Genomic DNA, 62,279 nt, shown 5'->3' with positions numbered 1-62,279 from the left:
AGTAAATCAAGAAGATTTGGCAGATTTGCAAATGACGTTGACCCAAATTTTCAACTTAGAGTTGTATGTAACAACAGTGCTCTGTTAGACTCATCTTGAAACAAGTTAAAGTGCATTTTTATGTTTACAAACCCCCGAGGTGGCTGTTAGCTGCACATAGCAGACAGCAGGCATAACCTAAACTAAGTGACTATGTGTGGAGCCAAGGCCACAGCAGGACTTCAGCTACTTTATGTGTACATAGTGTGCAAATGTGTATGTGTGTGTCCAAACACTGCATTGCACAGCTGATTGAATATGAACAGAGTTGTGCTTGTTGCATTATCCATTACGGTGCATCAAAAAAGTTTTTCAGCTTGAACTGTCTGATCCCCTGTACAGTGTCTGCGGGCTAAAACATATTTAGAAGTTTAAATATTTTATCAATATTTTATCCTTCCTCAACTCACAGCCATTGCTAAGTGAGAACTTGCTATTTAAGGGCCCTGTCTGCCATCTGCAGCCCTGCAGACTGCACTTTTAGAGAAGAATTCATCTTCAAATGCATATCCGTTTCCGGGTCATTGGGATTGCTGGAGCCAATCCCAGTTCACACTGGGTGAGGGTGAGGTCACTCTGGACAGGTCATCAGTCCATCACAGGGCCCAGATGTTAAAAAGACTATGAAAAATACTTGGATGATAAAATCAAACACTAATAAGTAATCTATAATGAAACATGTCATGTATCAGTGAAATTGCTTCTTTTATATTCTCTTCTTTTCAGGAGGTTCAAAACACATTAAATGAAATCAGGAGCCTTCTTTGCTGAAGCTAGTGCTGTTACCGTAGAGGAAGATTTACTGGCAGATCTATGCAGTCTGATTCTGTCTATTTCGTTTCAGTGATGCCACCAGAGTGTGTTGAGGAGTTTAGGGAGGTAAGGGAGGGGGCTTCATGTGCGTCACCCTCTCGTCAGACATCTAAAAACAGCACAGTGAACATGCGAACGACCCTCATGACCACCGTCACCATCACGACAGACACCCAGTTTTCACACCTAGTCCAGCAGGGTGAAACCACAATCCTGCAGCATCACAGGTACATGTGCTGGAACTCCTGGACCTGTTGTTTGATGCCATGGATAATTTCAGAGAAAGCCTGCAGGATGAACCACTCTGTGATGAATGACTGTAAACAGCTGCTCTGACAAAGACTTGTAACATGAGCAGTAACAGCAGCTGTGCTCCTTCCAATAAGCTTTTACCACACATGTTTACAACACAACAGAGAAAATAACACCATATTATTGATTATGATGCGTAGAAATCTAGTAAATAAAATTGCTATTAACACAGCCTTCATATTGCTGCACCTAAAAGAGTTAATAATTGAAGCACATATGCATTAAAGCGGCACTTGTTCATTTTAATATTATATCATATTACTCAGCAGAAGAAGCTGTAATCCACTTTGACTTTATTTCCCGTAAAGCTTTGCATAGTCAGAATATATTAAGCAAAAAGCTGGCCACTATTTAAAGAGGAAAAGCACAGAAGCATTATTAGCAAAATGCGCTTTGACTGCTAATTTGACTGTAACTGGGTCGTAGGATTTAACATTTAACATACACACACACACACACACACACACATCTGTCATTTTATCATCTTTGTGCACAACTGAATCTCCTCTCTCTCGGAAGGGGAATGACAATTTTAGAGAGGAGAAGATGCAGAGACACAGTACAATCAGATTCAGAGCAGTTTTAAGTGTTAATGGAAACTGAGCTTATTTTTCAATCTGATTATTATTTGCCGTCAAACCACAAAGTTATTCTACCCCAGGAATTTTTTTTGCCTCCTTTTGTCTGACTTGCTCTCACCGATGAGGATGCTGCAGCATCGGTGATCATTCAGTTGAACAGTAAATGCAGTATGACCACAGCTTTTAGAGCCACAACGTTATATTGTTATTTAAAACGTTTTAACAATAACATTAGATCAGAAGACAAATGAAAAAAAATAGAGTGAGTTACACAGCAAACTACTGAGAAAGCTCCTCATCCAAGGCTTTTTTTTATTTGTTATATTATATTATAACATATTATTATGTTATATTATTTGTAATTATGTTATCAGGATAGTCAACTTCCAGTGGGACTTCTGAACTACGGAGCAGAAGTTCCCTTTTCACGCAAATGGCTCGAGTTGTGTTGCAGTTTTTCCTTTTTTCCCCACAGTTCTCCCTCTGCCTCCTCACCTGCGTCATGCCATCAGCCCACACTCTCCATCACTTTGCACCAGAAGCTTTAGTCCACCAGTGTGCTGTATGTTCTGGGCTTCCTGCTGAATGTGTCTATTGTGTTTACTTTCAACTCTTTATCTCCCTGTGCCTTGGAGTCCCCTTGTCTGGATGCCCGATGCACATCTGGAATGGAGGGTCTGTGATCGCTTGATGACAGACTGTGTATTCAGCCACTAAGTGCCTGCCTGTTCCCATGAGCCCTCTAAGTCCTCACCCAGCCTTCACCTGACATTGCTCTTTAGAATAAACTAGTTCAGTCTCATTCCTCTGGATCCTAGAAGAGCAGTTATTTGGTACAACAACTAAACACAACTGTTCGATAATGAAGGAATCAGAGAGTTTGTACAAATCATTCCAAATCTTTCGTGACCAAAAAATACAGCTTAACACAAGTGATTGGTTCCTGCCTGGCGATGTGTCATCAAATCAACGTGTTCACTAACAGTACTGTATGATAATTGGCGGTTCTAGTGAAAATAAATCGTCTTAATTGTTTGCCAGGAAATTTGCTCAACAAAATCATGTTCATCTGATGATGAATTGTAATTACTCTAATCATAATTTCACATTAAGTATACAAGCAGTTCTTGGTCATTTAAAGTCACACTGAGAAATGTAGGAAATGTAGTAGCCACCTGAAGGACATTATCCGAAGCATAAATTCCACCACTTAATCCTAAAAATCCTTCCTGGCACACATTCAGCAACGCAGTGATATACACACATTAGTAAAAGAGAATCCAAGGTTGGACTTTCCAGCTAAAACTGATGAAGAGATTTCAGCAGCTACCTCATGTCGAAGAACTGAACGTTGGGAATTAGTGAGTAAGCCCAACAAACTCAAGATGCTGGGCTTACCCAATAGAAGATCACATGTTCAATCAAAAGTGGTTTTACATTATCAAGAAAATATGAACAACTATAATGTTTGGCTGCATTTCAAAAGAATGCAAATGTATCTTAAACAGAGGACAAATTTTGAAGTTATGGAAAAGACTAAATGTAAGCTTGTTCTGCAGTACCACTGTCTTCCTCTCTCCTTTCTCTGGTTTTTCCTCCTCCTGTTGAACCCTGTCCTACCGATCTACTCCTGTACCTGTGGGTCATCCTCACCGATCTCTTCCTGCACTTGATCCACGCCAGTTTCCTGTTAAAGCCTCTGTGGTAACACAGCCAACCAAAGAAGTTAACAGTCACCGTCATCCATTCAGCCACAACTAACATGACTGAAGCCTCCGATTGTGGCTCCTCATGTGGCTCCTTTAAAGCTGAATATGTTTTGTATCTATTCAAATGGTTGATGATTATTGTTCACCTGAAGTTCACAGAAGTCCATTAGTCACCTTCTGTAAATAGTAATCAAACTAATGAATTCATCTCACATCAATAGAGGGGCTCAGACCCTTTTTGATGCATTTCCCACTTTGACTTAAATTTCAGTCCATCTGATGTCATGTAATTTGTTTATTTCACAGAAACGAGGAGAAGTAATAAAATAAGTGAAGAGAATGAAATGTGGGGTCTAACTTAACGACTCAGGGTTGTGTATTTGATTCGGAAATATTCATCACAACTATTATATTCATATCTATTTAACCCAGGTTAACCGTTTGTCTTCACACAGCTGGATGCTGGAAGTGTTATATGCAGCACACGGTTCGTCCATATTGTCCATCAGTTTTGGTCTTCCTGTCCTTTGGGGACACGTGCGCCAGAAACCAGGTCACCCCTCCTCTATAACAAACCTTATAGCACCACTCCCTTCCAGGCATGATAGCTGGAACATTATGGTGTTTTTCTGGCTTCAGACATCAGTAGAGCTGCAGTACTGTTATTTATATAATATCTGATATAAATTACAGATTATATAGCGCTTTAGTATCCAGAGCAACAGAACCATAAAGTCAGTGGTACCCACCTTCCTTAAAGCAGCCTACTCTAATGTAGCATTTAAAATTGACTGACGAGCACAAATATGGATCTAAGTCAACTTTTACTGACACTTTTGACTCATTGCAGGGAGTTCACCATCATCTTTCTAACAGTGTTTAATGGTCCTTCATTTTTCTTGGCTGCAGATAGGCTATGGGAGCGTTCACAGTGAAGTGATCGTATCAGACACACAACTCTTCTTCTCTGAGTTAGTTTCACTCAGTGTCTTATAATCCTGGAAAAAGACCAAACAGCTTTCGTCAGTTTTCAAACTCAATTTTCGTTGATTGTAGAAACAAAATCAACTTTTCATTGTGGTTATTACTAACCATGACAGATTCAGGGATTCAAAGAATCATCAAGGAATTATTGTCATACCCACAACATATGCATGCGCATGAGGGGGGTACGAAATTAAGAACTGAAGCCTGATCAGGCCAAGACAATTAAGAGAAAGAAAAAAATACAATATAAAACTAAGTGCATACAGTGTGGCTCTTAAAAATTTTTACATAAATAGTGTATTTACATTAAATATAGTACTACAGTAGTAAAAAAAAACTAAAAAAATTAATTCTAATCTAATTTAGCCAATAATGCAATATTGCACATGTCCCTGGTGAGGGGGGGGGACAGGGGTGAGTGTGTTTGTTTAAAGGGGACCAACAGAGTTCAGCAGCCTGACAGCTTGTGGATGAAAGCTGCTGTTGAGTCTGGTGGTTCTGCTCCTGATGCTCCTCCACCCCCGGCCTGAGAGGAGGGTGCGGGGTGGGTGAGGTCCTTCATGATGTTGGAGGCCCTTTTCCTGCATCTGGCTGTGTAGATATCTGTGGTGGTGGGTAGGCTGCCACCCACAATCCTTTGTGTGGCTTTCACCACCCTGTGCAGGGCCTTTATTTCTGCAGCAGAACAGCCGCCATGCCACGCTGTGATGCAGGAGCAGAGAACGCTCTCCACTGCAGAATGAGGTCTGGTGGACCTTCTTCACGAGGCAGGAGGTGAGGTCATCGGTTAGGTGTACTCCCAGATACCTGACACTGGAGACCACCCTGACAGCTGTTCCTCCGATGTGCAGGGGAGAGGGGATGTGTCTGTTCCTCCTGAAGTCCACAGCCAACTCTTGTTTTTTCTTCACATTGATGCAGAGGCTGTTCCCCCTGCACCAACCCTCTAGGTGTTCCACCTCCTGTGTGTGTGCAGACTCGTTGTTTGCCGTGCAGTCATATGTCAGCAGGGAGTACAGGAGGGGGCTCAGCTCACAGGCCTGGGGGAAGCTGGTGCTGAGGGAGATGATGGAGGATGAGGTGTTGTGGATCTTAACAGATTGTGGTCAGTCTGTTAGAAAGTCCAGGACCCAGATGCAGATGGAGGCGCTCAGTCCAAGTGTGTTTAGTTTTGTCACCAGAGTTTACGGAGTCTATTGTGTCGAATCCCAATGTGAAGTCCATGAAGAGCAGTCGGACATACAACTGCTCTTTGTGGACTTACTCTCCAAGTGGGTGAGGTCAGTGTGCACCACAGATGAAATGGCATCGTCAGTGGATCTGTTTCTCTGGTAGGCGTACTGGTGTTGGGTCCACAGTGACGTCAACACTGTTTTTTATGTGAGCCAAAACAACCTCTCAAAGCACTTCATGACGGTGTGATAGTCATTCAGGCCCATCACTGTGGAGCTTTTGGGGGCGGGCCATCTTCAGACAGGTAGGAACAGCAGCCTGTGATAGTGAGATGTTGTAGATGTCCGTTAGCACCTCAGAAAGCTGATGTGTGCAGCCCCTCAGTACCCGGCCTGGTACGTTACCTGGATTGGCAGAGGCCAAAATTTGACATTTAGGAATATCAAGTTTAGAATGAGTAGAATTTATCAAATGGGCTATAGTAAAACAACAACAACAATAATTAGATTGAATTAATCAGCAAATTGTTACAATGCTGGAATTTTTATCATCCATCTATGCTTTTTTTTTTTTTTTCCAGCCTTTGTCACGGTTGCATTATGTAGTTGATATTTCCTCTCTGCATTCACAGCAGACTGCATTGTGGAATATCATGCTGTCCAGACTACAAACTCAAATGTTATGAAGTTTGAGATAAAATTTGAGTGGCACAAACGTGATAGTTTCTCTTCTTGTGCGTCCCAATATGTATGATTTTCTACAGCATTGGGGAAGGTCTGCATCACTGACCTACTTTTAGGCAAAGTGATCAAAGATCCGATTCTAAGTATTTATCAGGGATAAATACTCTTGATATAATTCAGATGGGTCAAACATCAGTTCATCTTCACGTGTTTGCTGGCAGTTACAGTCTGGTGTGATATTCAGGTCAAGATGATTTAGCGTGTCTTTTTTCAGACACGCAGAATGAGACTCTCGCTCGTCTGTTGCTAACGAGAGTCTGTCTAATTCTCCTGGCAAACATTAGTCAGAGGGAGAAACTGATGGAGATGACAAGCACACTGCACGAACCAGCCCCCACCAGTCAGAACACTGACTGTACAATATTACAGTAAAAATAGCATTACTGGCTCTCTCTGTCCATATATATATATATATATATGAATATATATCTATCTACATATATATGTATTTAACTGAGCATGGCATAGCTGTAGCTGAAGGGGCTGCATTAATTCACAGATCACAGAGAGTTAAATAAATGTCCAGAGAAGATTTTGAGGCTCTGATTCGATAAAATAACATTTCCAGATCACCTTTGTTCTTCACATTCTCTTTGAGAAATGTTTGTCCACAGGATTGTAGGTAAATGACTTGAAATCCATTTCAGTGCAATTTGGTTAATAACCTGGTGCTGTCAACTCAGACTGGGATTAGCTGTTTGAATTTGGGAAATCATAAATTGAATCTGGATCCCTCTCTGTTACAGCTGACAATGCATCTACACTGTCCTCATTATCATGTGAGAATTAGCTTTATGTGTCAGTATACCTTAAACTGCAATTTGGCATATTCTCAGTGGCCTACTTACAGATGAAAAAGTTCTGTGGTGCTATGAAGTTCCACAAGGTAGATTCCTGTCAGAATACGACGAATAAATATGTCAGAAAACATGTCGGCCTATGCCTATGAAATCTGATAACAGCACTTGTGTGGCTCAGATAAGCCTACAATGCGTGAGCCTTACCTGTTTGAATACGTCGTTTCATTTTCATTTTAATGTGCTCTGAGGTCCTGCGTAATTGCACCTAAATAAAATAGAATTTTAAATTCAATACCCTTATACAGTATTATCAGTGTAATTAAATATTGAATAAACATGTCTATTTCTTCAATTATTACTGTCTCGAGCAGCAAGTTTGTCCTTCTCTCTCCTTTGCTGCTACAGCTACAGTTACCCCCCCCCCTCCAAAAGTCTCTTGTTGTCACCTGTTGCTATGGTGAATTGTAGTATCAGGGCTCTGTTAATGTTGGCTTTTCCTAGCCCTGGTGCATGTGCTGGACTCAGAGTTGATTAAACCAACTGAAATCACCTAATCTGAACCCAGAGTTAAGTCTAACCTTGAACCCTGAACCCAGAGTTAGACTTCGAGTTTGTTGACCATCCTTTGTGAAATGGGTACCTGACACAAAAATATAACACAAACACATACAAAAAAGTAAATCACAGGACTTAATGATGGATGTCGGCCCTAAAAAGTCAGTTTACCAGCCCAGAAAGACTGAATGAGTGAATGTACGTGTAGAAATGTATGTGTGTGTGTTCTTATGAAAGACAGGAAAAGGAAAAGACAAGGACAAAAAGAGACAGTGAGAGGGAAAGTGGAGAAAGAGAGATATTTAAAACTAATGGGGAAGTGAGAGAGAGCGCAGTGGATTTGATTGTATTACTGACTGCCAGAGCTGCCAGAAGGCTTATCCAATTATTCCAAGCCACACTAAACATGATCAGCACCCTGCTAGGGTACATAAGGTATCAATGCTGTCAGTACGTGCACGTGCTGTTCTTCCACACCCATGATTCCTCCTCCACCCACCCCCAAGTCATCTTCCTCAGTCCCTCCCCATCTCCTCATTCTGTCTACCAATCCCTTCACTTCCTACAGTGTCAGTGTTGGAAACGTTGGGGAAGTCAACGGGGCACGATCCATCACCGTGTGCTGGCTGGACTGGTGGCGGAGGAGGGGCCTGACGAGAACAGCCACAGTGTGAGTTGCATTTAAATGGCTGCTTTTAGCATTCACCTCCAAGCAGATGACTTATGGAGATTGAATTGGACGGTGTATCCTTCAACAAGGTCAAAATCCTAATGAGCCGGAATATAAAAGCATCTTTGATGTGCAGATGAAAAGTTGGCTGAGCAGTGACAACTTGGAACCCGGCAGGAGGGGAGCTATTTCTCTCTTTGTCTAAAGACATGCCCATTTGTAAATGTAATAGGTTTTAACTATTGGGTGGAAATGATTTGTGAAAGGCATCGATCCATTGAAAAGAAACGCGTATCACAAGCACTCTAGTTTGCCTTTCATACTAATGGAGGATGTAGAGAGCCTCCTAAGAGCTTCTGAAGAACATCTGAAATTTGTCATTTATCTGACAGTCACATTTGAAATACACCAGGAATCAAATAAAATTAAACATCCCATAAGCAAATTAATAATAAAACAAGGCTGGGACAGGGCAGACATTCTTTCTTTTCTAAAAGTAATTTTTTTCAGCTCTTGCTTTTTTTCAGTCACAGTAAAAGATAGAGAGCAGGTGACATGAAGAAAAAAGTTGAAGCCTGAACCTGATCCTGCGTCACAGCACCCTGTATACTGGACCAGTGGGCTGACAGGGAGTAACTGACTTTCCTTAGAGGCAGATCTTCATGTTGGATGCCCTCTGTATGATATGCAGAATTAGCACCAAACCTTGTTCATGACTTCTGGCTGTCTGTCTCTTCCTCTATTTTTGTGATGTTTAGTTATCCTCAGCCTCCTTCACTAATAATGATACATTGAATGAGGCTATTTGTTGTCATGGAAGAGAAGTTTAGTGTAATGGAAGGGATCTTCCACCAGTCAGTCAGTCAGACAATCAGACAGTCAGGCAGTCAGTCAGACAGTCAGTCATTCAGTCAGACAGACAGTCAGTCAGACAGACAGTCAGTCAGTCAGACAGTCAGTTAGACAGTCGGCGCATCTGAATCAGCCAGCCAGGGATATAATCCAGGTTGTAAGGCTGACCTACTAATGTGGTGTAGGCAATCAGACTAAATAACGTTTTATAACCTCTTTAAAATTCTGTGCACATGTAAATTGAATACGTTTTTAAAAAGTCAAAAATGCAACAGACAGAAGCATCCAAGTGACACAGGCGTCAGGATTAACCTGGTTAGTTTGGTTATTTTTGAGACTGAAATGAGATTTTCCTGCTGTATGTGTGGACAGGTGGTGGGAGAGGGACAGATGGGTGTAGGTTTGATTGAAGTCAGCCAGTGAAAAGCTGCTGATTGGCAGGTCCTGTGAAACTGGGTCTTGAGGCGCCTTCGCTGTAGAATTTTGGGCTGTCTGAGACTGAAGTTGACTGCTGTGAGGGAATGAGGCAACATATTTGGTCATCAGTCCATAAACAGACTTTCAGTTGAGAGAAAATAGAGGAGGAAAGGCCACCCCACGGAATATGAATTAAAGTTTGCAGACATACATTAGATAAATGTGGACACTTCCCTGGAATTTTTCCAGTGTGCTCGGCCTGTACTACACTCATGGATGCTTTTCATTACTGTCCTCTGTCCTATGAGCGTTGCATTTTACAGCCCTGTATACCCCCACAGCAGCATGAACATTGCAGCTATAAAGGCGTTTTGTCATGGGAGGGAGATGTTCATTACCACAGAGCATAAACAGATCATTGCTCACTCCCCCGCACAACACACACATATACATAGTTATATATAGGTATATATATCCATGCATTTACAGGTTGTATGTGATTTTAGATGGAGTCGTTTGTCAAAATACACTCACAATGTCGGCAGACTGAAAAACATACGTGCTATTCTTTATAAATCTGCTCCTCACAATATCATACTCAATGACATACAAGACACAACCCATAACTTCCAAAGAAAACACCATATTTATTTATTTATTTTTTAGGTAGAGTTAATGCGATGTGATTGGTTCATGTTGATGAGTGTGTAGAAGTTGTATCAGAGGTACCTGCAGAATGAGGACAGACTGAGACAGAGAAAGCACAAAGTAGGAGAGAGAGCCCCTTTGTTAATAACCTGCAGCAGTGGGATGCCAATGCAGAGAGAGTGAGGGGGCTCAGGGGCCTCATCTCCTCCAACAGTTTCCCTGAAATGTTGTGGTCACATTTATGATACATTGAGAATGAACGCCAAATGATCTTGTGACTTTTCATTTGGCCTGATGGCTGATCTGCAGTCATATCCCTCGTGTGCTCCCTTTTTAAGAGCAGCTTTTGCTCTTTGACCTCTGATTCCTGACTGCTGCCTTTTGTGCTGTTGCCCCATTCTGACTATCTTCCTGGTTTTGGCCCTCACATCAGAATAAAGGACTGTTTTACTGTGATCATGCAGGCTCCTGTGTGTGTCTGTTCCCTGGTCATTGCAGGAAATGGATGTTCCAGATTTTACTGTTCACCTTTTTACTCAATGCTTCATAAGAACCAGATACATTTTGTGAAAATGATCATCACATCAGCTCAACAGCAAACACTGAACAGTTCTGAACATTAAATATAAAGTATTTTTACATTTGTTATTTTAGTTAAGAAATTTAATAGTTATTATGGCATTGATCATGAATTACTTTTTGTGTGAGTAACTGAGAGGTGAGAAATAGCTTCAGACTGTTCTGACTGGAAAGATATATTTATATCCATCATATCTGAGGTTGAACATATGCAATATATTCAAATATATAATCAATATATGATTTCCTGGCAGGCTGAACCTCAGGCGATGAAGTGCTTCTGGCGCCGTTTTCTCTCCTCTCCATTTCTCCACTGATTTTCTACATTGCTCTGCATGCGGTGTACCTTTTGGCAGTATGTGTGCCTCAGTTCCCTCTTCATTCCACAGCTAAATGATGATTGCCAATCATAATTAGTTTTACAGACAACAAAACACCACCCTACAAAATTCTGTATGCCCGTGTTATGTATTCACATTATCAGTCTATGTGCAGAGCCACTGTGGGTTCCATCGCTAACTGAATCCATACAGGTTAAATCCTTTCCTGTGCACCAGGCACATCCCGGAGCAGCGAAGGAGATAGTGTCTGTCAAAGCTCATATGATGTGCTTGTGCGTGATTGTGTGTGGCAGGTTGGTGAACAGCTGTTATTGTAGATGGGTGTGGGAGAGACACAATAGCAGCAAAATGAAAGAGAGGAAAAAACTGATGGCTGCTTAGATATTCATACAGTCAATTTGTTAACATGCACTTCTCACCTCTGCCTGACTGGCCTAATGTGCTGGAGGAGGAGGAGAAGTGGAGCAAAGAGAAGGATGAAAGCAAGATAACATAAAGGGAGGAGGAGAGGACAGCGTGATCGATGCGGGTTGAGAGTAGTGGTATGCAGCGGGGAGCTGAGTTGACCCTGCTTTATAGAGGTCAGGGTGGTTGATTCGCCAGATTTCTCTCTCCGGGCTCATAATTTTGAAGTCCAGCCGCTAAAAGCAGATTACTCTCCGTGCCTTATTTATAGAGGTGTAACATCTTTCTTCTTAGTTGTCTTTATGAGTTTGTGGTCTGAATCTGTGTCTTCTTTGCAATCAGGAAGAAGAATTAGTGACACGTGCTGCTCTAATCCACTCTATGCTCTAATTTAATCAGTGTCAGCCCACCATGATGTCACCTATCGATTTGTGAGCTGCTTTTTTAAAACTTCTAGTTTGTAATTTGTCTGTCAGCCATCTTGCCGGCCTCTCTGTGGAGGGTTTTCATGTTCTCCGTGCCTGTGTGGGTTCCCTCTGGGTTCTCTGGCTTCCTCCCAGTTGGCCTGAATGTGAGTGTAAATGGTTGTTTGTCTTGTTTTGTGTCTGTATGCCCACCCTACAAAGGAGTGGTGAACTGCGCTGGGTGGACTCCGCCCTCACCTGAGATGTCACCTGGGATTGGCTCTGTGTAGATAAGTAATACAAATAGATATGAGATGATAAATCAAGTGAGAAACAAAACCATTTTCAGATAAATTCAGTATCACATTACTTATTTTCACAACCAGTGGAGTTTCCCTCTGAGGCTCTATGCTAAAGCTGTGGTTGAAATTGCATTAATTGCAGCCCTTTTTTCCATCAGCCATGGTCACTTTATGAACGCCAAGAGCGACATGCTTCTATTTACATACCAATAACATCTTTTTACAGAGTTAATGATGACTATTGCGAAAGAAAGGGAGAAGTTACCTGATGTTGCTGCAAAATCAGTGAAGACCAGTGTAGTGCAGGGCACCACTGAACTGATTTGAGGAGATCCTATGATTCTGAATTCACTCATAGCATAGTGTGCTATTGTGCTGCATTCAGTGGTTCTCGATTTTGGAAAAATGTACAATTTTAATATCTAAAAGCTTCATTCAAGTCACTCTATTTCAAAAAGCATTTAATTTCACGTCTAAAAGTCAAGTCAATTTGGTTTAACAAATGTGCTTATTCAAATTCAGACAACAATCAGAATCAGAATCTTAATTGTTATTGTGGCATTGCACAATGAAACTGAAAGTTCAACACCATTTATGAAATATAGAGAGGAAGCAAAATAGAGATAAATATACTGTAAACATGAAAGGCATAAACTACACTAAATGGACAGACATATACTGCACATGTTCCATAAACCCGGGATATGATGGGTGGTTGAGGAATGGTTTAGGTAATTAAGAGTAATGTGAACAATGTAGGTAAACGTGTGGACGAGATCAGAAATCTAATATACTGTAGCTGCATTTTAACAGGTGATGGCGGATGGATAGAAACTGTTTCCAACAGTGTGTGTACAGGGTGATATAGGTCCTGTAGGATCCTTTTAATTTTCCTGAGGCAGCAGGAACTGTGCAGTTCTTCGATTGAGGGGAGAAGGCAACCGACTGTTCACTAGGGAGCCTTTACAATGCTCTGGAATGCTTTCCTCTGAGCTGCGGTACAGCTGGAGAACCATGCACAGACAGCTCAGAATGCTCTCAATCATGCATTGGTAGATGAACACCAGCAGTCTCTCAGGCATGTAGTTCTTCCTGACAACACTCAGGAAGTCACTTTTGTGGGCCTTCTGTTGAGTTAGAGTTTTAAATTGGACCCAGAAAAGGTGCAGAGACAGGGAGTTTAGTCCAAGTTGGTTTATTGTAAACCAAAAAAGCAAAAACTGGGCTGGTGGTGGCTGTAGACGGCTGGCTGGAGTAGATTCTGTGGGTGGCTGGCAAACAGAGACTGTGCACTGGAGGACACGGACGTACTGGAGGCCCACAGGAGAACAACAGCAACGGGAATAATCCGGCACAGGAGAGGAGACTTGACCAGGCTTTGATGGCAGGAATGATTAGTGGATGTGAAACAGGTGAGCCTCGTCACAGAGCTGCACGACCAGCCACGCCCTCCACAGCACACTCACTCTGGCTGAAAAAACGGAAAAGGGAGGGGTAGGAAGAGAAAACAGAAAAAGAAATCCACAACAAAACTTCAACCATGACACCTTCTCTGCTATCCCAGCAGTGTGAGCAGCCCAGGTCAGGTCCTCGCCGATGTCGACTCCTGGGAAGAGGAAGTCTGAGACCCTCTCCACACAGTCCACATTAATGGTGAAGGGCTGGGTATTGTCCTTTCTCTTCCTGAAATCCACAACGAGATCCTGTGTCTTTGTCGCGCTGACGAGCAGGTTGTTACTCTGACGCTCCCCCTCGTCCCCGTAGGTGGACTCACCCCAGCCAGAGATGAGTCCAAAAACTGTGGTGTTGTCAGCGAATATCATTATGGCGTTGCTGTGGCGTGCAGAGGTGCCGTTGTGTGTGAAGATGCTGGAGAGCAGGGCGCTCAGCATGCAGCCCTGCAGTGAACCTGCGCTGAGGCTGATGGCTGTGGAGAAGTGGGAGCCCATGCTAACCCTTTGGGTGTGTTGTGACAGGAAATCCTTAATCCAAAGGCTCATGTGGTATGGAAGTCCTATGTCCAGCGGTTTGGTTACCAGTCTGTGGGGGAGGATGCTGTTAAAAGCAGAGCTGAAGAGCATCCGTGCGTAGCTCCCCTGCTGCTCCGGGGGGACAGGACAGAATGCAGAACAGTGACCATGGCGTCCTCGTAGATCTCCCAGCTCTGTAGGCAAGCTGGTGTGGGTGGAATGAGGGAGAGATGAATGACAGGATGTGGTTTCTGATGAGCTTCTCAAAGCACTTCATCAGTGTCAGTGCTCACTGGCCTGGCGATGGTCTGTTTTTTGGGCAGAGGGACTCTGGTGGAGGACTTCAGAAAGGGTGGGACAGGTGGACTGGGACAAGCATTCGTTGAAGGACACAAGATTTGTAGATTTGAACATTTAGAACACTCATATCCAGACGAGAGGGATTCATCGTCTGGGAACCATGGATGCATTGTGAAGAAATTGACACTGTGTTTAAAGATGGCGACTTATTTGGCCCTATGAAAGCTGCTCACTGGGTGTGAGCTCCGACCAACATGAACGACCTGAAATGATCCAACTTTCAGGCTCTTCTAGACCTTCTGACTCTTTTAACATTCAACATTCCAAGTCACTCTCTTTACTTCTTCTATTCACAGCCACCCGTTGGAGCCAGCTCCATTCCCCTGGCTGTGCTGCTGCTGGTCACAGACACACAGTATAAAAATCGGCCACACATTGTCAGATTGCATTTGACCATAATGCAAAACACCTCAGTATTCTGCTTGAACTGGACTCCTGACAAATCACCTCCCACACCTCCCTGGAGCATCTCAAGCATCAGAATAACCACGGCCATAAACACAACCCGCACCATTTTCTTACTTAACCACCCACTCCGGTTTTGGTGGAGGCAGCAAAGGGCATTTCTAACTCTACCTGCTGTACTGTGTGCTGCATTCAAGAGTCATTGTGTATGCTTTTTTATGGAGACTCGCCAGCTCAGAGACTGGATGGACTTCACATATAAATATGTGCCTCCTTCATACACTTACTATCTGTAATGTTACACCTATTCAAATGGCTGTTTAGCCTTACTTTGCTCATTAACAACTTCCCTGGCAGTTAAGTTGAAAATGCTAACTAAACACAGAATTTTGACAAACTTGGTGTTTCTGCTTTTGGTTTCCTGAATCTTCCTCTAACACTTCCATCTATGTATGTTTGTGATAATGAACGAGGTGTGAAGGCTCTGAAGCCTGATCTTATTCCCATACCTGTGATGACAGTACAATAACTCACCCTAACCCTGCAGTTAAAATCAGTGGCTACAGTCTTCTGCAGTTAGTGACTTTCAGTTTTTAAGTTATGATCCTGATTTTCAGATACCGTTCTTGCTCCGTTACATTCTTGTTTAGCACATAAATATGTAGCCTGCAGTTTCAAAGTCAAAATGGGGTTATACTGGGGCTAAAAGGAGACTTGGGTTTTCTTTCTTTCTCCTCCCTTTAATTGAATATTGATGTTGAATTGATTCAATTTCCTTGGAGAGCAAAGAATTGTGAGCGTGATCTGCTCCATGTTCAATACCTGCTGCTGTAATAGTTAACCTTTCGTTATCATTACACACTACTACTCACTTCCCATTGTTAGTTCTTCTCCCCTACAGCAGTAAATGTACATTGTACATTTACAATGTAAACATTTACACATTTACAACTCCTTAAAGAGTGGTCTTGACCTGCTCTATACGTAAAGTGCCTATATTTGATTTGATATGATACATCCTGATTGTGGAAACAGAATTGTAATTGATTGCTTACATCCAATCAATGAAACTGTAGGCCTGGTCCGCCCTTTATTTTCTTCTAAATTGGGCCATCATTTAAAAAAAAAAAAAAAAAAGAGCATCATGTATTGAATAATAAACTTAAACCTTTACTGAGCTTATAAATGAAGAAAGAAGAAGTTCCATTTTCCTGGAGACAATACAGTCATTCACTCTCAGACCTGCAGCTCAACCTAAACATGGTGCTTTTTGATGTTGGGAGGAAACCGGAGTACCCGGTTCTGCACAGAAAGGCACCAGGCTGAGGACTGTTGTGGTGCAACAGCAGTAACCACTACTGCTGTGCTCCAACTTCAATACAGGTCACCATGGGTTTGACATCTAAGCTCTTTGGCTCTTGCAGCTTATTGCAGAAGAATGTAGTCACGTTTCTGCCTGCAGACCAGTTAGTGAGTTTTGCTTATTCAGGTAGTAAATATACAAACAGCCCTGATGCTGGCCAGGGGGCTGCCCTTCCTTTTATGGGCCCGTTTCCTCCCTGGCAGCCTCAGTTGGCCGTTGAGGGAGAGCGGAGCGCGTCTCATCCAGCAGAGCCGCTGCTGCTGCTCATCCAGCCTGCAGCTTTCTGGATCATTCAGCCTTTTCGTCCCAAATTATGCCGCTGAATCTGAAATCATTAAAGCCCTGCCCTGGTGGATTCGTGTGAATTCATCTGTTTTTTGTTTTTTTTTTAATTTTTATTTTATTTTATTTTATTTATTTTTTTTTTCCGTCTCGGTGAATCTTCTCTCGCTGGTGTCCCCCCCCCTTCCCCCCCGATCAGTGTGGGGAATGGTCTGTTTTCTCCCCGAAGTCGTTTCCACTTCAGCATGGGAACTGCGGTGTCCAAAAGGAAGAACCTGAGGAGTGATGCCATATCTTCCGTGGCCGCAAAAGTTCGGTGAGTGTGCGGGTACGTGCGGCGGGGTGCGGGGAGCCGCACGGAGGACCGGGGGAGGGGGCAGATGAGCTGGCTGCTTCGCAAATAAAGTCGGTATTTGTAGATGATGTGTGGAAATGCGTGTTGTAGGTGAAGTTAAAGGGAAGATCTGCTTGTTCCTTGTTCCAATCATGGTCTCAGAGCGAAGCCTGCTTCTGTAGGCTCGTGACTCCATCCGTCTCCGTCTGAAGCGCGGGTGGCGCAGCTTCTTTAAACTTTCCCTTTGGCTTCTTGCTTTTACTCTTGATTTATTTAACCTCAGTCATCTCTCTTTCTCTCTCTATTCTTATATGTATATATTTTATTAAAGCGTGAATTGGAATTATACGTCTCTGAATTGTCTTCCTGTCAAGTCTCTGAATAGGCTTCACTGTATGTCAGGATATTTCTGTTTAAGCTGAATCTTTGTGTAAGGTCCCCTTTTGTGAATATTTTGTACAGGTTCAACAGTATATCAATTGCTACATCATGATACCTGATGGAATTTGAAAGTGCTCCTAATATTGAGCATTTTGAATTTAACTGGAAGCTTTTCATTGCGTGAATTGAGCTTGTGGACATTTCTACCTTTGAAGCCTGACTTCAGGAAAAGCTTAGATATTTCACCTCTTAGTCCTTTTAACTCATGTTGGTGTTTACAGTATTTATGCAGCTTCCAGTCAGACGCACTGCACTTTCACCAAAATTCTAATGACATTTAACCTGATGAAAGGTTTGTGTCCTCGTTGTCAGATCAGTTTGTTTTCATTATGAAGGCTGCAGGATGACTAATGATCTACGGTAGGAGATGCACTATGTCGCCCACTTACTGACCTTATGAGCCAGAACATAAACAACTGAGGCTCCCTTGCTCTCAGTCATGACACATTTGCTCCTTTTATTTTTAAATGTATCCTGTGCAGAAAAATGCATGCCTATATGGATACATATGAACCTTTTTAAAAGTCAGAGAGAATCATGTTGGTAAACGCACTTTTTACTTTCTTTCATTCCTTCACAAACTCCTGAATAGACTCCCATTCAATCTAGCATGGAAGCGTTCACGATGGAAGAGCTTCACTCTTCTTAATCCTGCAGTGGCAGAAATCTTATCAGCAGCTTCGTCAAGGCTTCAGATGGGACCCTGTGTCACACCCAGTGTATAAGAATAATGTCAGCCATTGGAAAGCTGGAAAATACATTCCTCTTGGCCAGATTGTGATTTACATTATATTACATTTAATTGTGCTGCTCTAAGTAATAATAAAAGGTGCCATGCTGTTTGAAAGATGTGGAGTTCCAAATACATCCTGTGAATTTATAACATTTATATTATAACATTTATAACAATGATACCCACATAAGAAATGTGGGTATCATTCATGAAAGTTAATTTAAAGTTTAATTCGTTCAAAGGCAACAACCTAACATATCTCCTGAGCCGAAATCCAGTTAACAGGAAAAAATAATTGATTTCCCATCCTTATGTTACAATGTAAAGAGCAACAGAGAGAGTATTTCAACCGATAATTGCAATGCCAACATCCCTGTGTTGTAGGGAAACTGAGAAAACAGATAAATTACTGTTCCCACATCAGACTTATTAGTTTTAATAATTATTTGATTTTAAGCTGGTTGTGGAAAAAACTGAGTGTGAGCAATGAAAAAATGAAATGTTGAATATTTTAATGTTTATAAAATCATTATAATTTAGGGTTTTTGCTGCAATGTCAAAAGATTTTGTCCAGGATTGGCTTTATGTGCGACCTTCAACCCCAATTCTGAAAATGCCTGTACCAACTATTTATGGTCTGTAGTTTTGATGAATGTGACAACCAAGCCAGTTCCAGAGGCAGCAGCTCTCCTCATTAGTCTATGCACACAAACTCAGACCCAGTCAGTCTCTGACTTTATATAGTGTCTGTCTTTTAATTCTTATCTGGTTATTGCCTCGCTCTTTCACTTACACCTCATCCTTAACTCTCCATAAATCATTCTGATGGAAACCAGCGTCCCAGAGACAAATGTGGACCAGACCCAAGTCTTGTATACACCTCTCACTCTATCAGAGATCAGCAACCACACGCCACCTGACAAGGAGTTTAATGGATCTCACTGAACAGTAGCGTTCTTCCCTGATCCTCAGCTGCTGTGTCTGAGCTGAGCTGGGATTAGAGTTGTCTGAGCAGTGGCAGAGCTATTTTACCTTCTCTAACAAATCCAGTCGCATATCTTTTTCTTTGGGTGAACGTAGATTGTAATATCATAGAGCGATTAAGCTGGCATTTGTGTAATAGGATATTTATTCTCACCGCAGTCTCCTTTTCACCCCGTGCATGACACATTTGTCCACATCTGCCCCTTTAAGTATTATTCTACTCGCCATTTCACTTGACATTTCAAAGATCTGCACTAAAGCAATGAATTCTACTTGACTTTGGACACATTAGTCAGGTTCCTGCAATGGCAGAAAAGTCAACAGTGACAGTAGTGTCATTGCTTCAGATAGGACCCAGTATCATGTTTCAGAAGTATAGTATAGTATATACTATATAGTATAGTTTCATAGCATAGTATAGTTTCAGGCAACTAAAGGAGATGCAAAAAAGGAACTTTGATACAAAGGCTGTAATATGTGCAAATAACTCAAAGCACAATTATTTTTGCAAATAGCCTGAGATGATTTAAGCTGTAGTGATAATTTTTCACTGTCACCAAAAAAAAAAAAAAAATCAGGGCCAGGAGTGACCAGGAAAGTTCTTGAAAATTGCCTAGTCCCATGTCCCATTACAGCAGTTGGTACCAAACCTAGTAGCCATTTAATTCCACCAGTTGCAATGATGTTTATTAAAAACACAAGCAACTGTGTGAGGATCAGTCACATGGTCAGACACATCACAGGCACAAAATTTGCCCTGCTGGCTAAATATCTGGATCTGTGTGTGACTCCAAATGTAGACGTGTGGAATGTGACCTTGTTGTGACAAGTGGAGCACTGAGCTAACTAACTCTTTCTACTGAATAAAATAGAACAACTTATATAGATAGACCGGCCTCCCGTTTGTAAAATATGCAGCACTTGACAAAATAAGTTTAAGTTAAAAAAATGTATTAAAATTTTATTTTATTCACTTTTTGATTCTACCTTAATGTTATTTTTGTGTTTAAATTTTACTTTGTTGTTAATGTGTTGAAATGTCGATGTCTATCTATCTGTCCCTCTCCCTCTTTCTTTCTCGCTCTGTATTAAGTCCACTTAAGTTCAAAAACCATTTTATTCAAAATATAACATTTTTTCTGAGATAAAAAACTTTCTATACATCTCTAAAATAAAATGAAAAAAAAAAAAGTCAGTACTTTAAAATACACTTGAAATTGGAACTTAGCAATCTTTACGTGTCTTTTCTTATTATTGTGCTGAACTTTACGCCCTAAAGGCTTTACAGAATGTATTGTTGAGGTGTTTTAGAATAAAAGGTAAAAAAGGAAACATCATGGAAGATTGTGCCATTTCCCGTGTCACTCCTCATTGCAGGTTGTTAGAAGAAGCTGTTTAAACTGCGTCTGTCGCAGCAGGGAGCTCTCCGTCCTGTGAAAGCTGCGTCAGTGCTTTGCTCTTCTTTGTTCTTTGGTCAACTGAAGCAGTCATGTTTGTAAATACCAGTGTGCAGTGGACTGATAAAGCCCTGCGGAATTTCAGGGATCTCTTGTGGAATTTCAAATAGAACAAATAGAACAAAGATGTTAACATTGAAACCTCGTGCAAATCCGACCAACACATCATGCCAGTGAGTTGTTCTCTGGTTGAACGTTGATATTATCTCCAGGTCGTCCAGCTGCTGTCCATTATTTATGATCTTTGTTATTGCTGCATGGATGGCCTCCTGTTGGCAGAACTTTATTTACCAGGGGAATGCAAACCTGCACATAAATCTTTAATTATGTCTGGGAATTTGAGGGAAAAAACATTTTTTTATATGCTATACTGTAAGACACACAGTTGTCCTGTCCTTTATTTGACATGCGTGTAGAACAGCACACTTGACCAAGGCTGTCTGCTTTGATTAGCCACATGACAGGAAAAATTACAAGCACCTTAGCTCACGTCGCCTTTAATATCTCAAAAATGTTTGAGCCACTTTTGCAAGAATTGCACATCACAACAGGCCTGAAAAGGCCTTAATAGTTTCCACTTCGGTGAAAATGTGATTTCATGGCCTCTTTCCCACAAGATTGAGTGACCAGCAGCGACATTGTCCTCATCACTGCACAGATTAGCTCCTTTAATGGTTCACTGTAGCTATTAGGTAGGAAACATCTGGGTCCCTCTCTCTCACAAACTCCTCAGTGGGAAGGAGAAAGTAACTGCTCAGCTAAGGGAACTTGCAGAGTAGAGATGAGACAGTGCGCTTGCTGCAGTACCTCAGCACCAACACTAAAGCCCTGTTCAGAAGAACAAAACTTCGATCGGTCTATTCATTTTCATTCATACAGGAAATATCTAATTTGTATTAGTATGCTAAATTTCTGATGTGACAGATCTCACACAGCAAACAGAAGGGAGGAAATGTTCACGTCTGCAAATGAGGTTAGCTTTTTGAGGAAGTACAGTAGGTCAAGTCGTGTTGGATCACAAAATCATTATAATAATAAATTATTGTAAGGCATTTTCTGCCTTAATATTTCGCAGCTTTGTTTGAAAAACCACAAGAAACGAGAGGAAAGGGAAGGGAATAATGTTTTCTTCCTAAATATTTTTTAATTGGGGCCATTTTAAAACTACTTCTGTCTGTGAATTTCTGCTATCACTCATGCTGCCCGAGACAAATTTGTCCAAGATTGCTCCTGCTGAGCTGTTTGATCCTGACCTCAGATAGAGAATCTAAAAGCCTTTACGATCTAGTATCAAGTTTGTCCTGTAGCTCCGAATGATTCATTTTGTGCCACATTATACCTCTTACCCTTAATATCGGACCCCGGGAAGAATAGCTGCTGTCTTCTGCAGCTAATGGGGATCCAAATAAAGCTATTAAACTATTAATAAAGGCTCCTCTCCCCCATGTGAACTTGTGGCTGCCTCTTTGTGAGCAAGGACCCTGCCTGTTGTCTGCTCTGATGAGATAATTTACTCGTGTTTTTTCCCTCCAATACGCATTGATGAACCTTCTCGCACTCTCTTGGGAGATATGGCTAAATCCTGACTCGTGGCCTCAGTTCTTAGCGGAGTGGATCATGTGTCTGTGTCTTGATGAACCCAACCTATGGTACCTACGGTAAGAGAGGCAGAGCAGAAACAGGACGATAACACAGACCAAACGGATGTTGTACAAAGCCTCAGTCATAATATCTCACAGACACACACGTGTAGGCAGACAGGTGCAAACGTCATGGAAATGTAGCTGTTTCTATTTATAGCAAGCTTGGAGAATCAAATCTAGATCGTTGGCCACATATGTTAAGCCATGTGCACAACAAATTAATAATTCAAAATGATGACATACATGCAAAAAGGAGCTACTTTGTCTGCTGTCCTTATTCTTTTAGAAGTCAGCTGTTCATGTTAGTTTTGTGCAGCCGGTATTTTTCAGTTTTATCATTTCAGCCATCGATATTGTGTGTCATGTACTGTAAAGCATTGGCATCCCCCACACTGATTCTTCAATTTTAATCCTTAATTTAAGCCGCTACCCTCAAATCCCCTATACTGATTTCTCATCTCCTGTTCACATTTACTTTAATGACATTGAGCTCCTGAGGCTGTAATGATGCCCTGTTGATGATAAAAGCAGCTAGGTGAGCAGCAAGATGGCCGGTTCCCTCACTGATCTGACTGATTATGCGTTATGTTTATATCATTGATTATCTCCCAGCCAGCGGATGGAACATGGTGGGCACAGCAGGGTCACTGCATTAACAGAAGTCCTCCACTGGCAGCAGCTGCACTCACCTCACAGTCACAGTGAAAAGTTCGCTCTCAGACTTTATAATGACAGAAAAATGTCTGCTGCATGAGTTACTATGATACATTTTGTGGCTGATATTGCCTTTTATCAAATATCAGCCTATCCCTGCCATCCAGGTGTGATGGATGTCTGTCTACCTGCAGCTCCAGAAAACCTATTAAATCTAATTTAGATTTAACATTTTAAAGAAAGACCACAGTGTGATGGATGGAGGTGAACACAAAACAGTAACAAGGTGGCTAAATGGCCGGGATCTTGAAACTGATGTTCCCAAACCACAGTACATTATAACAACAATTTGTAAAACAAATAGCTTATGCAAATTGTGCTGCACAGAGTGACCTCGATAGCAGCGTCTCATGCGTTAGGTCTTAAGACTACCCAAACACCCTCAGGATACTTTCTCCACATACAGAATTATGTACAATCTGCACTAATCATAATTTTTAAATGAATTACAAGTCAGAGGACCAATGTTATTATCTTCTAAAGTTATAGGGGCTTCTTATGATGAAAAAATAGCACTTTCCCTCAGTTTAACAAAGATGCATTCTCTTTCATCTAATTTATCTGGTTTTAGTTTCATGGTTGGCAACTAAGTGGAGCCAGGACACAGATAAGTCGGGGAGACCAAAAGAAAAAAGGGCTGAATGAAAATCTCCAAGAGAGAGCAAATGTTGCTGTAATGGTCTCCTGAAAATGTAAATTAGCAAATGTTTTATAACAAATGAACCTCTCAGGTGATAGAATTTCAGTGTAGCCTGTCAATCCCCGAGTGGTCACAGAAAAACTTTGCAGCCGTAAAATATCACGATTGAAAAGGTTAATGACCTGTAGCACGGTACGTAACTACGAGCAACCGAACCGAGGCTTGCTGCTTTCTCACAGCTCCTGCAGCTTCAGCCTGTTTTCCACCCACTAAGATCCACAGCTGCCAGTGGAAACAGATGCAATCGGCATTCAGAACAGGGTCAACATGAAACACTCAGGGATGAAATGGTTCAGCTGCAGGATAGAGGTTATACTTTTAAAATCATTCAATAACCCATCAAAGTGTCTCACATAGAGACTCCTCATTTGTAGGAGCGCCAAGTCTGCATGGTGGCCAGTAGCTCACTCTCTCCTTCCTCTGCCATCAGATTCACAAATTTCTGTTCCCACATCGATCAGATCATTATTTATCACAGCGTGGCATTGTGTGAGCATGGAACTTTGCTATTGTGGAGGTCATGCATTCGACCATTGGCATCTCATGACTGCCTTTTAGACACCCTGGTAAAGGTATACGTGGATTAAGAATGAGAACGGCAAATAAAGAAATGGGATTAAGAAGAGTAGAAAGAGTTGGAGTAGTGAGGAAGGAAACCGGAGCTCAAGATCACAGAGGGAGCAGAAGGCCTATGTAGCAGTAACCTGACTGGCTGAACAGAGTGCGTATCTAACCTTAAAGAAGTCACAAGAGAGTCAATGTGACTACGTGGCCACTGGGACACAGTGCATATGAACAGAGTAACACACACTCCAGCACACATCGACAAAACACAGCCACTCAATCAAGCCAGCAAAGTGCAGTCATTCGTGTATCTGTAACACTGAGGCTCTTCGCTTCTCCAACTCCATGGCTTGCGAATCTTTCCCCAGGCATCTACACCACTTCTATGTCCCTGACATACTGTACAGCAATTCCACCACTTCACACATCGAGAGAGGGGAGGAGGAGCAGCCTGACATATGACAGAGACTCAAGAGCACAATACCATCTGCTTTCTGAATCACCTTTTATTTATTAGTCTTTCTTAGCTTGTTATGCCTCCCTCCTGCCTACAATGTCCCACTCCATCCTTATTGTAATTTTTTTGTCCGATAGTACATCTCCTTTTTTTCACATTTATACCACCCCTTCCTCCAGGCACATGAGAAGGGGTAGTATAAGTAGAACAAAAAAAAAAAAAAAAAATACTGGGAAAGCAGCTTCATAGGACCAAAGCAAAATGAGGCACAGCTTGATGGTGTGATGTATCCCTGTCCTTTTAGTGATGTCTCTGCTTACAGTGAACACTGCAACCAGTACTATTAATAATGGCTTCATCCATCCATCCATCCATCTTCTCCCACTTTTCCGTGGGGGGTGCTGGAGCCAATCCCAGCCAAAGTTATGGGTGAGGGCGGGGCACACCGCGGACAGGTGACCATCAGGGAGCGACTCCGCTCTACTGCTGCTCCCATATTTCTATGAACTTCACGCAGCATCATGTGTTCCTGCTGCACCTGTATTGACTATCCCGTCATCCCGCTCTCATGTCTCCCTACTCTACCCAACGTTTCCTCCCCCGTGTGTCTCTCTCTCTCTCTCTACCGTTCATGGGATCTGTTGGGTCTCTTTAAATATTTTTAGAACGAGTTTGGTCTAGACCTGCTCTACATGTAGTGCCTCGATGTAACTTTGTTATGATTTGGCACTATATAAATAAATCTGATTCGATTTTGTAAGAAGCCGTGTTGTGTTGAAGTCTATTGGAAAATCTCCTTCTTTCTCATTTGATTTATTAGCTCAGTAAATGTTTTCCTAACGAGTTTAAGGTCTAAGCCATTAGTTTTAATTCTTCATGATGTTCACTTTTTAAAAGATGCTCCCACTTACAGGAAAACAGACCAGAAAGCTGTGGATGGATTTGGGGGCGTGGCTACTGTGTGATTAATATACTGTAACACCTAATAGGAACAGAGTACAGACCCACACTCCTCTTCGTTTTGCCCTCTCCTCCAAACGTGATTTCTTCTGACTGCAAAAGCAAAACAGCAGAGCCCAAATGAAAATCTCAAGACATGCAGGCTATAGCAGTAGTGATAGGTACAATCAAATAACAGATAATGACCAACACAATGCAATAGTTTCACAATACAAAGGCTGTATGAGGGAGCAGAATTGAAGATCAAATACCATGTGGACCGAAATGTTTAACTGTTCAAGAAAATGCTGGTCTGTTGTATCGGCAGAACTGAAACGCTTGCCTGGGTTGGTTCTGTATTATTCTCTATACAGAGGCAGATACATCACGATTAACCATTTCTCATAAGCGTTAAATTCAATAAATACAAAAACTGCAAATAAAAATGACCAGTTTCCTTTCAACCTACAGTATTCTACACACACACACACACACACACACATATATATATATGAATATGTATATGAGATATGTTTTCACATCCCTCTTCTCTCAGTGCCGTAAATGGAATTTTTATTGGAAGGAGTTTAAGGAGTCAAGCTGACATATCAGAGATGACAGCGATTTCTTTTTCGTGCCCCCTCCTCCTCTTCCTCCTCCTCTATCAACCAAGCAGGGAGGGTTTTTTTTACAGGGAGTGCTGCTGACTGCACGTGCCACCTCATATTTAATTATTTACAGTGTCGTAGCAGGAAAGCATATAGGGTACAGCAACAACACAGCAATTCCATTTTACTGCAGCCCCCCTGAGATTTAGCCCTGCATGCACGTAGAAAACATATTGTGTGTTAATGTGTGTGCGTTGCCTATTTATTTTTCTGCATGCTGTTACAACTGCACACACAGAGGATGTGTAAGTCTGTCTGTGTATCTTTGTCTGCAGATGGTACGAATGCCACATTGTAGGGAGTGGGAGGAAAGTTATTATAGGCTTTACTGGTTCCCTATAGGTGTTTTTGAGTGTGTGTGTGTGTGTGCGTGTGTGTGTGTGCATGCATGCGTGTGTGTGTGTGTGGCCTATATCTTTTATGATGAAGAGTGTCTGTGTTTCAGCTGCAGATGCATATATACTACAGTTGAAGAATCTTATCTCAATCTATAGAACACTCTCACTCACTCACTTTCCACCGCTTGCCTGAAACTCCCATGGATTCATGCCTGTAGCCTTTTTGTGCATTTCAATCAAAGAACATGGGTTAAGACCGAAATACGTTTAATGGGACTTGTATTAACTGTATGTATGAATTGAATGAAACCCAGATATAATTCACTTTTCATACGGTACAGAGAACAGTGTCGAACTATTTCAGAGGTGAGAGTTTAATGATTGGTTTAATCAGAGAAATCCCAGGCTGCCCCCTGTCCTTTTTTTTACAGTTCTCTACAATACTTTCTGCAACGCATTGCAGACATGCTGAGAATGAATTTTTGCATGAGGACAACATCATTACATTTCTTTGGCAACACTAAAAGCTCATATCTGACAGCAGCAATGTTGCATTCCATGTCAAGAGGCCATTATGTTTTAATAAACTACAGACGGTCTGCAGTTGCTCACTCTCACATGTATAAGTGCTTGCATTTATTTTAGCTGGCACATGTGATGTCACAGTCCCCTGTGTGGCCTATCAGCTGTGCAGGGGGAGGCAAGCTGTGTCTCCCAAGCTGTTTCTCAGTCCTGCAGTCACTAGATAAGAACACTTTGCTACCTTGGCTAGAGACGGCTGTTACAGAATATAGTTTCAGGACATTAACAATGAAATCAACAATGCTGCTGACTGTTTGTGTGGCCAAGTTCCTGTGAAACCGTGAACAGGGTCACTAGAAGAGATCAGGTTTAATTGCTGTTCTTGTTGTGTCTCTACAGAGCAGCCAGAGCATTTGGAGACTACCTGGCCAATACCAATCCAGAGAACCGCAACGGAGCAGGTGACTCGCACACTCTGGTCATTAAGTTGTTATTCAGCAATCAACAGTGAACACCCAGGAGTCTGGTCTTACACCGGCGAGGTCTTCATTGCAGCTTCATTGCAACTTCATTGCAGTAAAACATTTATTTGGCTTGATTGGACATGATGTTTTTCCCATGTAGGGGAAAACATTTCAATATAATCAGTTCTATCACAGAAGCATCTGTTTTTAGGCATTTTTTTGTAATACATAAAATTTTCCACTTTGCCAAATCCCCAAAGTGACCTGCTAATGTCAGCGTTTCTGCAGGAAAATGCATTTAACTAGTTGTTGTTGTACCTGCCTCACTATCAGCATTAATGTCAGTTGAAATGTAGAGCCGTTCAGTTTCACAGCGAAATCAGTCTCAACTCTCATCAGATTTGTGTAAGGTAGCATTTCTCTGCAAATGAAAACAAGCATCTGCTAATTAGAGGGCACATTGGTGTACAAACCCCTTAAAAGATCCCCTAAGATGAATTTGAATGCCAATCCTGAGCAGACCTTGGTTAGCTTGTTAGTCTGACAGAATTTTCATGATTCAATTATTTTTCCAGAAACAGTAATAGTAGTAGCTGGTGTCACTAAGCAAGCAATGCTTCTCAAATCTATTTTGCAAAGATGCATAGATGAAATTCACGGTACAACTGAGTCAAACAAAGTCTGCTCAATATTAGTAAAGCTGCTCACTTTATTACTGATATCACTCTGCAACAATCATGAGTCTTATTCACATATCCACTGCGCAGAGTATGGAAGCCTCACCTGTTCCTGTGAGCTAACACTTATTTACAAACCTGCGGCCTTGCAGCTGCTTACCTATGCGAAGGATTGTCCTTCTTAATGACTGTGGGCGTTGGAGGAGCTTTTGTTTCTGCCTTCATGTCCTGCATCAGCTCATCCATATTCACACTTTTATCATTTGCCTTATTCTTTTTGGGATCAACTACAGTTCAGCTTCTCCTTGTCATCCTCCTGAAAGCTTTGCTGGTTCGTAAATGTTTGCCACGCTGCCAACCGTATAAACACTCAGAAGAAAGTTTAATTATTATTTATATTCATATTTATATTGCAGGTATTTATCTGATAGTTGTTTACAAGAGCTGCATAGATTACACAGAAAACATTCTCTGTCACTTTCTTTGAATGTGAATTATTTCTTTCCACCTGCTCTCTCTTTCACGCCCTCTACCTTCAGATCACTTGTTGTCCGAAACCTTCCCTGGCCAAGATTGCGAATCTCCTGACGTTAGACGCTTACACAACAACAATCTCCCACCACAGAGCTGCTGTTTGCCTGTAGAGAAACCCAGCCAGTCCAGCCAATCCAACCTCAGTGCTCATCCCCAGCCTCTGGTCAGCACCCTCCCTGCTCCAGCATCTTCAGGGCCTTCCAAACGTCGGCTCTCTGTTGAGCGCAGCCTCTCGGCAGAGGACCCACCAGGTCCCAGAGGTCCAGAGGGCAGTGTTGCAGTGAAGCCAGCCAGAGTATACACAATCACCAGGGAAGGAGGGATGACCCTGGGGGGCCGTGGTACAGAGGAGAGCCTGGAGCTGGAGGTGCTGAAGGGCTCCAGGGATCAGCCTCTGTCCCAGACCCCTGTTACTGCCAACCACAACCCATCCTGTACCAGCCAGCCAGCTGCCTCTATCACCCGCGGTAGCCATCATCGTGGTAGCCACCACCGCAGCAACACCCACCACAATGCCCACCAGCACCACGGAGGCCCAGCGACTTCGTCACAGCCCCTGCAGAGCGCAGGGAACACCAGTAACATCCGAGACTGGGGAGTGAGGCGTGGGGGGTCGCGGGACGACTGCACCCCGGACTGTGTGGCCTGCATTCGAGCTCCATGCCAAAGTCAGCGCTCCCTTGACCAGGATACCTCACCACGTGATGGAGGGAAGCACAAGAGAATGGACAGGATGTACAGTGAAGAGAGGCCATCTAATGATGACAGAGGTAAACATAAATGTGATGATTTGTAAATTAATATGAATGAAAGGAAGGAATCGCAGATGCATCTGCTTTGTCAATGGCCTTGTTATTTATTGCCTACAAGACAAAACAAAAACAAAAAAAAAAAAATCCTTTTTATCACGCTTATACCCTTTCGGTTTTCTGTGTTTGCAGAGGACACGCCAAATAGCTGGTTCCCCAAAGAAAATATGTTCAGCTTTCAGACAGCCACCACTACCATGCAGGCGTGAGTATGGACATTCACTCCTACTCTCTACATTACTAAACCAATACTGCGCTCAGAAGATAGTGACCAGTCTTCCCTCTGACGCTTTCATACACATTACTTTTCCCATCTTGTATTCCACAATCATTTAAGAAATATGGCAGAAATTAGAAAGACTTCCATACCTGGTGATACTGAACAGAACCTTTCTATGGTGGTGAACACAGGTGCAAAAGGCACAACATAAAAAGTGTGCTGGCTTCACTGTGTTGACCCATCCATCTTGTTTGATCCTTCCTGCTGCTGCACCTGTGCTGCCCCACAGGAGAGTCACCCTGCCTCCAAGCAGAACATTTGGTGAACATTAATATCCAAGTACTGGCTGGTGAAATGCTAAAGGTTAACTCATCAACCAGTAGGGATATACTTAGTTACATGGATCCCCTGCTTTCTTGATACTGTCCTGTTGGTGGACATCATTTTATTTAATCGAGTGTTTTCTTTTTAAAAAATTGTTTAGGCGGTGATGCAGGGTTAAGAGTTTTCAAATCAATGCTCTCTTGTATAAGAGTTCATTAATCTTGAGTCATGAGTCAATGATCTTAGAATTGGCCAAATCTGGAAAGTAGAGTATATGCATTGAGCAAGATACACACAGAACAAAATACACACACACAGTGTGGCTTCCACTCTTCATGACGAGGAAATAATCACCTAGCACCCACATCTTGTAATTATGACCCTCTAACAATCAAAGCTCAGCCACCATGGTGGTTTCTCTTGTCTCACCCACGCTGCCTCTTCTCCCTCCATATGTCAGCACCGGTTTCTTTTTTCCATCTGTTTCAGTCTGTCCCTGTGAGGGTCAGGCTGATATACAGCGCTGACACTGGCCCTTGATTAAAATCATTGATCACTGTCTTCTATCTCTAGTATGATCCAATCTGATTTGTTGGAGTTTTCTTGGCCATAAATACACTTAAGAAACTTTTTATGTGCGCACAGTCCTCGACATCAACTATCAAAGTATATTTTTATATAAAATGTAAGAACATATTATTCTTCTTTTTAGTTATTGATACTAATGTGGATATCATTATGAGATGTATGTCCTTGTTATATTGTACATATTGAGTAAAAAGTCAGGAATTTCTTTTTTTTTTTTTTTTTTGTTGCTTCTTGTTATGTTTTTTCCACCTGAAGGTGAGAACTGGAACATAACCCAGTCTCTGAAATGTGTGTGGAGTATCTTGCTAGCCCTGTTGCTCTAACTTCATTTTCTCTTGGTCTTCTCTTCTTCCTCTCCTCTCTTCGTGGCGGCTTTCCAAACCACGACTGTAGAATATCGTGAGTAAATCTTTGAACCACCCCCACTGTTCTTTCTCGTTGCTCTTTTCTTTTTTTTTTCCTCGCTCTGTCAGTTAGATAACATGTCTTCAACCCTTTTCCTTGTGTGGCTTTGTGTTATCAATTCAGCTGTGTCCCTCACCCCCTGAACCTCAGTGTCTGCTGGACTGAGTGTTTGAAGTTACCGGTTCTGTCAATAATCTGCCTGGAACAAGAGTGCAGGAATTAAATGGAGACAACACTGAATTCACAGATTGGACAGGAATATTATACATTTGTGATAGGTCTTGTGATAGGTCTGAGTTAAGTGCTGCAGTATTGGGGCACCTCTAATAAAAAAAAAAGAAAAAAAGAAAGAAAAAAAAAAAGAAGACGCTTTCTTTTATATGACAAACAATCACAGTGGAACATACATGACTTATTGCAAACCTAATGTGCCTAAAGCTGTTATCTTATGCAACCACCATGAAAAGCATACTGGTAAAAGCAAAGTATAGCTTCAGGAAAAGCCATTTTCTATTGTTTAATCTGAAATTAGACACAGATGAAGCACATGAATAGTATAACTAACAATGTATATTCACAAATGTAGCATGACTGCTGCTTTTACCATTATAAGAAGAAGGGCACAGGGCACTTCAAGTAATTCTTATGAAATAAATATCGATTGTCTCATCAGCGACCATTTACAGTTTTGGAAGGAGGAAAATGGAAGATAGAGTTTCTGAACGATATCATCAGCTAAACCATCGGCAGCATCACACGCTGCAAGTTAAATTTGTGATTTTTGTTTCGGGTTTTCATGTACTATTTTATGCACATCACCAAATAGGCCCAGGGTTTAATTTGCAGACAGACTCCATTTTGGTGGAAAAAAACTGATGAAATGTGCTCTCAGCTCTCAGAGGTTCTGCCAGGTCCAGATGGCGGGAAGTGTGGCAGGCTAAAGGAAGAGTTTCTTCCAACATGTTCATTGTTTCAGGGAGCGGGAAGAGAAAGTGATGGACAGGACACAACTTCTTTTCAGACATGCACTGTCACAGATGATTCTCATTATGTCTGACATCCTGTCAGAGCCATTACTGTCCCCTTTGGGAAGGGCACGCCCACACTGACCAACATAAATGCTGGCACAATAAGACATAATAAACATCAAGATAGTAACACAGAATGCTTTAAAACTCATGCTCATGACACTGACAGTTGACTGTTATGGGACCAAGAATTAGAGGGTGAGTACCTGTGTCCTGATGGTATATTTCAATGACAATATCTGGGCAGCATGGGCAGTTTCTAGGCTATTTAGCATTCTCTTTTCCTGTAGACACCTAGTTTGTGGCCCTAGTGTGTGTGTGTGTGTGTGTGTGTGTTTACTACATGAGAATATCCACAGTGGTGGATGAAACGTCCCTGTGCTGTGAACTCTAACCACGCTACCGCCTACCAAAGCTCACCAATCCCGAATCCTACCGTGACCCTATACTGTTTCCCCCTCTCACCTGACATCACATTTATGCCCGAACCCGACAAAGACCCAGAGGGCTTAAGTGTGGTCAGAGTCTCTCTGCTTCATGACCTTTAATCAGAAAAACTGAACAAAACAAACAGAAACTATAGCTCATAACTGAAAGTCTCAGGACCAAGCCATAAGTGATTTCTGATTTACATCATAAAACTTCTCGTACCTCTTGGGTCAGTTTGGGTTCAGACAAAAATTCTTGGGGATTAGGTCAGGTGCAGCTGGAACCAAACCACTTAACACTTTGACGTCCCGGCAGGGCTTTCCGCGGCATTGCTGAGAGAAAGAGGCGGAAAAGAGAGCAGGAGGCAGCCACCATGATGGAGAGGTACCGTGTCCTGTCCTGTCCTGTGTGGTGCAGAATTGTCCCTGTTTCAGAGCGATGAGATTATCTTCTTGACACATCATCATCATCATAGGTTTCTTATGAGATCTAAAAATTGTGTGTGTGTCACACACAGAGAGAGCCAGACTTAGAGCAGTGACTGATTTTCCTTCATTTGCCAATGGGCTGCAGTTTCATTGAGTATGATGGGGTTTAATGGCCATTATTTGAATTAGAGCTTTTAAAGTGATGGTTTACCAAATGCTTTTCTTAATACAGTTAAATACACACTGTGTTAGATCCATTTCAAGAATGATACAGTTAGTGAACAACAGAATAGTTGGCTTTATTCCTTTCTTATTTTTGCACAATATGCAATAAATAAAATCCAGCAGCCAGTCATACATATGGTAGCGTATCCCCCTTATTTTGTGTGCTTATACTGTGACATAATTCCACCAGCATGTTGTCAGCAAAACACAGCTGTCCATGACATATTGTCTTGTTCTTATGTGAAGAGCTGGTATTGCTGCAGTAAAGAAAAGGTTTTTCTTGATTGAACTTTATGTTTTGCTGCAGTGAGTAAGTATCTCTCCAAAGCCAGAGCTTTCAGTACAGAAAATGGGGGTTAGTTATTTCTTCTTTGTAGAAAATGGTTTCAATGAGAAATTATTATTTTTTTTGGTGTGTGTGTGTGTGTGTATGTGTGTGTCCTTTCACTTTAACACCTGGTTGTTATAGAGACGGGTGCCTCCTGTTGGCCAGGACATGACATCCCATGACATCAGTGAAGCTGTAGAATTTCCTGTCCACATATTACTTATAGATGCTGCCATATTTAAGGTCCACCCAAAAGGTTTGCTTTCGACACATCTTGTACAGTATGTGAATAAATTATGTTCGGAAAAACGGAGATTGCAGCAGTGAAATAATATCAGACATGGTTAAGAAGCTTGTTAATAAAGTCAGTTAACGATAACTGGAGTAACGTTAGTAACGGAGTAAATAATTTTGAATAGATTATCACTTTATTACACATCATTAATCATTAGTACACAATGCATGTTTTAAAGTTTTGTTGTATTTACCAAGTGAGACAATCTCATACAAATCACTTCAACTGTGAATAACTGAAGACCCACTCTGTAGTTATTCCGATGATTCAGCAGTTTGAAACAGCTCAAACACACACAAACAGTGTGGTGGTCTTTCTAAGGCCATCACAAACCTTGTATCTGTGTCCTGATGTGTGTGTGCAGTGAGTCCTGGGGGAGAGTGGCAGGTTTAATCACTGTTCCTCACTGAACACTGACGTGCCAAACCAAGGTCTAGCAATACTGAGCCGTAGCTCACTGCCGCCTCTCAAAGGCAATGACTTAATCAATATTTGGCAACAACTCAGACATGCAATTTGTTGTGTGAGGCTGCATTTGTGTGTGTTTTGTAAGACAGAGCAACATGCACAGCGCTGTGTGACAGACTCTCAGTGTGCATCGTTTTAGCTGCCTCTAAGGGTGCGCACATCTATTTACACATGTTTGAATAAGCGAGACACATTTCCTCTCCAAAGGCCACAGTTGTAGTTGCAGAGTTGGTGAGATAGTTGCAGAATAATAGAAATACACACATTCAGAAACGCACGCTGAAAGGAATTTGTGTTGAAAACAAACGAACAAAAAAAATAAAAAAAGCAACACTGGTTGACTGATGGAGCCCCCTCTCCTCTGACTCATCCCTCTATTTTAGGCCCTGCCTTCACGACTCCTGTAATCTTCACTGACATGTCACTGTATAGACTTGAAACTGAATCCCGGATGCAAAATGGTTTTAGACAGAAATATGAACTTTGACAGGTGTGTGCTTTGCGTTTACTTCAAACTTCGTGAACCCCACTACTATTCGCTCAGGTTTACGCAATCATATTAGCTTGATTTCCCTTTTTTGTGAATAAACATAATTTTTTTACTTGACGGTCATGACTGACACAGAAGAGTAGTTGAGGGTTATTACTGAATAATGAGTAGTGGCGTCGTAGAGGAGCCATATCAGGAGTTTCACTGTTTCAAATACATCTACTCAACAACAGAACTTCATCAATATACAACTTTTGAGACCACTGCACTATTAAGATTACAGATCCACCAAAATGACCATCAGGGCGAACCTCACTCCGCTGGTTAAAATAAGAACAGAGATTGTTTTGAAGTCGATCGGAAAATCATCCTACTTGTCCCTTCATTTATTACCTGTGAATATTTTCCAAATGAATTTGTGGTCTCACTCTCCAGTTTGAGGTCTTCTTGAGTAATCAGAGCCCAGAGCAGGTCAGATCCATCACTCCTCATCAGTTCCACCTTCTCCTCCAAATATTGTTTCTCCTGGTTTCACAAAACCAAGATAGCAGATGGTAACTTCTAACACAAACCAACAGGAGATCTGTTTTGGTTTACACATGGCTGAAACTTAAATGGCTCAGTGAAACAAGGTTTACCACTGGTTGGCTTCACACTGTAAATATTCAGCTGTGTACCCAAGGAAAAATGAGAGGGTGTAAAAGAGCTAAATCATTCAGTTTTCGAGATACTTGGCAAATTAATTGGATTCGCTTAACTTTCAGAATCCAACACTGTACGTGAAAATTTGCAACTGAATTAATGTCATATGTTACTCTGTGATTTCACTATGATACAGCTGTGAGACGAGCAAAAGACAGAGGAAAAACGAAAAAGGTTATCTTTATCCAATGTACACGCTGCACGAGTTTCTCTGCTGCAAGGAGCTCTTAGTCTCATAGCCTCACCTAAGGATTTACAAACATTTCAATGAGTGCAAGGCAAACTTACATTCCAAATCATGATGTATAATAAAAACCTGTGTTTTAGACTCTATGTGGCTCCACTTGCTGCCACTTACAGCTGAATTTGTATTCCGCTTCTGCTCCTTTCTTCTGTTTGCTTTCCTGACTTTCTCTCTAAACTGGTCTTTTTCTCCAGTGGTGCAAACCATGAATCATACATTGCCTTACATGAAAATAAATAAATAAATAAATGAATAAATCCAAGACTGCAGCCAGAGGAGAAGACTGTAAGAACAATCACAGTCAGTCATACAACTGAGAGATTCAGTATCAAAATTTCCAAGACTGATGATGAAACACATATTCAGTGATCCCTAACAAATAAGTATTTTAATGAATCAAAAGCAATCAGTCCTATGAAAGATTTCAAGCTTCTTGCAGGAGTTTGACAGAAGTTATCTGAGTAACTTCAAACACTCATTTAAAGCACTAGCTTGGATTCTTGAGAGTTTGGTGCAATGTTTGAAAAAGTATTGATACCAAATCCACTTTTTCAGATTTCCATAAGTTACTTCTCCGGAGCAAGGTGGTGAACTACTATATTGTAGCTGGCACATGCCAGGAGAATGTGGCCAGTCACAAATACAGTTTAAAATTGAAAAGCTGTATCAGCTGTGAAAATCCTTCCTCTATCCGATGGTGAAAACTGACTAAAACCTTCTGCTCAGCACAGGTTAATGGAGAAACTCTTTCGCTCAGCATTTTGTACTGAGCACTGAGCAGCTGCAACACAAATTGTGCAAGAGCAAAGGTTTCCTCTGGGCTGGATGGAAGAAACAGCTTCTTTTTCTTATAGTGGGGATGTTGGTATCAGTCTTGGTCACTTGTTAAGGTTGATGACCTGGGGCCACAGCTCCCAAAACGTTTGAGTCATGGTTTGATTGTGTAGTGCACAGCCCGATGTCTGTCGTTCTGATATCTCTGTCTCATCCCTCTCTTTCTTGAAAATTGAAGAAATTTCCGGAAACATCTTAGGATGGTGGGCAGCCGCAGGATGAAAGCCCAGAGTAAGTCTTTCAGTTAATCTGTGTATTTATGTATGCTGATGTCACTCCCGTTCAATGCACTGCATGTGTCTTATCAGAGCATAGCCATACTTTACGAATAGGGTAAGAGTACTGTGCATGTGTAAGAACAGATTGCGTTAGAGGATGTGCATGAATCAGACAGGTCATTGTAACCATACTGCATGTGTGTCATTAGTCACTTTGCAGTAAAGTGTATGTGCAGTATGTACTGTAAGTGGTTGTGTCTGATTGTGACCCCGTACTCACTCACATTTGCTCTGTTGTGTTGCAAACATGAAGATCTGTGCTGTTGTTGATTTAACTGACAAACTTAATGTGATAAAAATGTGCACTCTGTGTCTTTGCTGATTTTCTCTCACTCTGACACCTAACATCTGATATCGTGAAAAGTTTTTGGCAGCAGAATTTTTGAAATATGACTGACAGTCGTTCTCCATTCAATAGAATTTTTTTCTCTTTTTTCTCTTATTTTGTCACTGAAACTTCTGAGTGTCAATAATTTGCTGTTTGTGTTTATAATAAGAGGGTATATTAATTAATCAAATATGAGAAAATGAAGAATCATGGTGGTAGCTGTACACAGAATCCAACAAATCCCCTACAATGCGCTGACACACACACCACGGTTGTGTAACAGGAACAATGGGGACAGTTAAGCTGGGAATTTCTGTTAAAAGCTCTGCTCTGTAAGAATTTGTTAGATTATCACTTGTTTGCTCAGATTAATGATTTAGTCACAAAAATGAGCATCAGTTAAAAAAGATTTAATTACCAAAACACTCAAAACAGTTAAGTTACGTAACAGAGCCATTAGAGTCGGGATCAGTAAGACAGAACCTCTAATATCTGAAGCTGATCATGACTTGAAGTGTGAGAGGGTGCGTGTGTGTACATGTGTGACTTCCTCCCCTCCCAACTCCATCAGCCTTTGCCGAACGCCGAGCCAAGAGCTTCAGCCGCTCGTGGAGTGACCCCACCCCTGTCAAGCCTGACTCACTGCATGACTCCAGAGACAGTGAGTGGACACGGTCTCCATCACTGGCACACATGAACAAAACCACGCACACACACACACACTTACTGTACATAGCACACACACAGAGACACACGATGCTTTACTACAATAGAGACAGGCCAGTTTTACTTACACACAAAATAAAAAAAATTAAAAAAAAACCAAAGTGAAGCACAGTAGTTTGTGCATTTGGGAGAATATAAAATGACACCGAAATAGACAAACCACACAGACACACAAAATATTTTTGCTTTCACACACATGAGACAAACACACATATAAGGATATGGTAACACGCACTCTTATTGTAGTGTTGTAGTGTAGTGTATCTGTTTATAATGCAGAGTGCATGGCTTCTAACTGAACTCTGCCTGTTTGCGTGTGTGTACTCGGACTCTTGTGTGAATCTTTGTTCATCTACACAGAGCCACCCACACTTCTCAACCTGTTTTCCTCCTGCCTGACGCTTGTTGTAGCTGTGTGCATCAGGCCGGGAGCATAAGAGGAGTGTCATTGTGTTGTTCTGTGTTGTCTGCTGTCTGATTTTAACTGCTGTGCGCCTCCTCTGTCCTGGAAAAATAATACAACAGGTGCAGCACTTTTAAATGGAGCACTTCTCTAACCACATTTCTGGGTTATCCTTTCATCTCACCCTTTGATCGTGCGTGTGTGTGTGTGTTTGGCATGTGTCTGTGGGCCAGGTGGTGAGCTTCATACCTCTTCAGGGAACCTAGACGAAGGGCTGGATGAGGATGCTGACTGGGAGGAGGAGAGGGAGATGGAAAGAGTGGCCTGTGAGGGAGAGGATTTCATTCCACCCAAAATCATGGTGAGGTTCCTGTCATTCAGCTCTCCAACTAATTTACTCACAATATGGCCAGAAAGTGTTTCATATCTGTAAAAGGCAGCACTGATTTTCTTGGTATTGTTGCTGTTTTCCATAGCTGATATCCTCCAAAGTCCCAAAGGCGGAGTACGTTCCCAACATCATCCGCAGGGATGACCCCTCCATCATCCCCATCCTTTATGTGAGTGTCAGTCACTGACAGCGTTAAAGCACTGTTGGATTTCAGTTATTTCAGTGTCTGCTGTCTTTTTCTATTCTGCCACAGACAGGATGCAAATAAACACAAAGCCAAACAGTTAGGATGGATGTCACAACATTGCTTTTCTTAAATGTTCCCACTGTCATTAGAAGTATCTACACAGCATGCACTTCATTACAACCTTACATCCTCACATTATTACATCCTCTCAGCCTTACAGCATCACATTCTTACATCCTCACATTCTTACACCCTCAAATTATTACATCCTCATAGCCTTACAGCCTCACATTCTTACATCCTCTCAGCCTTACAGCCTCACAACCTCACAGCTTTACAGGCTTACAGCCTACGAGCCTTACGAGCTCACAGTTTTACAGCCCTAGAGCCTTCTTATCAGACTTTCATCAGTACAGTCAGATGTCAGATTTATTCCATTTATTACATTGCGTCTCATAAACCGTCCTATGATTAGCAACACTGTAGACACCATGCTTTATTTGACTGTTGTGAGCCAAGGCGGCTCACAACAAGAGGATTGAACAAGGACTGATCTGTGTGTTGAGCCCTCTGCTTTATCAGCATGAAGAATGATTGTTAAAGAGCATCTTCTGCTCTGCCAAAGCATCTGCTAACAGTCCATGTCTGGTAGACCTGCATGGTGCATGATGATTTCCTTTCAAGGCGTGAAGGTCTATTTGTCTGCATGTAAAATCACAACATATGATGCTATAGTCATGTTTCAGTTTAGCTGGAAATGAAAACTGCAAATCATCCCTAAATTTGAACTATTTGCATGAGAATTTGATTAATTTTGGAGGAATTCTAAAATAACACAAAATAAGTAGAAATGTTTAGTTGCAAAATATGATGCTGGATAATCACCAACACTAGTTTACATGTATGTGTCTACCAAATGTTATGCCAATCCATAAAGGCCTATACGGTCTAAAGGCAGATATCAAAGGCCCAAAAGTAGCAATGGTGAGAGAGTGAATGAGTTAATATTCTTTATAGAAAATAGCTGGGCTGCTCCCTTTGAAATCCATTTCACTGGGATTCCACAATAAATCTCTTTTTCCATTTGCAGGACCACGAGCGTGCCACATTTGATGACATCCTCGGTGAGTAAGACGCGTTTTGTATTTATTTTTTTACGTTAATTCTCAAGTGAAAATGACTCTTCCAGGGAAAAATTGGAAAAGATGAGGGTGGAATACGTTTGAGCTTGCTACAGTGCAGAGATGACTCATTGTTTTTCTACTCACGAGTCTATGTGTATGTGTGTGTGTGGTCTGACAACCAGTTTATATGTCTCACCAATTTGGCTGAGTAGGAAAAGTGACATCTCTCTCTCTGTCTCTCTCCAGATGAGATAGAGAAAAAGCTTACTGCCTACAGGAAAGGCTGTAAAATCTGGAACATGCTTATTTTCTGTCAGGTGAGTGAAGGAAAAGATACAAGCAATATAAAATCTCCTTTTTAATGTGGCCACAGAGTCACGGAGTGGTGTAGTACGTGTGTTGTTTCCAATATCTATCTGACATCTATGTCATCTATGTAAGATATTTCTACACAGTGATTTGATTGTTTGTGTTACCTGTTTATTAAAATGGATGTTAATATTGTGGTTGTAAAGTTAAGCCAATGCCAAAGAGCCTTAAATTTACGTTCTATCCAATGACTATCAAGTGACAACTCAAAGGGTTGTATGTCAGATTCTGTTGAGGTCTATGGGAAAATGTCTCTCCTTTTGCCTTGATTTATTAGCTCAGTAAATGGGTTTATGTTTTCAGTCACTACTTTAAATTTTCCTTCAATAAAATGTGATTTTTTTAAATGGTGGTCCCACTTAGAGGAAAATAGACTAATATCCAATAGGGCGTGGCTACCATGTGACTGACAGCTCCACCTTCTCCTCCAAATATGGTTTCTTCTGAGGTTTATTTAAAAAAAAAAGAGGAAGAAAAGATAAAGATGGCCAGATTACAGTTATTCATTGTTTTGCAATATACATCAGATGAGCTAACAGTTAGCTGCTCTTGGATTGAGCTAACTGTCTCCTGTTATCAGCCTGTTAACAACAAAGCAATCAACAGACAGAATCCCCATCTGGAAGCTGAAGGTCAATTAGAGAGAATCAGATGAAACTTCAGCTAGAACAGGCAAAACAGGAAGTGGCATGTTTTACAATGATAATGCCACCATGTCTGAGACCTGTCCATCACTTCTCCTGCAGGTGGTGAGGCTTTATTTCACCGTGATGAATAAATAGCTGAGGGGCTAAAACAATTGCAGTCCGCCGGATAATTTGCTGCTTAGCTTCTCTAATCTCATGTTTTCTGTTCTGCCACTGATGTGTGCAATTATATGTCAAGATGTAAGTAAGTAAGTAAATAAAAAAATAATAATTATTAATAATTAATTATTAATTATTATAAAATAAACAGGAGTTTTTTGAATTAGTAGCCGCGTTGATTTTGGTGTATAATAACTCAAGTTAGCACATTAAGTGGTGCTTGAAGAATAAAGTGAAATGAACTAGGACTGTAATATCTGAAAAACAGAAAACAGAAAAACAGATTCAGTGAGCCTATTGTGAGAATGTAAATTCTCATCACAGACACAGGACAGTTTACACAGATGCACATCTAACTTACTTTATGAATATGAAAGGAGTTTTGTAAATCTGAATTAATCTTGCAGACTGAATGGATGCTTTTTTCAGCACCTCCATATTCAGCTGCAGCCCTGTTGAATAATGTAACACATCTCCTGCTTTGATGAAATATATTAAGCACAATCAATTTAAAATATCACATTTAAACTTTTGATTTTCATGCACCTTGAATTTAAATGTGTTAAATAAACTGCCTCACGATTGGGAAATTGAAATGTTGTGCTGAAGCTTGTTCTTCTCTTCTTCTCCTCAGGTATTTTGGTTTGTGTGTTGTCTGATGGATTTTTTCATATAAAATACCTTTTCAACCGTGAAGCATCTTTTATACTGACCTGAATCAATTAAAACTCTAACACCTCTCCACAGGGAGGCCCAGGACATCTGTACTTGCTGAAGAATAAAGTGGCCACATTTGCCAAGGTGGAGAAGGAGGAAGACATGATTCAGTAAGATTCACTTCATTGTTGTGGGTGTAACCAAGAATTTGGGAGCTACATGTTGATGGAAAAAAAAAATGTGGCATTTGATTTTTTCCAACGGTAATTTCAGCAAATTATTCAGTCCAAAATTTTTCTTCTAAAACAAATAAGGTTCTCTATTTTAAACCTTATAATGATGGTTAAGCATTAGTCATATGTTTAGTAACCAATCTGTCAACTGGGCTCAGTTACAACACAATTTTTTTTAAAAGCACAAAAACTATTCAATGAATCACATTTGAATAATTGTTGCTGGTGTAAAAGCGTATTGAGTGTGCCTCCCCGCTCTGGCCAGGTTCTGGCGACGGCTCAGCAGACTGATGAGTAAACTGAACCCAGAGCCCAACCTCATCCACATCATGGGCTGCTATGTGCTGGGAAGCGCTAATGGAGAAAAGGTAAAAGCTGCAGTCTTTGTCTGGCCTGACTTCAGCACTGATCCTACTGTCAGGCAGCTTCACAGCTCAGGCAGGGTGGGGAAACAAACAGGACATACACACAGCACTTTGGAAGAACAGGATAATGGACTGCTTGACACTCACTTAATTAAGCTTGACATCCACTCACTGTTACTGCAAATACTCACTCACACACACATAAACCTCCAGTGCTGCTGCCATGACCTCTCCAACTGAGGATTGCTACATGCAGACACACTAACATAGAACATGCATTTGAACATGCAAATGCAATAAAACATTCATATTTTCCCATGCAGGCCATTTAGAACTACTGTACTGCTCTTCACTCAGCAGTACAAACCCATGTAGAGCCCCTCCGTGTCTTTTGTCAGTAGGTCCAGGAGATCGTGTGTGTATTTCCTGCCCTCAATGGTGAGAAACGCAGTGGTTAAATTCAGTGTGAGAGTTTGGTAGTCAGGGTAGAAATGGCCAAATTGACTTGATAAAGCTTTAATGTTACTATATGTAGTGTATGAGCTGAGAGAGAATTAACTTAGCTTTGAATTATTTCAGTAATTCCCCAAACAAACTGACTCTCAGAAGATGAGCAGCCACTCTAATTAAATTTGCACTTTATAATGTGTGTCTAAAGGGCCACTCGACTGAAATTATAATCACAATCAAGTCTAGTTGCTAGTTAACCCATAATTATTAGTGGGAGACAGCTTTAATATAGTTAATTTTATCGATGTCAACATCGATGTTAGACGTCCCTGCAGTGAGTTAAAACATTAACAAAGCACACCAATCATCAGTTATGTGTATATGTTCACAAAAGAATAAAATCTGTGATTGTGGAGATGGAAACATTATCAGTTACACCGAATTATACGACCTGAAAGGCTTTGACCTTTGACCACTTACCTTCTTCTCCAAAGCGATTCAGTGCCGCAGCGCCAAGTGTCAGAGGAGGATATGAACTGGGACGCTTTAGCGGTTTTCCCCTGCTGCTGCCTGCGTGTGCTCCCGCGAGCTCAGCTGGAAAGACACTATTAATAGACTGAGTGACTGATCTACCTTCAGATGATGCTCTCCTCTCCGCCCCGCATCAGCAGTTTTACCCCCCAACACTTCAGTGACTCAATAAAATACAAAATTTACTCTTTTACTCTTATTAAAATTTAATCATTTTAATATAACACTAATAATTGCATTACTGATTGCAATTTCCCAGAAGCTTCTCTACAATTGACTTGTAAGTGATTGAAAAAATTGAAACCAAATCCATTATCCATACAGTTTATACAGGAAATTGAGGGGAGAGGGTGGGATTCATTCTTGACAGGGTGACAGTTTTCACTGAGCCAAACAAAAAAAAAAAAAAATATGGTATATCCATTCCTCTGGGCAATTTAGAGTCACCAAGTAACCTGAGAATGTAGTGGATCTAGATAGTGACTTTGCTGTGGCTGTCATTTCTCCTGCTAATGGTCCTCCTGCTGAGTCCTCTGATCTCCCCCCACCTTCCTCTCCTTTCACCCAATCTTAACCTACCACACCATATCCAGGATCCTGGTGCATGGAGGGAGAGAGGAAGCAGCAGAGGGAAGAGAGGAAGCAGTGAGCTTCCTCGACAGGGGTTGAAGTAGCATAATTAGACATCGCATAGCTCAGGGGGGCCTGGCCCTCCGCGGTTGGGTGGGGCCTGGGGGCCCTACAGCAGGGGGTTTGGTTGGGTACCTGGGCTCCATGGCCTTGTGGTTGGGCTCTGTGTGGTGCTGGGTCCATGGCGGCTCCCTGGTGGTCTCTGTTGGTCCGACGCTCACTGCTTCCTCCCTTCCCTCTGCTGCTTCCTCTCTCCCTGTGCTTGGAAGGTCTGTGTGAGTCAGGGGTGCCGGTCCAGGACCGTGGCCCCCTACCCCTGCAAACTTTCTCCCTTCGGGAGATTCACCGGTGTCTGCCTGTGGGGGCTTCGCTTGGGCTCTTGGATAGGTCTTTTCAGCTGGTGGGGTGCGTCCCGGTACGGTGGGTTGGGGGTGGGGTTCGGGGTGTGAGATGTCGGTGGTGGATGTGGATGTCTGGGTGGTGGATGGGAGGTGTTGGGTGGCCATCCTGCCCCCGGTGGTGCTTGCTGTTGCCCGCCTTGAACACAGGGCTGCGGCGTGCCACATGGCTGTGGTGGCTCTCTGGGCTTGGCACATCACGCACTCCTGCACACAGGGTGGCGGGCATGGGGAGCCGGGGGCCCCTGACCTGACTCTGGACCCTGGTGATGGTCTCACTCATATCTAGAGATTGCCCACATGCATATATGGTGTCACTTGCCAGCTCGTGTTGGGTCACATCATAAAGAATTGATTAATCCTGCCTAAAATGGGCTGAGCTGCTCTTTCATTCCATCACTATGCATCCTATCTTTGACTCAGCTCCTCTTTTGGGACACCTTCACCTATCTGGACTTCCATCTCTGCAGAGATCCACACAGTGTGTGCACAGGATCCTTCACTAGTTCTTACCAGCACCACCTGCTTCCTTTCTCCTGACCATCCTTCCACATCTTCTCTGTCCTTTATCCCCCCCTTTATTCACTGAGGTGTAGCACTGCCCTTCCTTCCACACAAAGGTCATTTCACTCAATAAAGATCCACAAACTTGCTTCCAGGGTCACACACACACTGAAATAATAAAATATTTAAATGCAAGACTATAAGCGCATCAATCCCATATAATGTTGACACCCTGTGGTGTTGTGTTAAACCATGAGGACAAATGCAGACCAAAAAAAAAAAAAAAGACCAATATGTATTTATTTATTTACTTATTTATTTATTTATTTCTTCAGAAAATGTGCATGTTCATGAACATGCATCACCTTAATACATGCACTGGTCTGCAGAAGCAGTGAGCAGCAGTGATGAAATTAATTAATTGATGAATTAGTTCTGCAAAACCGTGTATTTCCATCAGTAAAAGAAAAGCTAAAGGCAATGCATATACAGACAATAATCCTTTCCTCTCTCTAGTTGCTGATGCACAGCATAGTGTTCTGTAGATGAAACCTGCAAATGCTGCAAGGCTCCATGTGTGATGGCACACCAGCTGGCACTGGACCCGACCCCAGGGAGTGGAAAGCAGGACAGGGAGGAGGAGAAGGAGGAGGAGGCGGCAGTCAAAGTGTTTGCCAGAAGCAGTGGTATCATGAAGTGTTACAGGCGTCCAGATGCACATAGAAACCTCTTTTATAGACACCCCCAATCGGTGACCAGAGGAAACGATTCATCTGCTAATCCTTTGTTTCTCCAAAAGGAACATCAAAGACAAGTGCACGGGCACACCGTAAGGCTGCTGACCTGGAAGCACAGACATGCTGTGGTCCATTTCAGGGGCTGCCATCTAGCCCATCCTCATTTCAGCACTGAGCACGTCATCTTAGTTTGAAAAGTCATTTCAGAGCCAAGAGAGGCTCCATCCATGTCCCAAACACTGCATGAGGCAGCTTGGCCTTTGCGGCGGGGAGCTGGTGACGGTGCTGTGATTAATCCTTTTTTCTCTTAAAGCCTGTGCCCAGTGAACTGGGACAAAGCAAGCTGAGCTCTTGGATATTAACAGTGACATGTGGGTAGGGCAAGTTGGCTTTTATAGAATACACTTCACTCCCTGATGAAATAACAGGCATCGAACCTAAATCTGTTGCAGCCATAATGCTTTTTATCATTTCTGCACCAGCTAAGTTAAACGGTGACCAACCAGACGCTCCTTTGCTTCATCATTACACGTCAGATTACAAGTCATCTGGCGGTCCATGCATTAGCAAAATGGTTGAACTATGTGTATTTCTGAATTCCATAGTCTTGTCCCACCTCCACCCTGATTTCATTGGTCAGAAAAAACATTAACCTCGTTCATCACCTCGATTTTCTCAGTCACTCAGCGTTTTCATATTGTATGAGCCATGGCACTGTTTTGGGAGGATGTCATCAAAAGTAGAAGGGTATAAAAAAAACAAAGACAAAACATCATCCCCACCTCTTGTATTCCGTCATCACATATTAGTCTGTAACTGAAGTTTATTTTGAAATACTTTGATGGTATTTTTGGCTATGGATTCTATAATGGGTTCCCTTTTATGATCTGACTGTTTCTAACTATCATTTTTGTTGCAGTCCATTGAGCTATATTGGACTCTGATTCACTACAATGACTTTGCAATAACCCATTCATCCCTGAACTGATGCGGCAGTCTGTGAGTGAGAGATCAACATTATTGCTCTTCTCCTTGACTTGCTTCTCCTTCATGATAGTTATAAATTTGTTTTGTACTTGTGTGCAATATGAATAGAATTCTAAACTGGGATTCTGTCCCCTTCTGCTCTCATGGAAGTATGACACACACATAAGTGTGAACTCCGGTTCACAAGTCTTTGCCTATGTCACAGCCATGATAAAGAGCCTGGGCTGTATTAACTCAGTTTTAAGTAATTTAAGGCTACGTTTCCACGGTAACTCTGTGGTAGTTTGACAGTGGAATGGCACGGGTAGTCTTTCAGTGCATAACCTTGACAAACAGACGGTCCTGGGGAAGACAAATAACTGGTTGACAAGACATTTCAATCTAGACTAAAGTGTTCTACGAAATTTATAACATGGCTGACAAGATTTTATTTTATTTTTTTACATAATCAATCTAAATTATATATATATATATATATATTTATATTTATACTGGGGCTGTCAAGTTATGAAACATTGTTATAGCAATTCATTAATAATTTCATACAGTTAGTTGGGATTAAATGCAACTTTATTTTTTTTTTTTTCATTTGTTCACATTTTAATGTAAATAAGTAATAAGTAATTACTAAAAGTGGGGACACATTATGTCAGGGAGTTTTATTCACTCGCATATTAGGTTGTACAATATTAAACCTACAATCCACAAAAATACACAAAATGTTGCTATCCATTTAGCAGTTGCTACCGTTAAATTGAGGGAGGTTGATGAATCCATTGTTTATTGTTGAGAATGGTGAGTGTGGTCTGTCATATATTGCCAGAGCTTTCGCTGCAAGATGTGCGCTTGGCTGACAATAGCTATACACAGCCTTAGTTTTGTCAAATGAGCCATCTGGCAAAGTTTGGAAACGAACCTTCCCATTCAACAGGCCTTTTCACTCACCAACTGTGCAGGTCTAAATATAAGTTTAAAAAGCACTTGAAGGTTAAATGACACCATATACAGCCACACTGCAACACAAACTACGGCTGATGCCGTAAAAATAAAACCTGCCGCACTATTTTTAAATCACTTTTAACTGATATTGAATTAATGCATTATCATGGTAACACTGAAAGCCCTAATTTATGCACACACACACACATATACATATAGAGGCACAAAATTTTAAATTAAAACATCTCAATACCATGTGAGATGTAAATTATCGTCTTGTCAATCTGTGCTTTGGCGCTGTCAGAAATTTCCAAATAGGCTTCAGAATTAATATCTATTGGCACAGATGAGAGAACTGAGCAGACCGTGGACTCGTCTGACCATCTGGGGTCAAGCATATTATAAATCTGAGTGTTTGACCAATGTTTTTGTGTCTGAATAAGCAATTAAGCCAGAAGATGAATTGCATTGCATATTTAAGAACCAAAAACTATCTCTAATTTTCTTTTTTAAATTTTTTGTAATCATGGTTAATTACAAATTATCAGACTGTACTAAAAGGCCATCTTCAGCGTGAGTTGGCATTGGCTTCAGCACCCCCCGCGACCCGGAAATGGATAAGTGGTTGAAGATGAATGAATGAATCAAAATTCCATGTGTGATATAAGGTGTGGTTGAAGCATAGTCCTACTCCTGAATCTTCACTCGGAACTTCAAATAGTCAAAAAAAGAAACAGGGTTCTACCTTTAGACTATGTGGAACCTTTAAATATACCAGTCTTTTCACTTCCTTCTTGTATCCTCAATTTAGAATAAGCTTTTAGTCAGCTTTTACACAAAGATGTCTTTTCCCTGTACTAAATCTTTGCATGTGACCCTGCTTAATTCCACTATAGAGCCGCTCTGGAAGATGTGTCTGTAAGGACATTAAACATTATGTTTTTCTCTGAAACTAAGCTATTGCAATCTAAGTGGCACATTGACCTTTTCACATCCGCTCAGCTACAGTGCTACACAAACTGAAGTGCTGCAGGGCTTCCTCCTGCTCTCTCCATCCAGTTGTATGTCTCTGTTATTGTTTCAAAATGCCCAATGCCATTTGAAATCCAACGTTGTTTCACTCTGGCTCTTACCCTTTTGCGCCCCCCCCCCCAACATTTTCCTGCAGCTTATTCAGACTCTGAAGAGGCTGATGAGACCATCAACAGTGGAATTCAAGTCCCCACTGGAACTGTCTGCACAGGGTGAGAGCACCCCACACACAATGCATATAGTTACAAATTAACATATGCACTATTGTTGGCTTTTTTTGTCATCTTCATACAGATGGCACACTTGTATTTATTCTGTCATTAAAGAGCTGCATGAACAATATGCACACCGAGACACAAACAGAGGCACACATAAAAATATGTGCGGCACAGAGTGATGTGTCGCATATTAATGGACACTGCCCCCCCTTTGCGCCCCCAATTCTCATATATTAATTTTGATAGCCATGTATTTCATGTGCGTATTTTTCATAGTCTATTATTGTGTGCATTGATAAGCCATTCTTTTGGAAATGTGATATTCTTGTATGTAAAATGTATGGTTACAGTGAGTAAAGCTCACGCAGACACTCTGGGCTATGGGAGGTGGGCACGTGTACAATTCAGTGGATTGACTGCTGCAGCAGCAGCACGGCTGTGCTTGTTTCTGTGTGTTTTGCAACTTTCAGCGAAGGAGGCATTTTAAAAATTCATGCCCACCTGGAAGTCGCTTTTTTTTTTTTTTTTTTCCATCCAAGTGTGCAACAAATGCGTACAGTACCTGTATTGATTTAGCACAATTGTCTTCACCAGTACACCCACTGAATGTTAATAGTGGACATTAATCAATGCCAGTCAGCTGCTCAGCAAAACAGAAAGCACATTGGGAAGTGCGAGCAAATACAGGTGTGAAGTCTGCCGAGCTCTCAGCACATCGCTCATCAGTCATCTTGTTGGGATCACTAATTATTTTCCTATTAAAAGGTCATTTTTCTCTGTATTGGCTTCCTTAGTATTGACCCAGCACACTTTACTTCATCTCTGCCTTTCTTTCCCTCTTTCCAGATACAAACAGTATGGCTGTTAGAAAACATCCAGCATTTGTATTTTATTCACATAGCTGGACTGAGGGTTGAAATATATGAGCAGAAAAACAAAGAATAAATATATTTACTCGTACCAGGCAGGGTTCAGCTCTTACTCCTTAGTATATGATGAGATCCACAGGCTGAGATGTTTAGACAGGATCTTTCTAACCTCAGTTTTTTTTTTTTTTTCCTCTTGCATTTTGCTCTGCAGGCCACTTTTTGCAGATTGATTACTTGGATAAAGTGCACATACATTGCCTTTAGCAGACTGAACAATTTATTTTCTAGGGTTGGAAGAAGGTACTGGATTACAATTCATTAGCTTGAAGCATCTTGTGCCCATAACACTCAATAAAAATGACATGTGAACAGTGATTTTACTATTTTTACAGCTTTAAATAAATTGTTTCTTCAGGGGACCCATATTTTAAAGATGTCATATTGTATAAAGTGAGATTTCTGCCTTTTTTTTCACAAAGCAGGTTGATAGTGATATTCCTTTTCTGCTCTATTCAGAAAATAAACTTAACTAAAAGAAAGCATCAGCACTTCATTGACTTTGTGATGTCACAACAAATCAGTCACCAATCTTGGCTATGTCCAAAGCCCCGCCCACTTGACTGGGCTTGGGACAGCACACACAGACCTACAGTTAGAAGCCTAAGAGAAGGGATGTAAAACTGCATTAAGATGGTTTTTGATACTTAAAATGGCAAACCTTCTTATTGATATCAAAACTTGTGAAAACCTATAGAATATGTGACCCCAAATATTTACATGTCTTCATTTATATGCATCTATGAAACAGTTTGCCGTCTATTGTGTCTTGATTTCTTAGAAATTCTGAGAATTTCCTACTATACATCCACATCCAGTGGATCTTTGACGCTTCGTTTACAATTACGGAAACATCTTTCCACAGGAAACTCCGCTGCCAGCTGTTGTTATTGATGCACCTGCAATATTCAGCTCAGTAACTTCTAAACTGGATCAATTTCTTCTACTGATTACTTTGTTTTGTTTTTTTGCTGCAGGCAAAGAGATGATCGAGATGTACTTTGACTTCCGTCTGTTCCGCCTGTGGAAAAGTCGTCAGCATTCTAAGCTTCTGGACTATGATGACCTCTTGTGATTTCACCCACCTTCTGTCAGCCCATCAACTGGTTAGCTTATTCCGAGCCTGCTGTTGTAAGGTGAAGGGGTGTTTGGTTGAAAGGTGCCTTAGTGGCTCCTAGACCCGCTCTGTGGCAGAACTGGGGCAGAAGCACAGCTGGGTCTGTTTGTCCTTTCTGAAGCGACACAGCGGCCCCGTAGTTTCAGCCAGTGGTGTACTTTTTCTCCCTTATCCATTTTCACTTTCTGCCTATCTCACTGAGAAAAAAGAAGGAGATGGACAGGAAAAAGGAGGAGAAGCAAAGAACTCATCATCCTATCCTAAATGTGTCAAAAACACTAACTAGAGTTAGATTCCTGAGTTCAGACAGGATAGTCGATAAAAGAGTGACAGCAGAGAACAGAACGAGTTTCGACGGTGAAAGATCTCGTTCACTTATTTGTTTTTTGCCTTCCTTTGCCTCGTCTGTTCTCACAAGATGAAGGCTTCTGGGATAGAAGTATTTTTTTGTCAGGCGTGGAAGTTATTTGCAATGGAAATTAGAGCCTATATGTAAACAAACAAAGTGCTGACTGGAGCATTCGAGAATCCCAGCATCTCCCGTGCTACCGTGTGAAGATCTAGACATGTAATTAGTCAGTTAAAAAAAATTTAAGTCTCAACTTAACAGTTTTGTTTTTTTTTGTTTTTTTTACTTTGAATAACTGGATTAGCATTTTGTACAGACTGTTGTATTAACTCAGGTTAAATCCCTTGTTTGGTACTAAAAATTGTACTTGCTGTTCACAATATACTGTAGATCAGATTCCAAGGCCTACACACTCCACACAGAGCCATCGTCACTGGAACACTGTCACCGTCAGAGACGTCACATCTCAGTTTGCGCGTGAACAGTGGAGGTTTTCGACATCTACGTAGTCTTTCAGGTCAACTGTAGCTGAACAACTAGATGTATTTCTGCATGTTTCTTAACTTTACAGCGGAAGAGTTCACCCTGCAGAGTCGACACTTGCAATTTTTCTCAAGCTGTTGGTTCATGGGTGCTGATCCTTTTCGGCATCTTTAGCATATGGTATATTTTGTGCGTCCATAGCTTTGTCACTTTGTTAGGAGGTTGCTGATAGAGTGTACTGTATGGCACCATTGAAGGTGTCTTTATGAGAAATAGACACAAAATATAATGATACTGTACTGTATAATTTATTTAATTCTATTCTCAACTTACATTATTTTGAGGAAATTAGATTTTCTTGTTAAAGCTTAGCTTTAATCCTTCGCGTGGGAAGTGGCGTGGCAGAAGTGATACTATACTACTTTATTTCTCTTCCACCTCCCCATCAAATTGTTGTTTTCGTGTTCAACAGTGCTTTAGTAAATTTTAGAGAATATCACGATATGACTCTCTGTGTCTGAAAACATATAATAATTTCTGACACTAACATCCGTGTTCCAGTTCTCTGGAAAGCTAGTGTCTGCTTGTAGCAAGGGCTTATCCTATTGCACTGTATAGCTACTCACTAATAATAAATAGTAAACTGCGGATAACAGTTTTTGTGGGGTTGTTTTAAAATTTTTTGGAACAGTATAACTGTTGGCATCGGTACTGTGTACTTCTTGTCAGGATGAGGGGCATGTACTTTGCTCCATCTGAAGCTTGCGCTGAGGTGGTCATGTCCTCAGTTTTATTCTCCCTCTCAAACTAAGGTTCATTATCTGAAAAAACTTGCTGTCGGTGTGTGTTCATGAACCTCCCTCTGCAGACCCATTGTGTTCGCACAGACAGGAATCATAAATATTATAATATGGATTTAGCTTGAAGTGTGGATGCACTTTCAGTAAAATCATGTGTTGTTTATCCAAGTATGTTTCCCAGCTTGGTGTGAAAGTGTGCGTTGTGACCTGTGTGAATGTGTGTTTGGACATTCATCAAGCTACGGTTGCTTCCTGGTCCATGGAAATAATTTATGCCGTCCATTGCATTGCAATGTTTTCACTAACTCTTAATGGGCTCTATAAGGAGATCTTCCAACACGAAGGGGACATTGAGGCACTTGAAACACAGCCTTATGCCCAGCAAGGATGTAAACCTTAATATAGATATTTGTGTAGTTAGACATATATTAGCTGTATAGGAACACTGTTTTGTATCAACAGATTGGAGCCTTCTTTGTGGAGGAAGATAATGAAACACACTATTCTCGACTTTGCTCAACTCTGCCCTTTTATCTGATCCCTGTTATGAAGTGGGCTGATAGTTTTTCTGAACTTGAAGTATTCATGTGCCACTGTAAATGATGATTACCTCGCCTGTGTCTGTTTAACTGTCTATAGGATTATGCAAAGAGGACTGAAATGATTTGCACAGAACTCGTTTGGGTGCGGGGTTGGGGCAGGGTCCATGGGAATTTTTGGTGTACATTCTGATCATTTTCTGTGAAATCCAACTTTTTTGTTATATTTATAATCTCAAAGTGTTATTTAAGTTGTTTGCCATCCTCTCTGTCTGAGTGCCCTTCTAGTTAATGTCTGTGCCAGTGTCACATAAAAAAGGATTGCGCCTGGGACACTCTGCCTGCATTGAATGGGCGAAGCATAGCTTGGGTTTTATTTTGGCGCCCTTGTTACCTTATTTTTCACTCATGACACACGCAGCTCCCATCAAAAATAGACGATAAAACATATAGGAAATTCATTGCTACAGCAGCAACCACAGGTATAGAAAAAATACAAGAAAAGTTTGATGTCTGACATCAAACCAGGAGCATAAAATTGTTCCCTTAACCACAGTTTCAATGTTGACTTGAGCAATAGTCATGGCAGAAACTTAAGTATACTAATGCCTAACCCCATACCTAACAAAGGCTGTTCTTTACATTCTAACAATACTTTGAAAGATGATGGACAATTCGCTTTTGGTGTAAGTTACATTAATAAGTTTTCATTGTACAAATTATGGACATCATTAAAGACAGACTCGTGCAAAAGTGTGAAATGAGATGTCTGGCAGGAGTGAAGCTGCAGCCATGATGCAGCTGATGGAAGGAGCCACACATGTGCAAGGCAGCATGGCCCCGACGTTACACATAATTTACATACTGCGCTCAACACACTGGTGCATCACAATGTAATAAGTATCACTTGATCACTTTCTAATTAATTGCTATAATTTATCTAAATTAATTTAAAAAGTTAAGACCATAGCTGTTGGTTATGTCGACAGCAGTCTTCTGCTGGAAACATGGGTAACAATATTAACAACACCCAAAGGAAGGGGCAGTTTTATTGAAAAGAAGCTTTGTGCCATTAATCCATCTGACAAACTGTTAATTCTCACACAGTTGTTGCATCCCCTAATTATAATAAATTAAAAGTACAGAGAAGCATTTTATTTGTTGCAGACTTTCACTGGGAACAGGGCTTCGTTTGTTTATCATGTTTCAGAAAGAAACTGTCCTTGCTGCAATTTTATTTTTGGATTGGGTGTTAGTATAATGTTTCCTCATTTTATCTGCTGTCTCGATAAATATAACATATTACACATTTTCACAGCATTGGTTCCCTTCAGTGCAAGTATGGAGTTGCGTCATACTCATGATTTCAGCTTCACACTTTCCTCCTATTTTGGCTTATTGTTCAGCTTTTCTGATACAAACATTTCACAAACTGCGCAGGAATGTTTTTATGATGATGGAAATTAGCACTGGCAGTGCACATCATACTGAAGTTATCAGATATTTCCCTAAAAACTTTCTTTTCATGTTGTGAGATTTCTGACGGTCAGTTAGCAGTGCTATTCTTGGTACTGGTCTGGCACATTCTCAGTCTTTATACAGACCACTAATTTCATTAGAAACTCATAGAACAATTTAAGCTTCCTTAAACATTATATCCTGATTGCTGAACTCTGTAGACTTTGTTTTTGTCTTATGTGCTTGGTTATCTCTTTGCTCAAGTAGGTCCTGAACTTTAGAGTTAGAGTACAATCATGACTTTTCTTTGTGAGAAAATATCTGTTTAAAAAATACTTGTTCTCCAAACCTCTGCAGCAATATACTGTGTAAATGTGCATTTCTCTATGGTAATTTACATTTCTTTAAAGGGTAGAGAACAATGTTCAAGGTTTTGTATTAGTTTAATACTTTGAATAATAATGATTCACAGTACTAATAAATATGTAGAACTCAAAAAACATAGTCAGCTCACTGCTTGGCTCCTGGGGTCTCATTTAACACTAATCCTGTTTATAGAAGACCCTGCTTTCTCCTCAGTTATTTTATTTAGTTTAGTCCAGTTTAATCACTGCCTGCTCAGCCGTTGCTATTGCATCTCAAGTCAAAATATTTAATCTTTTGAAAGCATTTGAGATTTTCAAATTGACAAGCTCATAAAATCCGTTGTCAGTCATCAAGCTCAAGAGCTGCTAAGGCTGCAGGATGACACAAAGCAGCAGTAGTAACATTAAGGAAGACCTCAAACTGTTTGATAGAAGCTCATAAGCATTAGTTAGCAGTGAGTCTGTTTGCTTTTGAAGTGGTGGGGTTGTGTGTTAAGGTTTCTCTTCCTGGACCCAATAGCAGACACAGAGGCCACAACAAAGTCTGAAGTGGTGTTAATGAAACAAAAAGGTAATATCGCTGCAGGGGAGTCAGGCAGACAGACACCATTTGAGTGAATGACACGGCAGTCTATATTTATCCTGATGGTGATGGAGGGGATGAGGATGGACTCAATGACGGAGGTGTGACAGTTTGGCAGATTTAACTTTTTCAACAGCTGCCAAAAGTATGTACTAGCCTAACTAGAGAGAGGGCTGTGCATCTCCCACTTTTGGGCTCCCTGAAGCCCAAGATAATCTTCAACACCTTTGGAGCTCCAAGTTGCTCTGCCTGTCCCAGGTCACCAAATAGTCCCTCTCCTACCTGGAATGAGGAGCTGATGACTGCAGGCTATCTGTTGGCGTAAGATGAGAAGAACAGAGGAGAGAGCACATGGCCTTGGGAGCATCCAGTCCTGATGTCTCAGTCAGAAATATGTTTCCTGTGTTTCACATGCTGTCACCTGGCTGACAGGAAGGAGCAATAATCAACCTGCCAAAGAGTCAAGATAGTGGAATGGAAGGCAGAGCTGCAGCCACAGGATCCTGCCATGCGTTCCTGAGGAGACCAAGTGCTAGAAGATGCCATTGCTGTGTGGAGTCAGCATCATCCACAGATCTTTTGGATCTCTAGGCAATCTGTGGGGGATCCAGGAGGAAGTCATTTATGGTGTTGAGATAGTTCAGTACAAGGCCCTGAAATGACTCCATTGCTAAAGATGCCTCGTCTTTCATGAAATCATGCAATCCTTGTCTTTTGGAGAGAGTGATGTGAAGGGTGGGAAGCAGGTCGGCAGAAATGTCCACCAGAAGCAGTGCCTTGGGGTAGATGGAGAGACTGCCGGGTCTTCCACTTTGTAGGTTTGACTTGTTGGAGGGCTGTTAGTGTCCCTGTACTGTGTGGAGATGAGGGGATCCTCTGAGACAGACAGTTGTTGAAACACCTTGCCCGCTCCCAATATGAATCTGGTTGATGAACGGACTCATAGGGGAAAGGTGTCAGGGTTATCCCAGTAGATTCAAAAATGACAACAGAACATTCAGAACATTGAGCCAAGTTGTTGTGGTTGTAGATTTAAGGTTGGATGCATCTAACCCTCTCCAGAGGCATCATCATTTTTAAAAAGCCATTAGATGAACCTGCTGTTCAGCTAACATCCACACATTTCTGCTGTTTTGATATGACTATTCATGGATTTCATTCTTAATGTGCTGCTTTGTAAACTTTAGTTGAACAGTAGGGCTTTAGAGGACATGCTGAGGACACACCTAAAACTTTAATCAATTATGGCTGATATTTTAGCCAAAAATATAATTATAATAATTGAAATTGTACTTTTGGCATCCAGCTCCAACATAGCATAAGTTGCAGAGCAGGTAGCACCCAATTTATTTGGTGGATGTAGCTGTTTGCTGCAGCTTGAAATGAGATTCATTTGTTGCTTATTTGTCATCTTGAAAATCAAAACTAGGACTCAAACAAACTTCCAATATAAGCTGAGAGCTACCGCAGAGCTGGATGGGCTTCACACAGCAGATAGTCATCCAATCAATTGTTAACGTAATACTGCGAATGCTGCTTTAAGATTAAAATTAGGTCTGCAGGGGCACTGGGAACTTCACAGCAAACTTCACATTATGTTTTTTTGCTAACACTGAAAAAATCAAGCAGTGAGTTGTACAAGGCCTTGGCAATCTTTTGTGGGTGCTGGCAACTTTGTGATAACAACTGACACAAGAGCCAAACTCGGCCTTATACAGTTAAACAAAGCAAGCGACACACCGTTGAATTTGCTATGCTTGCTCCATTTCATGATGACATATATTAATTAAAAAAAAAAAAACAAACAAAAAACTAATTGGTCTTTGAACACATCCCCTCTCCTGTTATTTTCCAAATGAAACTGTGTGTCCCTGTTGAGAGGTGGACCCCCCCCCTCCACCCCCGAGCGCTTTCCAGTTTCTGTGAAGAGTGCCAGGGCTCAGTTGGGAGTGTGGCTGAGTTTGATTAGGATGATGGATAGATGCTGCTTTCATTACCCTGACACCGACTGTCAGGCAGTGATTGTATTTTCAGGAGAGAGGAAAATAATATGTTTATGTGCCATCTGTTCCACTTTGCATTAACTTCTAACTCTGAGCATTACATTTTTTTATCACTAAGGACTGCAGGAGTAATGGAGCTTACACTAAGGTTTAACATTGAACAGGTTTGTCATCCATGTGTTTTGATTTATTATGAAAGGTATAATAGCAAGTAATGTGACTGTAACCTGTATATGGTGATTTTGATACTAGTAAACCTTATGAATATATCTTGCTAGCTTTGATGAGCTTTTGGGCTCCTCCTTAAAATAGACATTATAGATGAAACTTGACTCAAACGTGACAATTTATTGTGTCCAAACTACTGACAAAAAAATGTGATTGCATTGCACAATGTTGGTACCTGTTAGAAAATTAAATGTTTTTCAAGCGTTTTTTCCATTAAACCTGAGTAACACACTGCTGGTTGTCATTGTCTTGTTACTGACTGAGTAATTTTGCTAACATAGTACAAAATCACGCAGATAACCTGAAAACATATTGCCTCTGGCCATGACTGTCACCAGCATGAAGGAATAAACCTGCAGTAATGCTTACACCTCCATCGGAGTGTAGCACATGATAATGCAACCTGGTGACATTTTCCACATATAATGTTTGTCATGTTCATCATCTAGTTTATTGTGTTTGCAGGCTGAAGAAGTGCTGCGTAGCTCTAAAGATAGGTACAACTGAGGCTGATTAGAATATCTGTAGGTATTCAGCATGTTGATGATGAGTTGAAATGCTCTCTAACATTACAAGCATTTCACTTGAGGGGAACATAAATAGATGTAATAAATTTCATGGTAATCCATCCATCTAACGTTACTGTTACACTCAAAAGCCTCATGTCAGTCATAGCCACTGAGCTGCCATGTCACCATGGAAATCTGCTTAAAACCCTTTATGATAATCCATCAGACAGTTGTCAAGATCCATCCGTCCATTGCTTGTCTTCCTATCTGGGCACAGTTCCAAGGGGAGACATTCAGCTGGGATTGGTTTATCCCCAACATATAGAGACGTAAAGAGAAATACACACATTGAAGCCCACGTTAACACCAGGCCAGTTTAGAGTCACTAATTAACCTAACGTGCATGTCTTGGGACTTTAAGAGGAAGCTACAGTACCAACGAGGAACTCACACAGGCACATGGGAAAACATAGGTGAGGCTTTGCCATAAATCAAAAGCCTGAAAAATACCAAACTTAAAAGTGACCAGGGTGACACACACCAAACAAACTATGACCAGCCCACTAACAATTTGTCTCACTCAATGAAAACAGAAATGTCTCCCTCCTTCTGCCTCGACCCCATTCCACATGAGGTGCCCCTAACCATGAAATACATCTGAAACAGCATTTGTGAGCCATGAGAAGCAGAATGTGTGTAGAGGTGTGTTTTTCATAACAGTTGACATTAACAAATGCAATTAGAGATAATTTTTTCAGAACACTGTATAAATGTGTCCTGAATTGTGGCTCCTTGGTGATTAACAAATGTTTCTATTAACCTAACAGATGGAGCGAACATATGTGCAGAGATTCCAGATGAGCATTGTTAGCTCCAAAGAGGGACATTTAAGATTAATTGAGAATCATGTTGTAACTCCTGACCAGCTGTGTGACCAACTGGGTTCTACCTTTTAAGGTACAGACCAAACAATAGCACAAGACGAAGAAGCTGGTTATGAATTCAGCATGCAGGCAAACACATTTGCAGAGACATAAAGAAACTGTAGCCCTCAGATGTCAGCCCCCTCACAGGAACCAGCATGTGGTGAATAAAAAGGCTGGAGTGAATCAAACCACACCAGAATAGGAACTAGGAGAGTTGGGAGATAATACAGACTGAGAGGTGAGTGAGGGGTCATCTTATGTTTGAAGAAGAGGAGGGTCAGGAGGACCGGTGTACACACACTGAGAGAGGAAATTAACAACCAGGAAAGTGTTGTTGTGTATACAGCCCCAAAATCTGTCAGTTCTTAATATACTGCAGGGCCTGAGTGGGACTCATTTTCATCCCTGGAGTTTCACGCCTCAGATACGACCCACTTTAGTTCATGATATTAAAATAATATGATTACAATGGCCCACTCCAAGCCATGACATTGAGTATATATTTCTAAAATATCATCCTTTCTCTGGTGGACTTTGTGAAGGACCAGGCAAACAGGCAGACATGCCTCTCTTGCCAAAATGAAGAAAGGCATGACATTACTCAAAAATAGATGAAAAAAAACAAACAAAACAAAACTGTCCTGGGCCCTTAAAAGAGGTCAACTAAACAGAATTGTACTAAGACAAATCCCAACATAACCCAACAAAACTGAACAGAAACTGCCTCCACAGGAGGAGCCACAGCTGAGCCGCACCCCAAACTTATGGTAACATAAAGAGAGTAAATAAACAGAGCAGACACTTATCCTGACAAAGTAGCTAGAATGTGCACGCTACAGGCTAGAAACAATGCAGTATAGCTATAAAGCTGTGAATGTTGATGATGTATGAAATGAAACCCATCAGTCTTTAGTTTTATCTGTAAACTGACGTGTGTGCATTATGACCTGGGGTCAAAAGGGTGTGGGCTGCAGGCAGTGTTGTATGGGGAGTACTCACTGTGGGGGCTGCAGGGTGGTCATCACAGGTTTAGATATTTAATATCTTACATTTATTGTTAAAAAGCATAATGCGTCAAGAGTAACATTTGCCCAATAAAGCGGTTATATTGGAACTAATAACTAATTATGCTTGCTTGTTCCCACAATCTGGTAAGGTTTTCTGATCGAGTTAAGTCAGTTTCATTAATGTAGTGCTGAGCCATCAACATCAATTATCTCAGGGTATTTTTCATCGAGAGCAGGTCGACATTATAGCTAGTTTTAATTAAAGAACTTAGTCACATTAGCATTTTTAGCTGCCTCGGTTTGTAGAGCTTTCCTTTAATAACAATAATAATTCACATTTTTAATGCACCCTGTGCTCTGTAGTATCCACTTTGTAGTTTACTTCAGTATATCCTCCAATAAGCATCACTGAATAAGTGTCCCATTGGGCAAGTTAATGCTGCAAAATGTAACGTAGCCAGGCTTCACTGGGCCAGTAGGTTGTGACTGCAGGGATCCCAGGGACAACATCTATGTCCCAACAGGGACTTTTCCTGGTACTACTGATCAGCTAATTCAAGCCTGATATACCGTTTGTTATGAAACTGACAAATACTGATTACTGATACTGATTTATCTTATGTAGTCTTTGTTCCAATGACCTTCCCAAGAATGAATGCTAGCGAGTTTTAACTAATTTCTTATTTTCTTTGTTTTATTTCATCTTGTTTTCTTCATCACCTCCAATAATTTTTTTTCTGCTTCAATATTTTTAATGCTATTTGTTTGGTGACCTTTGGAATACGGATCAAGACTGATTGCCACACACAAACCACACATTTCTTTCCCATTTATTGCAGAGCAGAAGGACTGGAAAACCCACATTAATGACTAAACACTAAAGGACTGATAGCTATAGGAATAAACAACTATTTAACACTTAGATTAACAAAAATATATCACTTAATTCAGTTTTAATTAAATGCAGTGTGCCATTGCAACAGGCTCAAAGCCATTTTAAGGTCTATTCCTCTTCTGAGAAGTGCAGAGACTGAAGGTTTACACTGTTCATCTTCTCATGCACCTTCCCGCTTCTTGGACTGATCCACTTTGTCGTCTTTGTGCCAGAGAATGGGTTGATCCAGATGAAGCGTCTGAAGTCAGAAAATGAGAGAAAAAGACTGTCATGTTTTGAGTTTGTTTGAAGTTTCACTGTTTACATTTAGAGTTCTGTGTCTGGTTAGAGTTCACTCCATTTGTTTGTGTTCACATCCTGTTTTATTTTGAAAGCCTTGTTCTTGTCCTGTTTCCCTCGTGTTGATTGCCTTCCCTGCCCTAATGTGGTTCACCTGTGTCTTGGCTAGTCACTGTGTATTTAAGTCCTGTTTTCTGTTTAGTCCGTATCAGCTCCTTGTCTCCGTGTCTCTTGGTCACATGTTGATATCTCACTTTTGTCGTCATTTCGTCATTCCTGCCTGTTGTGTCTGTGCTTGTCTACCTGTCTTCCCTTCGTCTCAGTTATTTTGTAGTTTTTGGTTTTGTTCATTGTCCCTTTACCCAAGTTATTTTGTAGATTTTTTTGGTTTCTTTGCAATCAAAGTATTTATTGTCACACCTACCTGGTTCTCGTGGCTCCTGCATTTGGGTCCTCATTCCACCACCACCTGCAACATCACTGACAAAGTCACTTAATGAAATACGTTGTTTTCAAGAGACAGCAGAGTCCATCAAGTTGTGGAGACAAGCTTAGCTGTTTTCCACATATGCAAAATAAAAATTGGCTTTCATGGCAGATGTGCCATCCATGCACGCTGAAGCAGAAAGTTTGCAATGAAATACAATATAAATGCAGGGAGTTGAACAAAAATAACATATGGTAACGTTATTCATAATGGAAAATGTAACAAAATAACAATCCACTAGCACATACCTCTGAATGAATTCCAGTGTGCTTGACGCCTCTTCTTGGTACACTAGATTGAAGACAAAGTAGCACGACTCCAACTACAAGTTCTGGT

General features: G+C 41.2%; 1 protein-coding gene across 1 annotated transcript; it reads left to right on the top strand.

Moving 5' to 3' along the window:
- The first annotated feature begins 16,955 nt into the window (after nt 1-16,955).
- nsmfb (NMDA receptor synaptonuclear signaling and neuronal migration factor b) lies at nt 16,956-50,990 on the top strand. The gene is made up of 16 exons (XM_029511381.1): nt 16,956-17,026; nt 27,604-27,665; nt 28,885-29,649; nt 29,821-29,893; nt 31,214-31,219; nt 32,998-33,066; nt 36,875-36,927; nt 37,874-37,963; nt 38,665-38,792; nt 38,908-38,991; nt 40,100-40,133; nt 40,380-40,450; nt 42,056-42,135; nt 42,464-42,566; nt 48,908-48,983; nt 50,893-50,990. The coding sequence occupies exons 1-16, from the start codon at nt 16,956-16,958 to the stop codon at nt 50,988-50,990; spliced, it is 1,863 nt and encodes a 620-aa protein (XP_029367241.1).
- The last annotated feature ends 11,289 nt before the right edge of the window (nt 50,991-62,279 follow it).

The sequence above is a fragment of the Echeneis naucrates genome, chromosome 9 (assembly GCF_900963305.1).
Source record: "Echeneis naucrates chromosome 9, fEcheNa1.1, whole genome shotgun sequence".
NCBI classification, from domain to species: domain Eukaryota; kingdom Metazoa; phylum Chordata; class Actinopteri; order Carangiformes; family Echeneidae; genus Echeneis; species Echeneis naucrates.
The sequence above is the reverse complement of the archived record's forward strand: the minus strand, read 5'-3'. Positions and strand labels throughout refer to the sequence as shown.

What these genes read in the sequence shown, in the direction of transcription:
- nsmfb (XM_029511381.1), top strand. Translation starts at nt 16,956, where the DNA reads ATGGGAACTGCGGTGTCCAAAAGGAAGAACCTGAGGAGTGATGCCATA. An exon ending in AGAGAACCGCAACGGAGCAG is followed by an intron (nt 27,666 to 28,884) that starts GTGACTCGCACA and finishes CTCTACCTTCAG; the next exon opens with ATCACTTGTTGTCCGAAACC. An exon ending in TCATTCCACCCAAAATCATG is followed by an intron (nt 38,793 to 38,907) that starts GTGAGGTTCCTG and finishes TGTTTTCCATAG; the next exon opens with CTGATATCCTCCAAAGTCCC.